The 72089-nt window shown below is 34.2% G+C and overlaps 2 protein-coding genes, 1 long non-coding RNA gene and 1 other non-coding gene across 6 annotated transcripts; 2 read left to right on the top strand and 2 right to left on the bottom strand.

The window, feature by feature from the left end:
• The first annotated feature begins 24514 nt into the window (after positions 1 to 24514).
• On the top strand, positions 24515 to 27559 carry LOC107896670 (uncharacterized). Of its 2 annotated transcripts, XR_001683817.2 has the most exons (6): positions 24713 to 24901; positions 24981 to 25033; positions 25279 to 25383; positions 26157 to 26380; positions 26714 to 26746; positions 27290 to 27559. It is a non-coding gene; the product is annotated as an uncharacterized lncRNA (long non-coding RNA). The 2 variants fall into 2 exon arrangements; XR_001683816.2 differs by having other exon boundaries at positions 24515 to 25033.
• Positions 27560 to 29106: 1547 nt separating this feature from the next.
• LOC107896672 (uncharacterized) lies at positions 29107 to 35525 on the top strand. Its single transcript, XM_016821898.2, has 7 exons — positions 29107 to 29487; positions 29566 to 29677; positions 30375 to 30536; positions 32151 to 32197; positions 33592 to 33706; positions 35082 to 35148; positions 35229 to 35525. Exons 1-7 carry the CDS (start codon positions 29284 to 29286, stop codon positions 35281 to 35283), a joined length of 762 nt encoding a protein of 253 aa, XP_016677387.1. The 5' UTR covers positions 29107 to 29283; the 3' UTR covers positions 35284 to 35525.
• Positions 35526 to 36106: 581 nt separating this feature from the next.
• LOC107896671 (SAL1 phosphatase) lies at positions 36107 to 45094 on the bottom strand. 2 transcript variants are annotated; one of them, XM_041079023.1, is made up of 8 exons: positions 44806 to 45094; positions 44607 to 44688; positions 41255 to 41325; positions 40601 to 40803; positions 37328 to 37538; positions 36981 to 37073; positions 36732 to 36885; positions 36107 to 36430 (listed from the first exon to the last, which is right to left on the bottom strand). In XM_041079023.1, exons 1-8 carry the CDS (start codon positions 44869 to 44871, stop codon positions 36264 to 36266), a joined length of 1047 nt encoding a protein of 348 aa, XP_040934957.1. In that variant the 5' UTR covers positions 44872 to 45094; the 3' UTR covers positions 36107 to 36263. The 2 variants fall into 2 exon arrangements, with proteins under 2 accessions (XP_040934957.1, XP_040934956.1); XM_041079022.1 differs by having other exon boundaries at positions 36981 to 37079; positions 44806 to 45093.
• A 3609-nt stretch (positions 45095 to 48703) lies between these two features.
• LOC121209240 (small nucleolar RNA R71) lies at positions 48704 to 48810 on the bottom strand. The gene has a single exon (XR_005904357.1). It is a non-coding gene; the product is annotated as a small nucleolar RNA R71 (small nucleolar RNA).
• Positions 48811 to 72089: the final 23279 nt, after the last annotated feature.

Below are 72089 nucleotides of genomic sequence, written 5' to 3'. Positions count from 1 at the left end.
AAACAGCAGCAACAATGAACAACAAAGAGCATAAGCTCATGAAAACAACAAGCAAAATTGATAGGCTAAAAATAGCCGAACGAGAAAGTCCACACTTTCATTTCCATTACAAAATATATAAGAATTACAAAAATGGAATGTTTACCTAACAATTTCCACTAAATTTGGCAACTTGCCAATTAATAATTAAAAAGATGAAAGCATTATAACTATCATTATGAAAGCATATTAGTTATCATTATGAAAGCAAAAGATGAAAGCATTATAGCTATCATTATGAAAGCATATTAGCTATTATTATGAAACCAAGTTGCATATCAACTTGTTTCAATTATAGCTATCATTACAAATATTAAAAATAAACAAAATAAATAAAATAAACAAAATGCACCAAGTTGCTCCTTTGTTGCTTTACAGTCCATGTTCAACACTCCTCCTTGGACTGTAGGCAACAAACACCAATTGATTTCCTTAGAAATTCAAACCTGATTGTGCCAAGAGGCTTTGTTAAAATGTCAGCCAATTGATCTTGTGAGCTGCAATGTATTAGACTCACTTCTTTGGATTGGACAACTTCTCGAACAAAGTAAAACTTGAGCTTAAAATGTTTGGTTTTGCCATGAAAAACAGGATTTTTAGAGATGGCAACTGTTGACTGGTTATCCACCAAAATTTCAGTAGGCTCGAGCTGTTCTTCATTCAAATCACATAGCAACTTCCTAAGCCAAATGGCTTGATTTACTGCTGCAGCTGCTGCTATGTATTCGGCTTCAGCAGTAGACTGAGCAACAGTTTGTTGCTTCTTTGAACTCCAACTGAAAACTCCCGAACCAAGTGTAAAGAAGTAGCCTGAAGTACTTCTCATATCATCAGCTGATCCACCCCAGTCACTATCTGAGTAGCCAGTTAATTTCAGCTCACTTCCTTTCTTGAACATTACACCAAACTTCAAAGTACCTTTGACATACCTGAGTATTCTCTTTGCTGCTTTCAAATGAGTTGTATTGCAGCTGTGCATGAATCTAGACAGTAGACTAACTGAATGCATAAGGTCAGGTCTGGTTGCTGTCAAGTAAAGTAAACATCCAATCAGGCTTCTATACTCCTTTTCATCCACCTTTTCTTCATTTCCAAAGCTGCTTAGTTTCTCTCCCACAGCTAATGGTGTGCTCACTGGTTTGCTGTTTTCCATATGAAACTTAGTGAGAATTTTCAAGGCAAATGCATGCTGGCTGATAAAAATGCCTTGATAAGACTGGTCTACTTCCATACCAAGGAAGTAAGTCATGATTCCCAAGTCTGTCATGTCAAACATGTCTTGCATATTCTTCTTGAACTCCTGAATCAAATCGACCCTGCTTCCAGTCACTAATAGATCATCTACATATATTGAGACAATCAGCAAAGTCTCATCTTTGGACTTCTTTATAAACAAAGTTGGCTCACTCAAACTTTTCTCGAAATTGAGCTTAGACAGGTAAGCATCTATCCTGTCATACCAGGCTCGAGGAGCCTGTTTTAGTCCATAGAGTGCCTTCTTCAGCTTGTAAACCTTGTCCTCCTTTCCTTGGACTTTAAATCCATCAGGCTGTTCAACATAAATCTCCTCTTTAAGGAAGCCATTCAGGAAAGCTGACTTGACATCAAGCTGATGGACCTTCCACTGTTTCTGTGCAGCCAAAGCAAACAGGAGCTTTATGGTGTCCAGCCTTGCTACTGGAGCAAATGTCTCCTCAAAATCAATGCCAAATTGTTGATTGTACCCTTTCACCACAAGCCTTGCCTTGTGCTTGTTCAAAGAGCCATCAGCATTGAATTTGGTCCTGAAAACCCATTTGACACCTATGACCTTCTTCTGATCAGGTTTGTCTACCAGATCCCAAGTGTCATTCTTATGGATCATGTCGATTTCAGCCTCCATAGCCTTCTTCCAGCTCTTGCTTCTTGCAGCTTCTTCATAGCTTGAAGGCTCAACAATGGCCACATTGCATCTTTGGTAGATATCAGCTATAGACCTGGTCCCTCTCACAGGAGTATCATCTACATTGGCATTACTGACTTCATTTTCTGCCAATTCCAGATTGTTGTCAATCTGCTCTTCTTCAAACTGACTTGTGTTAGAGCCATCTAAACTCCAAAACCTTCCTTCATCGAATTTGACATCCCTGCTTACCAAAATCTTCTTGGTTGAAGGATCAAATACTCTGTAGCCCTTCTTGCAGCTACTGTAGCCAACAAATATACCAGGAACTGATCTCTTCTCAAGCTTGGTTCTTCTTTCTGCAGGGACAAGTACAAAACACATGCAACCAAACACTTTTAAATGGGAAACTGTTGGTTTAAGATCATACCATGCTTCAAAAGGAGTTTTATCATTTAAAGCATGTGTTGGCAGCCTATTGAGCAGGTACACTGAGGTGTTGACACCTTCAGCCCAAAAAATGTTTGGAAGCTTGCTTTGAAACAACAAACACCTGGTCATGTTCATCACTGTTCTGTTCTTCCTTTCACATACTCCATTTTGCTGAGGAGTATACACTGTGGTCAATTGATGATGAATCCTAGCCTGCTCACATAGCTTCTGAAATCTTTCAGACAAGTATTCAGAACCATTGTCTGTCCTCAAGGCCTTAATCCTGCAGCCTATTTAATTTTCTGCCAATGCCTTGAACTTTCCTAAAACTTCAAACACTTCTGACTTTTGTTTCATGAAATAAACCCAGCAAAATCTGGTCAGATCATCAATAAACAGTATAAAATACTTACTGCCATTCAGTGAAGGAGTCTTCATTGGTCCACAGACATCTGAGTGCACCAATTCAAGTCTTTCTCGAGCCCTCCATGCTTGGTTTACTGGAAAAGGCAACCTGGCCTGTTTACCAAGCTGACATACTTCACAAACAGACTCATTTGCATCAACCTTAATCATGTCCTCTGTCAAACTCATCTTGTGCAGCAAATTGAGTGACCTGAAATTGACATGGCCAAATCTTCTATGCCACAGATCAGCATTGTCAAATGAACTTGTATAGGCTCTTCTCTCAAGTTGGCTCACATCCAACATAAAACACCTATCTGCCATGGGTGCTGAAACAACTTCTCTACCAAGAATATCATTAATAACACAAGAATCATTCTTGAAAACTAGAGAGTAGCCTTTCTTAACCAGCTGACCTACACTAAGTAGATTTTGATCTATTTCAAGTACATAAAGCACATCTGAAATAACCTTGTTACCTGAACTAGTGTTGATCACAACATCACCTCTGCCTTTAGCTTCAATCAGATTCCCATTGCCTATTCTGACCTTTGAAGCAAAACTCCTGTCAAGATCCTTGAACAGGCTCTCATTTGATGCCATGTGATGTGAGCAGCCACTATCCACAAGCCAACTGCATTTGGATTTGCTTGTGGTTGTAGAACATGAGGCAGTGAAGACATGCTCCTCCTGAGCTTGAAGATCTTCAGCAGTCTTGGCTTGTACTGGTAGAGTTTGTGACTTTTCTTGATTTCTACAAATATTTTCATGATGACCATACTGCTTGCAGCTCTTGCATTGGATATCTGGTTTGTTCCAGCAATACTTCTCCAAATGGTTAGTTTTCTTGCAGTGAACGCATGGTGGAAACCTCCTTCTACCGACATCTTTCTTTGATCTTTCCCTCTTTTCAAACCAAGGCTTCTTAGCTTTTTGACTTGAGCTGGAGCCTTCTCTGACCTTTGCTTGAAAAGCACCTTCAGGACTTTCCTCCTGCCTACTTGCTCTTCTCTGCTCAAGTGCATAAAGTGAGTTAACCAACTCAGACAAAGAAATGGTTGTGAGATCTCTCGAGTCCTCCAATGAGGAGATTTTTGACTCAAACCTTTCAGGTAAGGTGGTAATAACCTTCTCAACAACCCTGCTGTCACTGAAATCTTCTCCAAGGAGTCTAATATTATTGACAGTAGCCATAATCCTATCAGAATATTGCTTGATAGTTTCTGACTCCTTCATCTTCAAATTTTCAAACTCCCTTCTAAGATTAATTACTTGTTGCTGCCTTGTCTTGTCTGATCCCATGAACTCCTCTTTCAGCTTGTCCCAAGCTTGTTTGGGTGAGTCACAGGCCATGATGCGAGTAAAAATTACATCAGACACTCCATTCTGTAGGCAGGCCATGGCTTTATGCTTCTTGGCTCGCTCCTCACCATGTTGCTTGATCTGAGCAATGGTTGGATTTGCTCTCAATGGTAGTGGCTCGACATCATTTTCAACTGCACTCCACAAATCAAGTGCTTGGAGGTAAGTTTTCATTTTAACTATCCAAATGTGGTAGTTTTCTCCAGCAAAAATTGGTGGTGGAGGAGGTGCAAAGCTCATGTTGCTGAAACTAGTTTGACAAACACAATTTTTGAGTTTATTTTGAAACAAAAAAAAACTTAAACAACAGAGGTCCTCAAAGACAAGAGCTCTGACACCATTTGTTAGAAAAAAACAACAGCAACAATGAACAACAAAGAGCATAAGCTCATGAAAACAGCAAGCAAAAATTGATAGGCTAAAAAATAGCCGAATGAGAAAGTCTACACTTTCATTTCCATTACAAAATATATAAGAATTACAAAAATGGAATGTTTACCTAACAATTTCCACTAAATTTGGCAACTTGCCAATTAATAATTAAAAAGATGAAAGCATTATAACTATCATTATGAAAGCATATTAGTTATCATTATGAAAGCAAAAGATGAAAGCATTATAGCTATCATTATGAAAGCATATTAGCTATTATTATGAAACCAAGTTGCATATCAACTTGTTTCAATTATAGCTATCATTACAAATATTAAAAATAAACAAAATAAACAAAATAAACAAAATGCACCAAGTTGCTCCTTTGTTGCTTTACAGTCCATGTTCAACAGTTATCTTCGAATTGCACAGTGTTATTGCTGTCATTGCTATTGCTGATTATTGGTGTAACCTGATCGTCGAGATCGGTTTTCTTTTCGTGGGCCACATCGTCCACGTTTTGGTCGGGGATAACTGAGGATGAAGTCATCATCCAAATCCCAACTAAACATAATCCCACGAAAACTACAATGGTGACGGTGGAACCATAACTCGAAGATGATGACCTCCTACCATTAGCATTATTATTGTAATCTACTCTACCATATTTTCCTAATGCCATTATCACTATTCCCTTCTTTTACCAATCAATTCTTCAAAATTTTCACTCCTGGAACAACAAAAACAAAAACTATATATATATATGAACAATCAAATCACTGAAAAAAATAAGACAAAATTCATATATAATGAGACTAAAAATCTACATAACCCAATTACAAATAACAAAATTTGAATCTGAATAAAACTCCACTTTCACCGACAAACTAAAACTTTAGTCGCAACAACATTATTATTTTTTTATTACTATTTTATGCTTATGTTTACACTCATTAATTCATAATTGAATAAAATAAGTTTTTCAACCACATTTTCTATTCTTTATCATCACGTTGATTAATCCATTTTTACCTATTATTGTGAAACGATGCCAATGAAAGAAACAGAAAATAAAAAAGAAGGAAATAGAAAACACCGTCGTCATTCGTCAGTGCATTAGATCGACAAAAGGCGAAGAAAATCGTATCGAAAACAAAAAAGAAGAAGATACCTGGAAACAAAAAAACAAAAAAAAAAGAAGCAAATGAACAGATTTGGGAAAAAAAAAAGAGAGCTTAAACAATCGCTATCGGTTCATAAGTGTTGCAGTAAGGAAAAAAAAAACAAGAAAGGCAGGGAAAGGAAAGATTGATACGTAGAAGATTCCAGCTTTTAGCTGTCACCGGAAATTCAATAAGTTTTTATTGTTTGTTTGTTTAATACAAGCGTCCTAAAAATAATAACGAAAACTGAAAAATGAGAGGGAAAAAGGAATGCACGGACTCGTGTGGAAGACAATACGGAGAGAACCACGGGAAAAGCAAAAGGCCGCGAAATCAGTGGGGGTAGTTCTTCTTTCGTTTCTCCCATTGTTCCACCTAAATTAAATAAATTGGTACCATAATTTTAAAAAATTACAACTTAATTGTCTTAGTAACTTGATATATTAATCTTCTAAAAATATTTACACTAATTGAATACTTTTTTTCCAAATTAAATTAAATTTAAGTTACTTCTTTTTTGCATAATCATATTATCTCTACTAATAAAACAAATCTGAATTACTTCAATCCCTTTCATTTACAAAGTATTAGATATAACATCCCTTACTCAATCTATTAATAAATACAATTAAATAATATCATATTAAAATTTTAACTTAAGGGTTTAAAAAGTCCTCAAATTTAAAAAAAAAAATCAATTAAGCCCATGCTTTTTTTTAACTCAATTGGGTACTTGAACTTTCAAAATACATCAAAAAATGCCCTCAATTTTTTTCAAAAAAAGCAAGTAAGCCTTTTTTTTTCACTCAATTGGGTATTTAAACTACCAAAATGCACCAAAAAGACCAAGGACAAATCTAGGGAACTGGCAGGAAAAATTATGCTAGTTGTAAAGTAGAAAATTATGTGAACTGTATAGTAGAAAATTACGGTGGTTGTGCAACAATAAATCATGTGAACTCTACAATAGAGAATTATGTGAACTGGTGAGTTGCCAAATAAAAATACGCAAGCTATGTAAAGAGTTACAAGCTACGCAGGAAATTACATGAACTATGCTGCCAAAAATACAGTGCTTTTCTGAAAGTTTTGTAACTTTAAAATTGAAATCAATGAATTGACAAGTCACATAAGCATGTTGCGATATTAATTTAACAAAACGTATGAGTAAGTTGCGATCTTGAATCGGCAACTACAAGATTCTGAAAATCTTGAAAATTTTAGATTGTGATCTTAAATCAACAAATCGTACGAGAAAGTTGTGATCTTAAATCGGCAACTACAAAATTCTGAAAATCTTTTAAGTGATTGGTTGTGATTGTAAACCGGCAAACCATAAAATTTTAAAAATCTCATAAGTAAAAGGTTGTGATCATAAATCGGTAAACCGTAAGATTCTAAAAATCTCATAAGTAGGAGGTTGCGATAAAAGATCGACAAACCAGGAGATTTTGAAAATATTATAAGAGGTTAAGATCGTAAATTGGTGAATTGTAAGATTCTGAAAATCTTGTATATGGGAGGTTGCAGTCGTAAATCCGTGAACCGTAGGATGCTAGTGCTTGTCAGCTAACTTGAAACTATAATAAACAATGGGAACAAGCCTCATTCAGTCAATTAATTTAGTGTGCTTACACAGTATTTCTTTAGATGGTAGACGTTCCAAGTGTGAGGATGAATCTAAAGGAAATAAATTCAGGAAACTTAACTAACTGAAACTAAGATATATTAAATACAAAGATAGACTGAACATCACATATTGAAATTGCGAAATACCTGGTTGCTTTGTGTTGAGCTTTGTCTAACTCTTTTTTGCTCATTTCTCCATTCTCTCCATGTAGAGCTCAGCGAGATCTCTTAGCTTTACTAACTAACATGACGTTCCGAAGATAAACCTTCCTCTTAGAATTGGAACCTTCCTACTTTTAATCTATGCCCATGATAACTTGGATAATACCTCTAACATGTTGCTTGCCTCTATCTGCACTCTACGATCCTGACCTTTCCTGTGGACTCGTACTGTAATCTTTGAAAGCTTCACGAACTATAGCCCTGCAAAAAAAAATTGTTTTGTCCCCCACTTTGTACCCGCGAACCTTGTGGGGCATATCCTAACTGCCCACGAGCACTCCGCTACCCTCAAAGTTACCTATCTCCCCAATGAAAGGGGTTGGGAGTTGATCTTTTTATTTCTTCCGCTTCTATAAATTTGTGAACCTTTTTATAAAGGTTAACAAGATTTTGTGGCTTGTTATCTGTGAACGAATATTGAACAAGCTCATTCAACACACCCATGATGAAAGCATCAATGGGCCACCGATCTTCCAGATTTTGTGTATTCAAGGTCGCTGCATGGAAATGTTTTATGTACTCATGTAAAGATTCTTTGTTCTTCTGTTTGACTAACATTAAGCCCACTGGCCTACTCATGATTGTCTTGTGAGCACAGAATCTTCCTAGAAACATCTAACCTAGCTACGTGAAGCTCCTAATAGATCCCTATGGCAAAGACAGATATCAATCTTTGGAACTTCCCCTCAAAGTCGTAGAGAAAGCCTTACACTTCGCAGCATCCAAATCTCCTAGGATATTCATATAGTCATTGTATTGCATTAAATATGCTTCTGGGTCCCTTCTTCCCTCAAAGACTTCTTTTGGCACCTTAAACTCCAGGGGTAAACCTATAGTTACAATTTTTGAAGTTAAAGGATTGTTGGAACAAAAAACCCAATCCATATCATGGACGTACAGCTGTAATGCCTAGATGTCCCAACGCAAAGCGTCCAGCTCTTGTTTCCATGGCCTTGCATGCGCTCCATAGCCCTCCTCTTGTAGGGGCTTGGTGTTATCATGATGACCTAAATGAACTGATTGCATCTTCTAGACCATCTCTTCATTTTACCTTAGTTACTCTTGATAAAAAAAAATTATTATTGCTTATAGTTGGTGTTTTGCTAGGACATTTGCTCATTTAAAATGTGCATATGCTTTATATGCTGACGAGCTATTATTAGAGAGTCTCCTGGTTAGATAGGTTGGAAATCTCTCAATCTGACGAAACATTAAGGTTGAAAGCATGGTGGGTTTTTTGCTGATCTAAGTTGTCCAAGTTTTCAGGCCGGTTCACGAACCAATCCATGAATGGGTCAAGTTCATCGGGACGGTTACTAGCCTTTCCTCTCACATTCTAGTTTGAAAAAGGTGTGTTGGGGGATCTCTTGTTTGAGTGAGCCATATCAGTTTGTGTTCAGTCTAAAAGCTAGAAGTGTGTCCACGTTCACCGCACCAATTGTTGATGGTCTTTTTTTTAGGTCTTCTCTCATGGAGGCTTTTTTTCATATTTGTGAGGCATAATCCCTAATGTGACGTGATAAGGGTAACTAGATGAAATACATAATGACACGTTACCCCCTTAGGCTTGACACGTATCCTTATAGATATCCTTGTTGAGATACTACAGTGTGCAAGGCAGTGTCGCGAAGTGTCGAGCTGTTGTCAAGAGATAGCGAACCAGTAACCTAGCGAGCTAGCGAACGGAAGAGTTGGTGAATTGGAGGGTGGCGAGCTATTGTAGGGTGGAAAGTTGGCTACATGGCAAGCTAGTGAACTAGCAAGCTGAAGAGTGGTGAGTTGAAAGGTCAGAAAACTGATGAGCTAGCGAGTGGCAATATATTGGGTCGAACTCTTGGTGAGGGTAAATTAGATCTCGGGTTGGGTCGTGATATATCCTATAACAATTCCAAAATTTTCACATTTCATAATCATATAATTTATATTTACTTTTCAAATTTACTACTCAACCCTTAGAATTTAAAATTTTACAATTTGGTCCTTACATCAATTTTTATCAAATTAATCACTTAACAAATCGTTTTCAACTTACCCATCCAAATCATATTCAAAATAAATATTTACCACTTTCAACATAATAAATACAGAATTATGTCATTCAAAATAATTAATTTCAAATTAAAATATTCTTAGTAAAAACACTTACGCTTTCTTACTTTAAATTATTCACTTAAAATCATCCGCCAAATTATTCATAAATTCTTTCAGCATCTACCTCATACATAAACATAATATTTTCTTAACTTAGAGTATATAAAATAATTATACAAAATTAATTTTATAATATCTCATCAAATTAAACACTAAAATAAATATAACATAATAATTTGAACTACTTACAAAATGTATGGCCTTTCACTTAAACTCACGTAACCCTTAATACTAAACTTTTATAACAGACCAATCCACTACTCAACATTCATGTTTCTATTGATATCTCATTCATTGAAATTCATAATCAAGTTTCGTTTAAAATTTCTGAAACAAGACATCCCATTACTGATATAAAAAATTTTATCGAAATTTTTAAATAAACCAATTAATATAGTAATTTCTTCAAATCATTCCTTGACATGATGTGTGGTAGTTTTGACCTTTTTTCCATTAAAAATTATTTATCTTTTAATACAAAGCTCATATGATGTTGTTATTTGTTTCTCTTGAAAATAGACTCATTAAGTGTTTTATACATATTCTGGCAAAAAAAAGTGTTTTATACATATAAAACTCATTTCCTAATTATTTTTGTACAATTGTTAATGATTTTTCAAGGTCAGAATAAGGGAACCCAAAATCATTCTGACCTTATTTCACAAAAATTAATATATATCATTTAATACAATCATAATGCTTACACAGTTTCTTCCATGAAAAGCTAGACTTATTGGGCTTCAATTTCATGGGTGGTTCAACATTTAACTCAATTTTTAAAATTTTCAGTGAATTCTAAAATTTGAATTAAGGATGCTGTCCAAAAAGTTGATTTAGCATAATTTCTAACATTTTAAATGAATCATATTCTTCCACATAATTTAACTTTTCAAGCCCTTATTATAATCATCAATGTTTAATATGATTAACATAATTAAATTCTTAGGTGAAAAAAGAGTTCATTAAGTACTTACCTCTCTTTTAGCTAGAACCTCACTTTCTTTATTTCTATTCTCATCTCTTCCTTTCTCACTCTCTTCACAATCTTTCACTTTCCTTTCAACTTTATTTACTTCTAATTTCTTATCTCTCGCCTCTAATATGCTATAGAAGCTCTTCAAGACCTCTACTTCCTCTTTACTCTTTGGTGGCTAAGGAAATTTTCAAAGTTCTAGGATGAATAAATGGAATTTGGTGAGAAGTGACCAAATTGTAAAAAATTGGAAAATTTTCTTTCTATTTTAATGGTGATAGCGTTAGAATGATGAAGCATGAAGATAATGTTTCCATAAAAGTATCTTTATTAAATGAATTAATAAAATATTAAAATACAATATAAAAAATCTATTAGTATAATTTCAATTCAATGATCAAGATCTTTTTCTTACTTTTCAATTTAATCTAATGGTCCATATTTTGTCAACAATCATGAGATATTTATCATAATTATCTAATTGAGTAATGGCCATTTTGGTCTTGAATCTTTGATAAATTCCATCCATATTTCATGATACACTTTTAGTGAAAATTTTATTTAAGTCCTTCCACTTTTTCTTATAATTCAATTAATCCTTTCATATTTTTAATTTCCATGCTTTTGCCCCTACACTTTTCATATTCTTCGATTTAGTCAACACCCCGAATTTATTTCTTGCAACACATGAATCTTTTCAATTTTCTCCAATATCCAACTATCTTCTATACTAACACTGATAATTCCTATTTCAATACTTATCGATAATTCACATCTCATACTTATTTCTTAATGCCTATTTTATTTATTCTACTTTTATATGACTTAAAATCCTTATTTCTTTAATAAACTTATCATTTATCCTTAATACCTTAATTCATATTTCTAAAATTCTAGGGCGTTAGAAATAAATATAATGATGGGGTATTTGTATTATATATAATTAAAAAAAACTTAGGTATTGTGAGATTTGAACCTAAAACACAATAAATTTTAAATCTTTAATTATACCATTTCAACCAAAGCTTCATTTGTTATTTTATATAAACTTTTACTACATATAATAAATACATAATCTTTTCACTTAAATCGTGGGTCTGTTATAACCTTGTCATAATTAAAAGTTTATAATAATATTTATATATGTTATATTAATATGTATAAAGTAAATAAAAATTGTCAATCTAATTTAGACAAAATTGTAATAAATACTTGTACAAGTATGGGCCCTAAAATTCAGCCCTAAAACATGAGTTTTATTAACTTAAATTCATCGAAGTTGCTCTTTTTTGGCTCAAAAGATCAATCAATTTACGACGAGTTTTTGAATTGGATCTAGACATCTTTGGGTTGATATGCCTTTATAAAGTTCAAAGATTTATCTCTTAGCTTTAAAATGCACATTGAATAACTTGATTTCGAGTTCAAGAACTCAAGTTATGATCGTTTTAGTGAAGACTGCGTGAGTAGAATTTCAGGATGGGATTATTATAAGAAATTATGAGTTTGGGTTTTAATTCGAGTTTAAATCATATTGGGTTAGATTTTTAGTGTAACGCCCCAATTTTCGGGAATTCTGTGAATGTTGGCAAAATTTCATGCTTTGATTTTGTCATTTGTGAGTGAAATTATGAAATAGAACCTATGTGAAAATGTTTGAAAATGCTATAGGCTAAATTGAAGTGGCCAAATAAATAGGAGTGCAAAATAGGAGGATTTGCATGACAAACCTCCCATTTTACATGAAGTGGCCAGCCATCATGTTGTTGTAGACAATATGAGCACTTGATATCCATAATTCATGGTACAAATTGATAATGGGTTAGGTAAATGTTCCATGATAATGGATTAGGTAAATATTCCATGATAATGGGTTAGGTAAATGTTCCATGATAATAGTTTAGGTAAATGTTCCATGATGGGCATTTCATGTCTTTTGTATTAAAGAATTAAATGGATGAAATATGAAATTTTATTAAAAGAAAAAGGGGTGAAAAGAACAAAGTTTTGTCCATCTTTGTTCATCATAGCCTAAAGCTAGAGAAGAGAAAGGAGAGGAGAACGCTCTTGAATGTTCGGTCACTTGGGGAAGAAAATTGAAGGTAAGTTCATGGTAGTTTGCTTCTATCTTGATGTTCATGAATTCTTCTTGATTCTACCTTAACTCTTGAAGCATATTTTGGTTTTTAGTTGTGTTGTGAGCATTTAGTCATGAATTAAAATGAAGGAAATGGTTGTTGTTTCATGTTCTTTTGATGAAAAATGGAAGATAGGTGAAGTTGAGCCAAACAAATGAGCATGCATGTGCATTAGATGTTAAAGGGAAAAATCAGCTAGCATGTTGTGCTTTAAAATGATGAAATGAAGATTATACTTAAGTAAAATCATAGATATGTGATTATTGATTGGTGATATACATGTTTAAATAACAAGCATGCAAGTTAGGTGTGAAAGAGTGATTTGGTAATAAATCTGCTTGGGACAGCAGCAGTAACGTGACTTTGGAAAATCACCATAAATTGTGGGAGATGAGTTAGAAGCTGCATAAATTATGTAATTAAAGCTTAATGAGTCTAGTTTCAAATGAAATAAACGAGAACATATTTTGAATTCTGTACAATGAGAAAGTTGATTCGTAATGAAGAGTTGTCAGATTAGTCAAACAGTGAAATATGGGAAACTCTAAGAAAAATCTGGTATTGATTGGCCATACCAAAAATTCTGAAAATTTTATGGATAGAAGATATATGAGTCTATTTTCAGGGAAAATTAACGGCACTTGATTTGGAGTTTCATAGCTCCAGTTATAAATAATTTAGTGACTGTTGCTCAGGAAGACAGCTTGCAGTGAAATTATGATTATGTGGTAAACATTGACAAAAATTTGTTAATGAGTTACTTATTGTTTTCTTATAAGCTTACTATGATCTGTAGGTGTGGTTGGCCGAATATTGTAAGGGGTTAATACGTAGTTCGTATTTGAATAGTTAGATTAATGTGTTAGTAATCCAATTGTAGGCAGTTCGTGTGTGGATCTCGTCAGCATATCGTCGCAAACAGGTGTGTAACTAACACCCTCTTTCTTAGTCTGGATCGACAAAAGTCAAAAAGCCGAAATGCCGAAAATTGGTATTTTGTAGATTTGCGAGTGTGCGAATGCTCGTGAGGTAAATCGATTAATGTTTTTGGTAAGCTGCAAAATTTGGACTGCAAAGTGCATGATTTTTGTGCCCTCGACATTTTTGGGCTTAATGGGACAAAATTGGAATGATGGGTCAACGGGCCCAATTCGGTAAGAACCCTCGGTACGTGATTCTGTTAGTACGTGAAAAGTAGGAATATGCATGAAAAACCCTAAAATAGATAAATTACTGAAATACCTTTAAAAGTGGAAATTTATAGTTTTACCCCTAGGAGATAAATTACCGAAATACCTATAGGGTTAAATTGACCTAAATGCATGTTTGACTGTTGTTATTTACTGCATGCCATGTTGTTATTATCTGATGCATGGGATTGGGATATTGATGGAGGAAGTACTGAAAGTGGCTTGTCCACGTACTGGAGGCTTTGTCTCAATTTACTGTTAACTGAGCAGCAAGGCTGCAACTGTGGAGTGTTGGGCTGGGTGGGTTGAGCTATTCCCCACATGGAGTGTATGGCTGGTACGGGTGGAGTGTAGTGGTTGGTGGGTTGAGTAGTCTCCCCAAATGGGTTTGCATATGTTTACTGATGTTGCATGTATTTTGAAATGGGCCTACGGGCCATACTGTTATCTGAATAAGGGGCTAAGGCCCAGTTTATTGTAATCTGAAAAGGGCTCTGGTCCAGTACCACTATTACCTGAATGGGCTTAGGCCCAATAGGCTTGAGCTGACTTGGGCTTTGAATGAGTTTTCCTTACACACTGAGTTTCCCCAAACTCACCCCTTTTATTTTCATCCACGCAGGAAATCCCCAACCATAGTGGGCTTGGAGCTATGAGGGAATTCGAAGTGGCCACCCGTTCTGAAAGTTTGATTTTCTTCTGGTGAACTGGACATCCTTTTAATTACGTTTGAGGTTTTGGGCTTTTAAATGTAATAAGGCCGCTTATTTATTTTTGATGGTTTTTATATGTTTTATTAAGATAGGTAATATTTATATTTTAAATGTTGAAATTAGATAGCTTTAGGGCGCGTTTTCAAAAACAGTAATTGATTTCAAAATAACACGAAAACAAGCAAAGCTTCCGCAATGAAGATATTTTCTAAAATTAATCATTTTTCCTAAAAAGGACTTAATCAAATCGGTTTCCTAGAAATATACATGATGTTAAGGTATGGCAATGGCGGTTTGCATGTCTAGGATTGGATCCGAAGGGAGTTTGGTACTTAAGCAGTCCGATGGGCTCACCTCCTCTTTCCCGGTTTCCTACCTGGTGCACAGCTTCCATTCACTTTAACCTATAATGAAATCATCTTTTAAAACACTCAGTAAGTTTTCTTTCTGGATCGAAAATGTTTTGAATGCTTCGATGTGGCATGTCGGATCCGGTCATAACGTTTGGGCCGGGTTTGGGGTGCTACATTTAGTGGTATCAGAGCCTAGGTTGCAACAACTCGGCTGTGGAATGGGTTTACAAAAAAAACAAAGATTTTCAAAAACAAAAAAAAATTATAAAGATTGCGAAAAATGCGATTTTCAAAATTTAGATCATTAGAAGGTGGCATTCCGAATCTCCGGCCCAAGCTTGTAAGTATTACTCTGAACTTTTTTGAATATTTTCCTGAATTATCTGTCTATACTGAAATCCTGCTAGGATACTCTAGATAGGATGATACTGAAACTGTAGCTAGACTTCGATTCTGCGAAAACAAACTCTGAACTACTGTCTGATTCATAAAACATCTGTAATAAACACTGGAATATTAATTGATGTATAAAAATTCGTAATCAAGGTAATACGATATGAGTACAAGAGGCTGTGGACGGAGCCGAGGTAGTGCTCGAGCGAGATCTTCGTCTTCGAGACATATGCCGGCGGTGGATGCACCGGTACCACTGACAATAGAGGTAGAGTCTCATGACCGCGGTGCCGGGAATGATGCCTTGTCACAGGCAATGCTTCGTGTTCTGGAAAGGGTTGCTGGGGCAAGTGCAGGCAATGGAGTTCAGGGATCTATTTCTGAACGACTTCGGGCCAACGGAGTGGAGATCTTTAGGGGCGTGTCTGGTATAGCCCCGAATATGGCAGAATATTAGTTGGAGGCCACAGAACGGATTATGGACAACTTGGACTGCTCTGCGGAGATTGTGAGTGGAGTATCTGTACTAAGTCCTTTGGGTCACTCGGTTAGGGTAGACAAATTGTATAGGAATGTACCCTTAGAAACTCAAGGTAGGATTTTCCCTAGAGATCTGATGGAGTTATCGTTCAGAGAGTTTGATCTCATTTTGGGAATGGACTGGCTTGTTAAGCATAAGACGACCCTGGATTGTGCTGCTAAACGAATGGTGTTAAGGACCACAAAGGATGATGAGGTTATGGTGATAGGTGAGTGAAGAGATTATTTGTCCAATGTGGTGTCGGCTTTAAGAGCCGAAAAGTGGATTCGGAAAGGTTGTGAAGCCTATTTTGCATTTTTAAGTCAGTCAGAAGACGAGGGACTGACAGTGGATAAGGTTAGGACCGTAAAGGAGTTCCAAGATGTTTTTCTGGAGGAGCTTCCAAGATTGCCTCCGAACCGAGAAGTTGAGTTTAGAATAGATTTATTGCCTAGAACGGCACCCGTGTCCATCGCACCGTATAGGATGGCACCGAAGGAGTTAGTGGAGTTAAAGGCTCAAATTCAAGAGTTGTTGGATAAGGGCTTCATTAGGCCAAGCGTGTCTCCATAGGGAGCACCAGTACTATTCGTGAAAAAGAAGGATGGTACGATGCGGATGTGCATTGATTATCGCCAGTTGAACAAACTGACGATTAAAAATAAGTATCTACTGCCAAGGATTGACGATCTGTTCAACCAGCTTAGAGGAGCTTTTGTATTTTCCAAGATCGACCTCCGATCTGGATATCATCAGTTAAGGGTCAAGGAGACAGATATCTATAAGACGGCATTCAGGACTCGGTATGGTCATTACGAGTTTTTGGTTATGCCATTTGGACTGACGAACGCTCCTGCAGCATTTATGGATCTGATGAATCGAGTGTTCCAACCATTCTTGATCGATTCATAGTCGTCTTCATTGATGATATCCTGGTAAATTCTGAAACTGAAGCGAAACACGATGAGCATCTCCGTATAGTGCTGCAAGTGTTAAGGGAGAAGGAACTCTTTGCGAAGTTCAGCAAGTGTGAATTTTGGTTGAGGGAGTTAACCTTCTTAGGAATGTGGTCTCTGCTGAGGGGATTAAGGTGGACCCTCGAAAAATTGAAGCGATATTGGAATGGAAGCCGCCTAGGTCAGTATCAGAAATACGGAGTTTCCTAGGACTGGCAGGATACTACAGAAGGTTTGTGGAAGGTTTTTCTGTGATGGCAGCACCTTTGACAAAACTCATAAGGAAAGGAGTATCGTTTGTATAGACTAAGAAGCAGCAGGAAGCTTTTGAGAAGTTGAAGAAAGTTCTGACTGAAGCACCTGTGTTAATTTAGCTAGAGTCTGGGAAGGATTTTACTGTGTACAGTGACGCATCACATGTAGGCTTGGGCTGTGTGTTAATGCAGGAGGGTAAGGTGGTTGCATATGCATCACGACAACTTAAACCTCACGAAGGGAACTATCTTACTCATGATTTGGAGTTGGCGGCAGTGATATTTGCACTTAAGATTTAGAGACATTACTTGTACGGGGAGAGGTGTATTATATACACAGACCACAAGGGTTTTAAGTATTTGTTGACTTAGAAGGAGTTGAACCTTAGGCAAAGGAGATGGATTGAGTTGCTTAAGGATTATGACTGTTCGATCGAGTATCACCCAAGCAAGGCTAATGTGGTAGCCGATGCTCTAAGTCGTAGAACTGTATCTGATCTGAGAGTAATGTTTGCTCGTCTGAGTCTGTATGATGATAGAAGTTTGTTGGCTGAGTTGCAAGTGAGGCCAACCTGGGTGGACCAGATTAAGGAAAAGCAGTTGGAAGATGAGTCTTTGGTTGCTCGTTTTCAACAAGTTAAAGAAGGGGAGGCTTCTGAGTTTGGGTTAAATGGCGAAGGAGTTTTGTGTTTCTGAGGAAGAATTTGTGTTCCGAAGGACTCTGATTTGAGGCAGACAATATTGAAAGAAGCTCATGGAGGACTTTGTGCCATGCACCCTAGAGGGAACAAGTTGTATCACGACTTACAAGAATTGTACTGGTGGCCTGGACTTAAACGAGAAGTAACAGAGTTTGTAGGGAAATGTCTGACATGCTAGCAAGTGAAAGCTGAGCATCAATTACCCTCTGGACTGTTACAGTCAGTGGGAGAGGGTAACCATGGACTTTGTGAATGGGTTGCCCTTGACACCATCAAAGAAAGACTCGGTGTGGGTGATTGTGGATAGGTTGACCAAATCGGCCCATTTCATACCTGTTTGTATTGACTTTTCACTTTAAAAGTTAGCCAAGTTGTATGTGGCGGAGATTGTGCGACTTCATGGAGTCTCAGTTTCAATTATTTCTGATAGGGATCCCAGATTTACATCTCGGTTTTGGCAAAGGTTGCATGAGGCGTTGGGGACGCGATTGAATTTTAGTACGGTTTTCCATCCCCAGACTGATGGTCAATCGGAAAGGGTTATTCAGATTCTAGAGGACATGTTGAGGGGATGCATGATTGACTTTTGAGGTAGTTGGGAGGATTACTTGCCGTTGGCAGAATTTGCATACAATAACAGTTACCATGCGAGTATTCGAATGGCACCGTATGAAGCACTATATGGACGAAGGTGTCGTACACCTAGTTGTTGGACTGAACTAGGAAAGCGACAAATTCTTGGACCAGAGTTGGTAGTTGATACTGAGGATAAGGTTAGAATAATTAGGGACCGGTTAAAAGAAGCATCTGATAGGCAAAAGTCGTATGCAGATTTGAAGTGTAAAGAGATTGAGTACTCAGTAGGTGATATGGTCTTCTTAAAGGTTTCTCCTTGGAAGAAGATATTAAGGTTCGGTAAGAATGGCAAGTTGAGTCCGCAGTTCATTGGGCCTTATCGGGTTTTGAAGCGAGTAGGCCCAGTGGCTTATCAATTGGAATTGCCTCCAGAGTTAGACAGGATTCACGATGTTTTTCACGTCTCCATGTTAAGGCGTTATCGTTCTGACCCTACTCATGTCGTGCCAGTTGCAGAAATTGAAGTTCAGACTGATTTGACCTTTGAGGAGGAGCCTGTGCAAATATTGGCTCGAGATGTTAAGGTTCTCAGAAGGAAATCTGTCCCGTTAGTGAAAGTACTTTGGCGTAATCATGGAAGGGAAGAAGCTACTTGGGAATCAGAAGAGACTATGCGTCAACAATACCCTCAACTAGTTGGATCAGGTAAATTTCGAGGACGAAATTTCTTTAAGGAGGGTAGAGTTGTAACGCCCTAATTTTCGGGAATTCTGTGAATGTTGGCAAAATTTCATGCTTTGATTTTGTCATTTGTGAGTGAAATTATGAAATAGAACCTATGTAAAAATGTTTGAAAATGCTATAGGCTAAATTGAAATGGCCAAATAAATAGGAGTGCAAAATAGGAGGATTTGCATGACAAACCTCCCATTTTACATGAAGTGGCCAGCCATCATGTTGTTGTAGACAATATGAGCACTTGATATCCATAATTCATGGTACAAATTGATAATGGGTTGGTAAATGTTCCATGATAATGGATTAGGTAAATATTCCATGATAATGGGTTAGGTAAATGTTCCATGATAATGGTTTAGGTAAATGTTCCATGATGGGCATTTCATGTCTTTTGTATTAAAGAATTAAATGGATGAAATATGAAATTTTATTAAAAGAAAAAGGGGTGAAAAGAACAAAGTTTTGTCCATCTTTGTTCATCATAGCCTAAAGTTAGAGAAGAGAAAGGAGAGGAGAACGCTCTTGAATGTTCGGTCACTTGGGGAAGAAAATTGAAGGTAAGTTCATGGTAGTTTGCTTCTATCTTGATGTTCATGAATTCTTCTTGATTCTACCTTAACTCTTGAAGCATATTTTGGTTTTTAGTTGTGTTGTGAGCATTTAGTCATGAATTAAAATGAAGGAAATGGTTGTTGTTTCATGTTCTTTTGATGAAAAATGGAAGATAGGTGAAGTTGAGCCAAACAAATGAGCATGCATGTGCCTTAGATGTTAAAGGGAAAAATCAGCTAGCATGTTGTGCTTTAAAATGATGAAATAGAGATTATACTTAAGTAAAATCATAGATATGTGATGATTGATTGGTGATATACATGTTTAAATAACAAGCATGCAAGTTAGGTGTGAAAGAGTGATTTGGTAATAAATCTGCTTGGGATAGCAGCAGTAACGTGACTTTGGAAAATCACCATAAATTGTGGGAGATGAGTTAGAAGCTGCATAAATTAAGTAATTAAAGCTTAATGAGTATAGTTTCAAATGGAATAAACGAGAAAATATTTTGAATTCTGTACAATGAGAAATTTGATTCGTAATGAAGAGTTGTCAGATTAGTCAAACAGTGAAACATGGGAAACTTTAAGAAAAATCTGGTATTGATTGGCCATACCAAAAATTCTGAAAATTTTATGGATAGAAGATATATGAGTCTATTTTCAGGGAAAATTAACAGCACTTGATTTGGAGTTTCGTAGCTCCAGTTATAAATAATTTAGTGACTGTTGCTCAGGAAGACAGCTTGCAGTGAAATTATGATTATGTGGTAAACATTGACAAAAATTTGTTAATGAGTTACTTATTGTTTTCTTATAAGCTTACTATGATCTGTAGGTGTGGTTGGTCGAATATTATAAGGGGTTAATACGTAGTTCGTATTTGAATAGTTAGATTAATGTGTTAGTAATCCAATTGTAGGCAGTTCGTGTGTGGATCTCGTCAGCATATCGTCGCAAACAGGTGTGTAACTAACACCCTCTTTCTTAGTCTGGATTGACAAAAGTCGAAATGCCGAAATGCCGAAAATCGGTATTTTGTAGATTTGCGAGTGTGCGAATGCTCGTGAGGTAAATCGATTAATGTTTTTGGTAAGCTGCAAAATTTGGACTGCAAAGTGCATGATTTCTGTGCCCTCGACATTTTTGGGCTTAATGGGCCAAAATTGGAATGATGGGCCAACGGGCCCAATTCGGTAAGAACCCTCGGTACGTGATTCTGTTAGTACGTGAAAAGTAGGAATATGCATGAAAAACCCTAAAATAGATAAATTACTGAAATACCTTTAAAAGTGAAAATTTACAGTTTTACCTCTAGGAGATAAATTACCGAAATACCCATAGGGTTAAATTGACCTAAATGCATGTTTGACTGTTGTTATTTACTGCATGCCATGTTGTTATTATCTGATGCATGGGATTGGGATATTGACGGAGGAAGTACTGAAAGTGGCTTGTCCACGTACTGGAGGCTTTGTCTCAATTTACTGTTAACTGAGCAGCAAGGCTGCAACTGTGGAGTGTTGAGCTGGGTGGGTTGAGCTATTCCCCACATGGAGTGTATGGCTGGTACGGGTGGAGTGTAGTGGTTGGTGGGTTGAGTAGTCTCCCTAAATGGGCTTGCATCTGTTTACTGATGTTGCATGTATTTTGAAATGGGCCTACGGGCCATACTGTTATCTGAATAAGGGGCTAAGGCCCAGTTTATTGTAATCTGAAAAGGGCTCTGGTCCAGTACCACTGTTACCTGAATGGGCTTAGGCCCAATAGGCTTGAGCTGACTTGGGCTTTGAATGAGTTTTCCTTACACACTGCGTTTCCTCAAACTCACCCTTTTTATTTTCATCCACGCAGGAAATCCCCAACCATAGTGGGCTTGGAGCTGTGAGGGAATTCGGAGTGGCCACCCGTTCTGAAAGTTTGATTTTCTTCTGGTGAACTGGACATCCTTTTAATTACGTTTGAGGTTTTGGGCTTTTAAATGTAATAAGGCCGCTTATTTATTTTTGATGGGTTTTTATATGTTTTATTAAGATAGGTAATATTTATGTTTTAAATGTTGAAATTAGATAGCTTTAGGGCGCGTTTTCAAAAATAGTAATTGATTTCAAAATAACACGAAAACAAGCAAAGCTTCCGCAATGAAGATATTTTCCAAAATTAATCACTTTTCCTAAAAAGGACTTAATCAAATCGGTTTCCTAGAAATATACATGACGTTAAGGTATGGCAATGGCGGTTTGCATGTCTAGGATTGGATCCGAAGGGAGTTTGGTACTTAAGCAGTCCGACGGACTCACCTCCTCTTTCCCGGTTTCCTACCTGGTGCACAGCTTTCATTCACTTTAACCTATAATGAAATCATCTTTTAAAACACTCAGTAAGTTTTCTTTCTGGATCGAAAATGTTTTGAATGCTTCGATGTGGCATGTCGGATCCGGCCATAACATCTGGGCCGGGTTTGGGGTGCTACATTTGGCTTAATTTTTATTATATATGAGCCCAATATTGTAATTATTATGTAACGACCCGAATTCCAGTGGTGTAAAAAAATGCGGTTTTGGAACTCCATTCTTGGTATCGTAATATCATTGGAACTGACTCAATTCTCTTCATTTCAACACTGCCAGGAGTATCACGACTTCCATGCTTCGATATCGCAATATACCCCTCTTGAGTGATATTTTCTTCACGTTTGGGCCATTATATACTCCCTACAACATTCAATCAACTCATTAAGTTCCTTATGATGCATTTAGCCAACTCGAGTCTCAAAAATAACATAAAACAAAGAAAATCACTTATTAATGCAAAAAGCTAAACTCAAGAAAACTATACTAAAGACGTCTAAATTGTTCGAGAATAAGCTTTTTAAGTGTAACGGGAAGCCTAATTTGACATATCAAATTACGCTATGAAAAGATAACTTGTATTAATAGATAATTTAAATATGTTTTTAGTCTAACCGAAAACAAGAAAATCGATTGAAAGACTAATATGTTGTTTATCAAGTCCAATTGGAAGATACTTTGTCTTGAGCATTGGAGGAGATGACTCTTAGAAGATAGAGACATATAAGTGATTGACCAGGCTGAGTAGAATATGTCCTAGATTCGTTTATGGATTTATTCACTTGTGACGTTCATAGTGTAACATACGTATCAAAAGCTAGTGTGTTGGTTATACAACTTCTACGGTATGTGGCATTATTCCACAATAGTGGAATTCATAACCCAACTAAATGGTAAATGATATATTCTCATTTGCATTACAAGATAGATTAAGGTAAATGAGGCCATGAGTCATTTGTGTTATTATAAATGACTTGATTACTATTTGATAGTAATTTATTATGTAATGATTATCATGAGATAAAATAGGATCATATTGGGAGAACAGATTTATCCCAAAAAGATTAAGGATATCCTATGAGGGTAACACACTTATGACAAGGTCATTGGACAAGCATTTATTAAGTAGCTTTTGTAATGGTATGTAATTGGAGAGAACTCAGCCACGATACTAAAGTGAAATGACTTGGTGACTAAATAAGTTTAAAATTAAGAGGCGAAAAGCTTGAACTTAATTATAAATTATTTGAGCCTTAATTATTTATATCCAATCTGTGTTTGGTTCGTGTTGCTCAAGCCCACATTTGACATAATTTGTGAAACGAGGATAACGGAGAAAGTTATTTAATTGAAAGCAAGTACTAACTCGATTCCATCTCATACAAAGCACATGTACTATTCAATTAAAGTTTATTGTTATAAATATTACAAACCTACTCGATATTAAAATTTTTTAATCTTTTGCTGTAACTATAAAAACCATTTCCTGAATCAGATTTTTTCAACAGCATAAGTACCAGTAGCTTGGTCTTTGGGATCTGGTTCCTTCCTTAAAAATGTGATCGTTGAGCAAGTGAATATCAGACCAAAAATGAAAATGGTTCGGTACCTCTTGAGTTGGGAGTCCGGTATCCGATCCCCATGGCAAAAAGCTCACTACTAAGGTCTAATACCCTTTATGAGTATTTGTTCCTTTTGGCCTAGGTACTGCACCCAGATTGAAAGTAGTTAGAGTTTTTATTTGAAATGAATTTTGAAGTATTTGACTTATTAATAAATATTAAAAATAACTTGAAAATAATTTCTTAAAACATATCTTACCAAATTTGATTAAAGGATTATTTGTTACATTAAAACATTGAAAAATTAAAACTAACATATTTAAAAATTCAAAAATATATAAAAAATTGTATAATATATAAATTACATAAAATAAATATAAAAATATAATATAAAATATAAAGAATTTGAAATTTTGAAAATTTTAAAATATAAATAAATTATAAAATTATTAAATTCAAAAATTAAAATTTTTTATAATATATAAATGATATAAAAAAAGAAAAATATAAAATTATATAAAATATAAATAATTCAAAAAAGGAAAAAATAAAAAATTTATATTAAAAATTTTAAAATCATTTAGAATTTTAAAAAATTTCAAAAAATAACACTTAAAAATATGTTTTTGTTTGTAACAAATATATATTATAGAAAATTTATAAAAAAAATAGTTTTTTTTCAAAAAACTTAAAAGTAATATATATTTGAAATTGAAAATTTTTTTAAGAAAATATTAAAAAATCAAATTAAAAATTGATCAGTCAATATCAACTGACATCGGTGAAGGTTAGATCAAGCAACAATCAATTATTGATTAATGACCATGTTAACAATCAATGACCACACCATTGCCATATAAAATAAAATAAAGGGCAAACACATGCTACGTTTTCATTAGTTGGGGTACCACTTGTTTTTTTAACATTGTTCACTTTTTGGACTAAAATCTACAATGGAAAACTAGTTTAGACGTCGAAATGAGGGAAAAAAAAGAAGATTGAAGGTCACTTTGACACATATTTTCATATATTTAAAATTGAGTCCTCTTAGGATCTGTTTATTTACCAGGAAAACAATTTTCTGAAAATATTTTACTAGTTTTACGCTGTTTGTTTGACTGAAAATATATGTATGTAAAATGTTTTCAAAAACACGGGTAAAATATTAATGCTTTTACGGAAAATGGCTTACCGATTTTTTTTTCCATAAGACATTTTCCAACTCTCACCAATCTCTCTTAACAGTTCTTCTCATCTTCCTTCTTCTTCATCCAGGTAAGTTTCCTCCTTCTACTTCTTCTGTTTTTCATCTTTTATTTCAATTGCTGTGTCCGTCGCATATTTCTCTTCTCAGGGCTGCTGTTTCATTTCGCTCAAATCTTCCTCTTCGCAGGGTCTTGGCTTAAGGTATGACATCTTCTTTATGTTCATTTTAACCGATAATTTTGGCAATTTCCTAGAATTTTATTAGATGATTTCCGGAAAATAATATCCATCATTAAATTGGGAGAAGCAGAAAATGAATCAGCCCAAAAATCTATGGCTGCTTTCACCTCTTTCTCTCTTCTTGGGTACTCTTTTATCTGTTTATATTTTGTTAATGTTAAGGACAGAGTGATAAAGTATTGATTCTGGGTATTTGATTTGGACAGTAATTATGCAACAACTGGAAGGATTATTCCAATTGTGAAAGCCTCACCACGACTTTCTTCTTCTCCCACCTCCATCAATTTTCTAACAGCAAATCACTTACGCAGGTATTTTCTTTTCTTTTTATTTGGTTGGGAAGTTCTCTTATTTCGGCATTCAATTGATGATTACTATTATTCTTTTCGTTGTCAGTTGGCTGATCAATAATGGGGGTAGAGAGAAGGTTTAATTGGGTTCTAATTCATTGTAATAAACTACATATGTGCTGTAGCGATAATTTTTTTCCTTTCAAATTGATATATAATGTTTGCTTAGATTTTCAGTTTTGTTTTATTTTGGATGGCAATTTTCTGAATTCGCTTTGTTTCAACTGATTTGTTCTATTTATTCATAGCTGCTTCCTAGGAATTTGGTTTTTTATTTTTTACTTTTAAATAGGCCAATATTGATGAGCCATGATTACAATTTGTGCACTCTGCAGGTTTGTAATCTTGATAGGTTGATTACAAGTGGCAATTAATGCATTCTTTTTTGTTTGCCTTTGTGGATAATAATTTAAGATGCGAAAATCTTCTGCCGAAATTTGATTAGTACATTCCCCTTAAGTAGTCTCTATTTTACAACCCTTAAGGTTCATCATCTGATTTATATTAGTTTGAGAAGTTGCAGGTTCTGAGCCCCCCTCCTTCTGTTTCCATTGAACTTTCTTACTTTTTGTTGTCACTTCCAGCTGATATGCTTTCATAATCTGTATAGAGAATTTGCACTTGAAGTTCAGACTCATAATATGTATAGAGAATATTGCAATTGAAACTTAGACTGTTCATGGTTAAACTTTATAATAAAATTGAGTATAACTTGTTGTTGGCCTCATGTACAGGCACTGACTCGTGCTAGGGTCCCCATAGTAAAGCTTATGGATCCAGTGACTGGAATTTCCTGTGACATATGCGTAAACAATGTTTTTTCTGTAGTAAATACAACGCTTCTACGAGATTATGCAAAGATCGATGTAAGATTATAGCAGTTGGCTTTTACTGTGAAACACTGGGCCAAGACCAGATGAGTGAATGCAACTTACCAAAGGACTCTATCTAGCTACGCGTGAGTTGTTTGCAACTATAATGCTATTCCCATAGCTAGCAACATCATTCCTGAGCAGCATATTTCAATGGTGTTTGTGGTTAGTCTATTTGGTTTGCTTTGAAATGAATAAAAACATAGATAAAAGTATAAGCTTATAAGCTGTGATGATGCCAATTTAGGTAGGATTCATGTATCTAGAGATAGGTAGGACACATTTCAGGTATTGCTTAATTTAACTTGCAGCTATAAAGTCACCTGTTCTTGTTAGTTATTTATTTATTTTTATTAATTATTATTTTTAACTAGTATTTTCTTTGTTGGTATGTTTTGATGTGCATTCATTTCTTACAGCAACGTAGACCTGCTATCCTTCCATGCTTGCAGGTGTGTATGCTTTTTGCTTCCCATATCAATTTTTGTTTTTAATTAGTATTTGGATTTTGCCCTATCTTTGCTACAACATTGTTGGTGTGGGCATTCTTTAACTATTAGCATATATTCATGATTATGCAAATTCAGTAATATCTGTACGCACAGGAAGCTTGATCAGGTGAGATGCAAACTATTATCTTTCAGGAATGCTAATAAAGTTTGAGGTGAAAATATAAAATGTTTTCATGGTTTCTGAACTTATAAGTGCAAGTTAAAATTCATGTATCTGGTTTCGTTTTAAATGCTTTCTTTGGGTATTAGTTGCATCTTGTGGTGAGTGAATTAAAATATTAACAGATCCCATTTACTGTTGTAAGTTCTGAGCAGGGAGAAACATGAGTGCACTCTTTTAGAATGGCTTGTAATTTGCAAATGGTCAATAGATGCTATATTTGGTTTTGCATAAACCGAGGACTAAATAGTTGTAGGTGGGGATAAAATAAATGAATTCTACAAAACAAAAACGTTTTTAATTTGATGACTCCATTTGTGCAGTAAGGGAGAAAAAGACTGGACAAGAAGAATTGGCAATGATCGTCATTTAATCTGCATAGAGGATCCGTTTGTGGTATCTCATGACCTTGGTCGAGTGGTGGACAAGTTCAGCATTAAAGTTCTAAGAGAAGAGTTTGAACGAGCTTATGTAATGTAGTATGATCCAAATCTTTGGATAACACTCTTTGAACCTTACGTCATTGGGTAACAAAACATTGTCCAAGTGTGTTAGAAAATTAATGGTTAAAGCTATTTGGTTGGTTTTTATAATCGGCGTGCTTTGTGTCCCCCATAATCTTCAATTTTGTCTTTTTGAGTTCACATCCATTTTAAAGAAGTTTAAGCTTATTATATGTAATCAAGAAAAGAAATTTCTAAACATTTTATGGATGGATGTTAAACAAGTTGTAATTAATTGATTGATAATCTATACAAACCCTGTATGATCCAAACATATTTATATCAAATGAATGTGTTATATCGTATTTGTGTCTTCAAGTGAAACAATAAAAACAGTCTTATTATATACATCTAATAAATCATTGCAATATATGTAAAAATAATTTAAAATATAAATTTATTAATATATATATATAGAATAAATTCAATTAAACAATGAAAAGATAATAAATTCTTAAATATATATTTGTTTAATTTAAAACAGTTTTTATGAAATATTTTCAGGAAATCTGTCAAATAACAGAAAATATTTTACACAAATTCATCCAAACACTAGAAAAGTAAATCATTTTCAAAAAAGCAAATCATTTTCCAGAAATTATTTTCCGAAAAATATTTTATTGGCAAACAAACGAAGCCTTACTTTTATTTTTAAGGATTTTGTTCATTCTACTTTTTTTTAGATTTAAAAATGTAAGTTTAATTGTTAATATTATTAAAATTCTTCTATTAAATTCAAGTCAATTACAATATTTTTTTTTGTTACATAATTACCAAGTATGTATTTTTCTATTTCAATATGTCACACTAGTAGATTTAACAAAAAAAATTAACGATTTTAATAATTAGATTAAAACTTTTAAATCTGAAAAATAGAAGAACTAAATTCTTAGAATAAAAGTAAAGAAACTAACTTTTAAATGTGGGGCATATCTAATACTATTGTTTGAGTATTTTACTGAATTGGTGTCACTTTGAACTAAGTCACCAATTTAGTTATAAAATTAAAAAAATATCCCTTTTAAAAATTATAATAATATTATTATGATAACACTTTTATCTTTCATAATTTTGTATCATATTTAAATAAAAAATTAAAAAATTATGAATTCAAAGATGAAACAAATGTTTAATAATATTAAAATACAAGTTTATTACCACTCCATCTATATTCATTATTTGATAAATTTTAAAAGAAAGGGTAAACCACACCGTTAATCTCTAAAAAAGGGGTCACTCCCATTTTGGTCACCCCAAATTTTTTTAAATTTAGCTACCAAAATAGAAATTGATCAAATTGTCACTCTACTGTTAAATGGTATCGAAAGACTAACAGTGCATTTGTATGAAAAAGAATCTGAAGTGACCAAAATAAGAACTACCCCTATTTAGTGTGATTGACGAGAATAATTTACTCTAAAATATTGACGAGAATAATTTACCCTAATTTTAGAGTGACTAAAGTGAAAATACATAATTAGTCTTCCAGTGCCCTTTAAAAGTGACCAATTTGATTAATCTGTATTTTGGGTGACCAAATTAATAAAAGAAATTTGAGTGACCAAAATAAGAATGAGAGTAATTGGGTAATTTACCCTAAAAGAAAATTAAATCGTTTTCTTGCATTTGACCGGATGTCAAGATTGTAAACTGCAAACTTAATGTAAACTTTGAGCTGGTTTGGGTGACCGTCCTTAATGAGCATTGAGTCCGTTTTACTACAATTTTCTTTGATAAACAAATAAAATTAAACCTTTTTGAGAATTCCCTAAACCGAACCCTTCTTCCCTCTCTAGTCATTCATCGTTGCCAACATGCCAGCGGTGTTGGAAGAATTTGAGCCAATATTCGGCGAACCCAAGGTCGAATGGACGGGTACTTATTCGGGTTTGGGCCAATCAAGCGCCTTCGTTTTCTACGTTCATTCTCCTGATTCATCTCACCTAAGGATTTGCGTCTCTGATTTCCGCCACACCACTTGGGAGTCCGTACGCTCCGTTTCGCAGCTTGAGGACATGGTCTTCTTCGTCTTCTTGATTTGCTTTGCTGGATTTTTTATTGATTTTTTTTTGTGCAAATAATGGTTTAATGTGCAGAGGGACAGTGTTGGGATAGGCGGTTCTTGGTCTGAATTCATTCACTATCTGGTAGCCTCCATTAAGTCTGAAGATGTAAAGCTTCTCTTGGAAGCACTTCCTGACTCAAATGGTAATCAATAATATTCTTTTTTTATTTGTTCGGTTTTACCCTCTATGAGGCTGCAATCTAGATCTTTAGCTTTTGTTTTAGCAGAAAAATTTGAGTTGCTAGTTGCCCAAATTAGCTAATTTTATTGTGGAATTTTCCAATTTATTTAGATTTTAGATAAATAGAATTTATGGCATGAAATTTCACAGTAAAAAGGAAATATACAATGCCAAGCATATTGATACATCTTTTCCTTAGTTATATTTTGTGCTTCCAATTGTTATTTTCAATTTCATGAGAAGTACCTAAGGTAATGGTCGGTGATCTCATATCCACTGTGATGTTAAATTTTGCCCAACGATCAACCAAAATAATTATGGTTCCAAAATTCAACAAAATTGTACAGGTTGAAATCAAAGATCTAGCAATACAATAATGGTAAATTTGATGATTATCTCTTTAAATTCCCTTTGGATGGTGTTGGGAAAGTATTCCCACCAGACTTGCCCTTGTAAACTGGTTCTAAATAATTTTCATAAACTGAAACTCCAGATGAGCCAAGTTGGCTCCTTTGACTTGCTTGGAAGGAAGGATGAAGAAATTTAGACTTGGGGAATGAATTATATGAATGCATTTCAATCTTAAACCTTTTGGATTTAAGAAAAAAAAATAGCAAACGAATTCAATTCTATTGATATTTGTTCTTTCTATGGTTCAGATACTAAATCTGCAAAGTTAGTTGCTCAGAAATCAAAAGGAATGCCTCGCATTTCCTTTTCCCTCACAAAAATTACTGGTGCTGCTGCTTCAGATGCTGTGGCTAATCTTTCACAGGAACTTTTTAAAGCATTTAAAGGCTTGCAATATCTATTTATGGAAGGTCCTATTCTCTTTGCTCATCCCTAGAATCACTTGTCATTTTCTCTTCTTTTTTGAAAGCAACTTTATAGCAGTTTCTTGATTTTTCTATCTTGATTCATAGTTATCCTATACTAATTCTTTGTAATTTTGAGGCACATCCAGTTCTACAATGTTCCTAGTTTGTCAATACCATTGGAAGGAAGGGAAAATTTAAAAAAAAAAAAATTCTTGCAGTGATCTTGATAACTGACTCTTATGTTTAGTTGGGGGAAAAAAGGAACATATAATGTTTAATAATTTGTATACTTCTATTGTTAGTTAATCCAAAAGTTTTGTCTAGGCGGTGAAATCATTTTTGGAACAGACAGTTCTCTATTTTCTTATGTTGGACTTTGGCTCCTGTCATTTCTCAAAATATTATTGCTGAGGAGTTTCAGATTTGGTGCCACAAATTGATATCCAAATCTAATCTGTATGCTTCTTGAAATGTCTGGTTTTTAAGGGGTTATTAGTTTGGGAATTAATTGTCAGGCTGATTTTGTAGATTTGTAGGGAGAGATTTGCCCCACTATAGAATTTAAGAAGATGCTTTGTGGTTGAAAATTTTATCTTTTTCCCTCAAAATCCTTATCATGAAAACCAGGTAGGATATGCTGCTTAAATAAGTTCCCAAGAGGACCATTAAGGCACTTTTAACTCCATACGAGAAAACCTTATCTATACAGTATCTTCTCAATGGAGGGTTTTTATTTTTGGTATTGAAATTGCTTCTCTCTAGGTGCAGATTCCATACTTGCAACCGCATATTTCTTTACAGTGCATCTGTTTTAGATGAAATACTTACATCCATGTCTTGGTTGTAAAAGCCAACTAAGTGTTTATTGTCAAGTTGAACAAAAGTGAAGTTTCTGGGATTTAAATCTCTTCAAAAGAGAAACTAACTAGCCATGAAGGCAACTGACTTATTTGTTCTGTTTTATGCTCTTAATATCCACGCAAAATTCATTTTTCCTGGATATTACAGGATTCCCCTGATTTTCGTGTATAAAGTTTAAGTGTAAATAAGAAAATTATTTATTAATTACGCATATTTATTACTTACTAAATTACCCACTCATTGATTATGTGGACATCATGCCTTTGACCTTTGCTTGGAAGTAGAAACTCAATCTCGTTAGAGGCCTCAGGGTTTTATTTTGGGTTGTGGTATTTGTTTGAGACATTTATCTTGTTTGACTAAGTTTTCTATTAATTTCAGGAATTGTCTTGCACATAAAGTTCAAAAGCGTCTAACAATTGTTACATAATATATTGAAAGTTAGGAGTCTCCATTATGTATACCTCATTAAAGTGAGATTTCTTTTTTTTGATCTCATGTTCAACAAAAAATGTCTCTTCCCTAAGGGCTTCCATATTCCATAGGAGTTCTTAATATTTGCAAATATCTATTTTATAATTTATTTTTCTTTAACCCTTTGACTCTCTCACGTCTATAGCAAGTTTTATGTTTATTATTTAAATTTTCTTATGTAAATAATATTACTAGAAAATGTATTAGAAATATTATTGTTTTCGATTAGTTACAAATTTTTGTACCTTCATTAATTATTGTTTCCTGCTTGATTTCTCTTAGAACAAGAGCGCTGTTTGCAGTTGACAAAAGTGATATCAGTTGAAAAGGTATTCTTGATATAATCTATTTTGGTTTTGCTATCCCTAAGCAATGATAGTTTTAAGGCTCAATAATCACCAACTTGGGGGGGGGGGGGTTGAATTGGTATTTTAAAAACTTTAAAAAAATATGATAAACAAAGGAGAGACAATAATTTATAGAGGTTCGGCTCCAATTGCCTACCTCCACTACCTTAGCTTACCACAACTAAGGATTTCCTAAATTCACTATATTGCAAAGATAATGTTTAACCTTTGCAAAACACCATCTTTCCACTAGGCAAGATAGAGCCACTTCCCTTAATATTTTCTATCCAAAAATTTTAAGCAAACTCTTACAAAGATGAGAAATAAGAATAGGGATTAAAGACTCCTCTCAAAGGAAGATATTACAATGATAAAGCTCACTCAATAACAATATAACACTTGAAAAAGAATAAAAAAAATGGTTGCTCAAGTGTGTGTATGACGAATAAGGAGAATATCAATAAAAAGATTGGAATTTTGTGCAATTGACTTTACAAGCTTGTTTCTTATCTTCAATATTGAGCTATTGACTTGTATTTATGTCTTCTAACAACCATTGGGACGTTTGGAGATGGTGGGAGCAAATTAGAGTCGTTGCTGCAATTAATTCGTGCATTAATTGCAGACTGCAGACCACTTAAATCGGTACAAGTGGACTTGTGCGGCAGAAGTTTTAAAAATTATGATCATTGGAGCCATGAGTATAGGTAGAAGTCCACTTGTATCGGTAGAAGCCTGAGGGTTTTTAGGGTTCAGACTTGTACCAATAGTTGTGTCGGTAGAAGGTGCAGGGTAGACCAAAAATTGCTCATTGACTTGGTTGTATTGGTAGAAATCCCCCTAAGTATTGGTTAAAGTCTGATGCTTGGCTTGAAAGGCTCCGACTTACTTCTACCAGTAGAACTCAACCCAAGTATCAATACAACTGGAGTTGTATCGGTAGAAGTCTGGGAGAAATCTTGGGGTGGTCTCTGACTTGGTTCTACTGATACTTTTATGTACTTTCTACTGATACTTCTATGCACTTCTATTGGTAGAAGTGTCCCAAAGTTGTAGAATTTGACTTGAAACAATATTTTTCTAAGGCATTTTATAACTTAAATCATTTGATGAGTTTACAAACACTTGAAAATAAATTTACAAGAGCTTATATTAATTGATTGCAAAGTTGGCCGAGGAGAATTTATAATTTGACTTTGTTATATCAAAACATTTGAAAAAGTAGGGCTAACGTATAGATATACGAATGCTTATCCCTCTGGTAGCGGTTGTGTCTTTTAGTTGGTATATATCTGTGTTTTTATTAATACTTTTAAAATTCATGTGTAGTAGCTATAAAGAATGATATTATTGTAAATAGCCTTTCTATTTACCAGGAAAAGAATGAAATCTTTCACAGCCAATTGGAGCTAAATTCAAAGAGGCAAAAGTTACAAAAAGCGATAAATTCATTAGATAAAGTAGATTTGACAAATGGCCAAAATCCTCCAGGTAAATTTTGTATTTACTTTTGCGAGATGCTTTTGTGATTTTTCAGGGTTTGTATGTTAACTTATATCTTCAATTTAGCAGTGAATTCATTACCATATGATTTAGATTTTCTTCTTTTTTAATTTTTTATACAATGCCTATTTCTACTCAACTCTTTCTCAACTCGTAAATTGGAAGAAAAGTGCGAAGGTTAGTTTCCATTTCTGTTGCGGTTGAAAAATGCTTTTCAAAAGTGCTTTTCAAAATGTTGTGAAAAAAAATAGTTAATTTTTAGTGTTCTCCATTTCTATCGAAAATTGCGGTTAAAGGTTAAAATGCCTTTTCCAAACATAATAGCAGAAAGTAATAAATTATTTAAGTTATATGATATTTAAATAATTTAATATAATGATACATGAAATATAAATTTTAAATATCTTTTAAGTAATTAATATAAATTATTTGTAAAATCAATGATATATAAAATTAAAAAAATTAACTATAAATAAGATTTAAATAATTTAATATAATGATGTATAAAATAATCTAATTTTTTATATACCTTTTAAATAGTTAATATAAGTAAAGATTATTTTGATAATTTTCATTTCCAAAAGCAAAAGTCAAAAACTAAAAACACCTAAATCCCAGGTTTTGCGTTTGAGTGGAAAAGCACTTTTGACCACACTTTGGACTACTTTAGCAATGCTTTTAAGAAGCACTTCTGGGACAAAAAGCGTTTTTGACAAAAGCTCAAATTTTCTACTTCTGTGTTTGGCCAATTTTTGGTTTTTGAAAAGCACTTTTTCTCTCAAAAGCGTCTTGTTTAAGAATGCTTTTATCTCAAAAGCACTTTTTCTCCCAAAAGTGCTTCTTAGGCTAGCCTTTTGGACTCCAAAAACCAAGTGTTCTTTGTTGCTTCTACAATGGAAAAGCACTTTTAAGCTAAAAGTGCTTTCCCACTGCAATGGAGAACACACCCTTAAGTGCGATAGAACTCACGTCCTACTGGCTATTGCAATAGTAATGGTGTCAACTAAGCTAAGGCTCAATCCATTGATTTAGTTTGTTTTTGAAAATGTTGAGATTATATTCCAACTGAATCTGGACAGTACTTTCTTTATTGAAAGAAAGAGAAACTGGAATTGTAGTTTCTTGATTGTTCAAAGGGAGGAGGGGAGGGTGAGCATCTCTCACTTTCTTTCAGTTAGTGATCTTTTCTACTTTGCAAATCTGTTTTTGTCCTTTCTCAGTATCTGCACTAATAGTTTGGCTTTCTTAATTTTCTATTTCTGTTTTTCTATACCCCTAATTTGAGCTGTCATGGAATTGGTTTTTTAAGTAAGCGTTTTTGCCCCCTTCCTTCTTTTTTCTCTCTTTTCAAACTGGACACCAGGCAAACAGGCAGCTCAGAGTCCTGGCCCAACAAAAGTGACTAAACGTCCTGTACCTACACATCGCAGGTATTTATCATCATTCTTATTAAGATTCTTAATTCTGCTGAATCAGTTGATAGCAATGACTTAAAATTTGGTGTTGACAGGGCAAAAGCGAGGGGCATCATTTTGCAGGATAGTGAAAACGAAAAGGATAGCTAGAAGATAAGGCACTCTTGTCAAGTTTGGCATATCATACAGCAAATCTTACAATTTCACTAACGTTGGCATTTTCATTTACTATACGAAGGTAAATTTTTCACATTTATACAAAAGAATGAAGCTTTTAGTATTTTAGGATGTTTAGCGCATTGCTAGGCTCCTCCTGCTGTATCTCAGTTATGTTACCTTTAAATATTGTGCTCTTGAAAAACTTCTAGATACTTGGCCTCATTTCACGCTCAGGATTGTGCATATTAGTATATTTCTAACCTTCTATTGATTGTACTGGAAGACATGCATGTTTGACCCATAAAGATTTCTCACATAGGAAGTTTGTAAGTAGCAAAAGCAGTCAAGAACCCTTTTTTCTTTCAGGTGTGATTTTGGGCTACAAAGCAGGGTCAGTCCTCTTATTTTTGAAAACCTCACCTTTCCATGTTAGCAGTCTGTTTATTTCACAGAATAATTTTTGGAAAACCTTGCTTTGAGAGAGCCTTAATTGTAAAGAGATGAAAGGTCTTCTTTTTGAGTAACATAGCATGAGATTCTCTTTAGCTCAGCTTTATTAACGGGGCTTTGAGATGACGAAAATTGAAGCACTTCCATTTCCCGATTGGGATCACCTCCATTTCCCGATTGGGATCTTAAATAGGAAAGATTTTGGGACCAACTATGGCGATAATTTCCCATGGTTTTGATTTGCATTTACATTTTTTAGGACAGATTCTTGGACATCTCCGATCATGCCTAATTTTGATCTTAGCTGCAATCAAATGCAGCTTAAAATGCAATGCCAAAAAATAATGCAAATGACAAGCTTCCAAATTCAAATCTTTTGGATGTTACCTTTTAAAACTAAATTTGGAGTTTTAAATGTACTTGTACTTTACTTACATGCATTGGGGAGAAAATAGGAGATAAGGATAATGCACAAGGATTATGTGGGAAACAATAAGAGACTTAGAGTTAAGAGAGCAATTCTAAGGCTGAGGCTTAGATTTCTGGGCCAGGGAGGCTCTAACTGCATCGAAGAGTAATGGCATCAACTTCTGATTGGAAACAATTATGCCAGTATCTAGATCAAGATACTTTCCCTTGGAAAAATCCAATTGCTTTCCTGCAGCATCTGTCACCACTCCCCCAGCTTCTGCAGACCCCAACAGATTTCATCATAATTTGTCAAATAAGATATTTGCAATTTCTGCAACATCTGATTTCACTTAACTATTTCTGCAAATGGTATCATCATTCACTTCGTCTGTAAATGATACCAACATTCACTTTGAATTGGCTACTTATAATGATTAAAATATTCGAATTTGAATATGCAATATTCACATCAAATCCCTAGCATTAAGGGTAGGGCCCAATCCAATAGGGGTAAGATTAAACCAATGTAAGTAGTCACTAACCTAAAAACCTTCAGGTTTAAGAGAGATTGGTGTTACCGGTTACAACAATAGAGCCAGCAGCATGATCCCAAATTTTCTCTCGATACCCATTGCGAGGAAAACGCAGATATATGGCTCCATCTCCTCTGGAAAGAGCGCCGTACTTTACCTGGCTATCCATTCTAATTGGTGCTGCTTTGACCCCAAGTTTCTGTTTGAATCTCAGTACTTTCATTATATTCACTACATTAAAAAGAGAGAGAGAGAGAGAGAGAGAGAGAGAGAGAGAGAGAGAGAGGAGAGTACTTGGGCAATTAAACTGGATAGATCATGCATGGAATGTGCTGCTTCATATGACTCGAAGAATGATGCTTCTTCTGGATTTTCAACAGCACTTACCTGCACCTGAATCCCATAAATATATATAAGTTGCAACTATTTTACTCAGCAACCAAATTATAATCAGGGATCTAAATAGCTACTCCAACTCTATGTAGACTTTGTTGTCACTATTTTGTAGTTTCGGCTCTCTCTGCCATCATTTTGTTTTGTCAGTAGAAGTTGATTATGAGAGTATTCTTTAAATGTGATTAGATAAAAGATCTATTTAAAAGTCACAATTTAATCCCGAATTATAATAAATAATTTACGACCTTGACCGTGGAAGAACCGTCAAGCGGTTGCATATAAGTTCCTCGACCAACTTCAGCAAAGAAGAGACAACCAACTTCATTATTTGGAGAATGTGGATGAGCAAAACTGATGGAAGTTAATGGAAGATTTGGACAAGCCAGCACTCCCAAAACAACATTTCCTCTGTCTAGCAAAGCCAACGCCACTGCATATTGATCTCCCTTTACAAATCTACTCTCAAATTTCAAAAGCGATACTAATTCATCAAAGTGCCAGAGATCAGCTATTTCAGAAAAGGATAACGTATAATTTACCTAAATAATAAAAGTTCACAATCAAATACTCAAACTTCAATGCTATGGACTAACACTGTTAGTTAAAATGGTTAGTGGCATAAATTAGCCAATAAAATAATGACACAGACATTTTATTTTTTATTTTTGCTAAAATAATCTTAACTTTAAAATTGGGAATTTTTGTTTAAATTTTAGTTTTTTTTAACTAAAACTGCAAATTTTCCTAAGTTACATATTTTTTGTTAATTTTTTCCTTAAAAGTTTTCATTTTGAAATTAAGAAAAATGATAATTTGGAAACCAAAAGAATTTTTAAATAATAATAAAAAAAATACCTTCAAAGAAAAAAAAAGGAAAGGGGTCGAGGAGAAAGGACGGAAAGGGAGGAGGCGAGGGATAGTGTGGTTGGCCAACCCAAGGCAGCTTCTTGATCGGTTAAATTCGTTGTTGGCTGACCCTTCGCCAACAAAACCAACCTTTTTATTTGGACTTGACTAGGGGTGAGTAAAACTCGATTCGACTCGAAAAAATCGAAAAAAAATTCGAATTTTGAGTTAAACGAATCGAGTTATTCGAGTTATTCGAGTCAACTCGAATTTTTTTTCGAATTTCGAGTTCGAATCGAGTTGAGTTTTCGAATTCGAATAACTCGAATAATTCGAATATTAAACTATAGTATTTTACATTTTTACTCCAAACTCTTAAACCTTTTTACTTTTCCCTCAAAATTTTTACTCCTTTCTACTTTCCCCCCAAAACTTTTACTCCCCTTCTATCTCAACCCCCCCAATCTACCCAAAATCCATTTCCCACCAAAATTTTACTCTCCTATTTACTTTTTCTCAAAATTTTTTATTTTCCCCCATAATTTTTACTCCCTCCCACTTTCCTCCTCAAACTTTTACTTCCTTCCAATCCCACCTCCCATCTTCCCCAAATCCATCCCCCAATTTTTTTTAATATTTTTCCTCTAAAATTTTACTCCCTTCTATTTACTTTCCCTCAAACTTTTATCCCCCAAAACTTTTTATTTTCCCCCTAAATTTTTACTTCTCACCTTTTACTCTCAAATTAAAAAATCAAAATTATCCAAAAAAAATCACTAAACATAAATAGTAATAATTTTATTTATATCTACTATTTATATTATTAAATTAAATTTCACGTCTTATATTATTTATATTATTAAATTGTTTAGTCATATTGAATATTTATATTAAAATTAAATTATTAATTATGCCATTAAATATTCATGTTAAAATTTTATATTAGTATTCACATTTTATCTTTAGAATAACTTTTATTAAAAAATCATATTTTTACATTTAATATATTTTTTAATTCTAAAATACATAATAACAAGAATCTAAAGATAATTGAAAAAACTAAGCAAGCAAATAAGCTAACCCGTATATAAAAAATTAATAAATAAATTATGAGGTGATGAAAGTTAATAAAAATTTTGATTAATGTGGATAAATTTTATTATGATGGGTGACAGTGATTACAAGGACCCAAAATTATTTTTTAAAATTTAACTCGAACAAATAAATTCGATTCGATTCGATCGAACGCTCACCCCTAGACTTGACTGTGGCGTAATAGGAATTCAAAAGAAAAGAACGCATGTAATATGAATATATTTAATTTCTCTTAAAAATTGAACATATTTATTTATTTTTCTAAATTTTCACATGTTTTTTCAGGATATTTATAACAGTAATTTTTTTAGGTAAGTCGGAGCAACACGATAAACATAAATGATTATTATATTAACATAATAATAAATTTAACGCTCAATGTTCATATACATATTTTTTCAATTTGGTTATTAGTCTTTTTCTTTTTAGCTAAATTTCATTATTAACATTTGAAAAAAAATTTAGATTGCTTTTTTTAATGGAAATATGGACTAAAACATTAATTTGTTAATGATGTTAATATGCATGACACTCCACATGTATTTCATGCCGATATGATACTATTTTTACTTATATGTCACGTCAACAAATGATTTAAAATTAGAGAAATATTTTAAGAAATAAAAATTAAAATATCATAAAAAATAAAAATAAAACAAGTACATATAGATTGCTATGTGAATTGTCAAGTTTAAAATTTTAATATTTTAGTCAATATTTTTGTTTAAAAAGCAATAAATTAATTGCTTTTAAAAGGTTGATAGTCAAATTCGACTCTTTTTAAAAGGTTGAGAATTAATTTTAGCTCAAAAAAGAATGAGGGCCAAATTAACAAATGATATAAATGTTAAAAGCTAAATTTATTATTATGCCTTTTTATATTAAACATTAGCTTCTTTATGGGTTAAAGTATAATGGGAGGTCTCTGTACCATAGGGATGACATTAAATTAGTCCTATTATTAAATTGATCAATTTAATCCCTATACTATTAAAAAGAATCAAATAAGTTCAAATTTTAACATAGTTAACATTTATTTTAAAAATTCTTAAATTTTTTTTCAATTAGAGTTCGATTTCAAACAAAATATTTTATTTGCAAAACCATAAAAACTTTAAAAATATTAGCTTTGTTAAACAATAAATAATATTTTTCTAAACAATAAATGTTAACATTGTTCCAAGTTGGCCTTATTTGATTCTTTTTAATAGTACATAAACTAAATTGATCTATTTAATAGTAGAGAGACTAACTTGATCAAGTCCTTCTAATAGAGGGAATTCTTAGGTCACTCACCCCTATGTATGACTTGAAAAAAATCACTCATGTAAGATAGTATTAAGTAATGATGTTTGAACCAGACTAAATTGATCGGTCTAATCGGTTAGATCAGAAATCGATACGGACGGATTGAATTGGCTAAAAAATCGATTGGGTCAACAGTTGAACTGAATCTTTTGCTTTTTTAATTTTTTTAAAAATTTTTAATGACCATTTAATCGAACTAGTCGAATTGATGAGCTAATGAACTAACCAATCCAATACTAAAAAGATTGACATTAAGTTTTGGAGCTCACCCTTTAGTGCCATCTATAGGATCCAAAACCCAGTGTCGACCTTGGGAGCCACCTTCAGATTTGCCACTGTCAATGGCTTTAAGAATATCTTCTGAGGATAAACTAACACCGTATGATCCGTCACTAGTCAGAGATTCATTCACAAGTTTGGTAATTCTTTCTACTATTTCCCCACCACCATCCTTGCGAAGATCATTCGAATCCTAAACAAAATCCAAAACATCATTTAGAAGAAAGTAAAAAAAAAAGAAAAAAAAAGGATGGTTTAGGAATCTTCCTACGACTAAAGATAGGAATGGGAAAGTAGCAGAAATGTTACCAATTCACCATCACTCTATAGTTGGCATGCTTCCCTCTACTACTTACCTATTCCATTATAAAGGTGTAGTATTTTTGAAAACCAGTCACCTCCTCCATGAATGTATAAATCCATCCCACCTTAATACTTTCCCTTTTCAAAATACGTAAAAAGAACATTCTCCAAAGTTATGAAAATATATATTCTGTTGTTTCCAAACATTCATGAAGGTTCGAAAATTATCAGACTTTTGTGTATACCAGTCCATAAACACCTTTTAAGTAGAGACAGATAGGATAACCTCCAATTATCATTCCTACTTGCAACCATTTTTCAGAAAAAGAAGAGATTTTTACCTCCTCGGCAACTAATGAGAATTCACCGGGAAATTCCTGCTGCAGCACAAAACTAACCAGTGCTTGTGAGCCTGATGAAAGTTTTAAAATTTAATAACATATCTCAGTAAGATTTGCCAATCATGAAGGTTGGAAGATAATATAATGTAACTAGTAATTACACTCTAGATGTGCTCAATTAATATAATTAAGGGTTTGCCTTTGATTGAATTGAAAAGATTTTAAGTTAATCGAGTTGATGAGTCTTATTTTACGATTCTAACTTGATTTCAAATTTTTTCAAATTGAGTAGAGTGAAATGAATTTTGAGTCGAGTTGAATCGAATCAAGTGAAATTATTCCAGTTAAATTAAAATTTTAAATATGTCAAATTAAAATTTTGGTTGCAATATAATTAATTTCACCTTAGAGAATATAAATTTGAAACACTATATATTTGAAAGCTCTTTCAAAGCAAAATAAAATAAAAATAAGATAGTTTAGTATTATAAACTTGAATAAGTAATTAAGTGGTTAGGTCCTCAAAATTATTTTTTTAATTTTTAATTTTTTATATATTCTTTGAATTTTTATATTTTAAAATAATTTTTTTAAAACTTTTTATGAAATTTTGTAATTTTTTATCAATATTTTGAATTCTTTTGTGATTTTTGTTGAAAAGATTAATTTATTTATTTTCAAAATTGACAAAGACTAAAGAGATATTTATACCAATTTATTATTTGAGTTAATCGAATTATTTGAGTTATTCAAATTGTAAAATTTAACTTTATAAGTTAACTCGACTTGAACTCCAAAAACTAAATTAATTATTTGAATTAACTTTAACAAACTGAATAAAAGTTGGGAAAAAATATTTTTTCCAAGTTGAACAATACATATAGCAGAGCCACAATATTCTTTCAACAATGAAAAGTTCTACTTTTTTCAGCTTGGAAACTCTAAATATACTAGTAAAACAAATTAGGAAAGGCAGTGGACAATTAGACTGCAAATATTATGCTTAAAACGATAAAAATAATTGACAAGGTTTTCAACCAATCATACTTATATTAGTGCAACTAAATCCACTGAATTTAAATTATAAAACCTATCACTTAAAAAAAGTTGTCAAGTTTTATTTTACAAAATTTTATCCACAGCTTATCTAAATAATTAGTTGATAACTAAAGTAGTGAAAATTAGAATTATGTAATAAATATATTTATAAAAAATTAATATGAAAGATAATTGAAGTTTTGGTTGAAATAATAAAATTAATTTTAATATGTGTGGATAGTTGTAGTATAAAATTTGAGATTTGGTTCATATATTTTAAAAGTTACTTTTTCAATATAAAAATTTTAATATAATTATTATCTCAAGATTAATCAATTTAACATGTTTATTTTTTGTTAACCATTTGTCATGTAATCAAAATTTCAATTTGAACAATTTTGACAAAAATATCTTTACGATTGAATTGAGATTTTTAAATAAAAAAATAAGACTTAGTTTTTAACATTTTAAGTATAATGACTAAATCTTAAATTTTGTCTAAGTATAATTAGTTAAATATTTGAAATTCATTGTATTATATGATTGAGTTTTTATTGATTTTATATAGAAAAAATAAAAACACTATTATAATAATATAACTTCCGTTGTGTATAAAAGGCTTAATTCATTATTTGATTCTTGAAAGATACTAGTTTTCTTGCTTTGATATTTGATCTTTTTTTGACCCAATTTGATATTTAAAATATGCTCCCGGTATGTTTTTTATCCATTAAAAAAAATTGGTGACCAATCAAATAACGTCACATGGTGTTCTTTTATTAAAAATATGATTTAACTCAAAATTTCGACCATGAAGTATACCATTTTTTCACTTTAGAAGCTAAACTTATTATTACTATTATTATTATTATTATTATTATCAAATATGTATATTCTTTTATCAAATATTTGGGACCCAAATAGGTTATGTGTAATTCACGATGAGGTTATGTTGAGAGAGTAAATTAAGAATAAGTTAGATGGAAACAATAATTTTTATAATTTCTTTCTATTTTTTATAATATGTATACATTTTTTTTTCTGAATTTTTAATATATTTATTTCTATTTTTATAATTTTTAAAATTTATATATATTTGATAAAAAAATACATTTCTTTAACAAAAGAAAATATATATTCAATAAATTTTTTATTGAAAATGAATATACTTTAAGGTGAAATTGTGAATTAAACCTTTTTTTAAGTTTTTTTTAATAAAGTTATTTAAAAATCTTATTGTCACGTGACACTAATCAAAATGTGTCACATGGCATATCCAACTACTCAGAATATACCACGTGGTAATTAGGTTTATTTAAAATAAAAATATTGATCTATCATTGATTAGACATTGACTAACTATTGGTCGAAGTTGACTTATATTGATCAACCGTTAACCATTGTTGATCGATATTGACCAACTGTTGAGTGATTACGTAACATGCCACTCAACCTTCTTTTTATTTTTTAATATTATATATAATATATTGTTTAAAAGACAAATTATATAATGTCTAAATAATTCAAAAAATTTAAAAATATTTTTTATAAAATTCTAAAATATATAAAAATAAATTTTTAAAAAATAAAAATATTATATGAAAGTATTTTTTGGTAGAAAAGAGACAACACTAGGCTATTATAATAACCAATTCATAAATTAAAAGAATCTAGACTCGATCTTCAACCAACAAAACTCTAATCGAAACTGACGGAACTGCGAAAAAAATATATCTAAATTTCGAAAATCTCAAAACATTATTTATATATATATTTGAATTTTGTCAATTTCCGGTTAATGGTGGGTAAATATTTTTATTTTAAATAAACTTAATTGTCATGTGATACATTTTCATTGGTTGAATATGTCACGTGACACATTTTGATTGGCATAATTTGTCAACTGGTTTTTTAACACCACTAAAAAAAAGTTGAATAGAATAATAAAATGATAATTTAAATATTAATCTAGGATAAAATAAAAAAATTTAGGTATCACGAAAAAACCAAATTTAACATAAAGCTTTAAAAAAAAACCGAGGTATGGTTTAGGCAGCATATTGAAAAAAAAAACTTTAAATACTAAAATAGAAAAAAAAATAGATGTAAGAAAATGAGTATATTTGAAAGCAAAATTGTGAATTAAGCCACAGAATTGGTTCATATTTCAACTTGTGGGCATTAATCATATGCTTAAAAAGGAATTGAAACACGTTCTGAATCCAGAATGTATATTTGAATAAGAAACAACAAGATTAAGGCAAAAGAAAAGAGCAAGTCAACGAGAGGCGCAAAGAAAGTAAAGGAAACGTACCATAATCAGCTACTGTTACGGGACTTTTATTCCTACCATGTTTTGATCGAACATCTGATTGAAGCAACGCCTTTTGAACTTTCTGAAACCCACATAAACCCTAATTCAGTTTCCGTAGAAAAAAATTGAAAATCCAGAACAGAAAATGCAGAGAAAATGGGGGTTTTTGTTTTTGGTTTTTGGTGAGAAGGGAAATTACCCGACAGAGACGAGCAGCGAGAGAGGCAGCTTTGATGGCGGCAGCCAGCTCTTTATCATAAGCCATTGCAAAAGCCACAGAAGGAGGAAGGGGCAAATACTTGAGATGAAGAAGAGAGAGGGTTGCGACTAATAAATCTCAACCAATTAAAAGATAAATTTTAAAGTACGAAACTTCGCGCTACCAGCCGATTGAGTGATGAAATTTCCAGCAACTTTCAGTTTCACTTTCTCGTTTTGAGTAATGATTAATATATATCCGACCAAAGACATTACTTGTGAAATACTGAAAATTCATTGGCAGCTAATATATGGTGCTTCCTCAATCATCACCTAATTCTTTGTTTAATTAAGTTTAATCATTAGTCAATAATTTATGAGTTTTATTTTGTAAATTTCAGCTTTTAAGAACATACCATGCCTTTGCAAAAATTGTTAAAAATGTTATATGTAGATGTGATTAATGTGTTATAACAGCAAAATTTTGGTACAAAATTCAATAAATCAAGCTTTATAATATCAAATCATTAAGAATAAGAAAATTAGATGCGCAAATGTACTTAAATCCATTGATATCTCGAAATCTCTTGATTTTGATAATCTAAATTAACACACAAGTTTTTTAAAGAATGACAACTCTCTCTTTTTTAAAGATGGAATATAAAAAAGTTACGTGTGTAATTTGGGGACTATAACACTAATGTATAACTTTTGCATATTAACCTAAATTTCTAATCAACTCATCATCAATTAGAAATTAGTTTTTTAGAGTATCTACACATATTTGGTACATAATTTATTTAATAATTGAAGCCCAATAAACCTTAACCAAATTAGATCACTTTTAAATTGAGCTAACATTTTATGATAGTAAATAAAAACATGTAATTATTCTTATTATATATGTGATGTCCATATTTTTTCAACAATCTCCCACTTGGACCACATATATATACTAATTACTCTATAACCACACGTCATTATATAACCTTATGAGCTAAAACTTTAGTATCATATCCAAAAGGTATTCCAGACAATCTCATCTATTAATTATGTTAACAAATAATCAAGACAACTTTCGTTACATATATCATAATTGAATACATCCTTGATCGCATAGATTAATAAAAAATGATATAGATCAAATATAAATGTGTAGCATGGAAATTTTATGTATTGTGACCTAAACATTTCTATTTCTAACTAGTCCACCTTAATCTTAGTGAGATCAAGTCTTACCAAAATCAGAGTGTAAATAAACCAGATAAACCTTATTTCTATAGAAAATAACCTTAATATGTGTAAATTGAAATAACTAAAAATGTGTATAACAAAAAAATTTTAAAATTCCCACTAAAACTAAATATCCTAAAAGGACATTACACCCATATGAGCAATGTGCTCATAAAAGCCTTGGGTGGTAGTCCCTCAGTAAATGAATCTACAATAATGTAGTTTGTCCCAATATTATTTATAGACACATGACTCACTCTGAACTCTTACTTTAAAAACCATGAATTTAAAGTCTATGTGCTTTGACTTTGATGTGCTCTTGTTGTTATTGGAACAAATGACCGCAATTTATTGTCACAATTTGTAACTTAGTGACAAAATATTCCACTAAAATTGAAGTCTGTATACCTGGCGGTCTCTAACTTATTAGACTTCCGATATGTGAGCAAGTAATGTTTTGTTTTTTGAAGATAATGTATGAACCTTTTTGTTGCCATGTAATGTTTTGTTTTATGAAGATAATGTATGAATCATTTCGTCGCTTTCCAATGATCCATACTTGATTTGCTCAAATATTTTGATAAACCGTAATTTATACATATTTTTATCCTATGCTTACTGCATTTACGGATGATTTCTCCTTAAATTTGGTGAATTCGATGCTCCTAATCCTTTAATTTCATGTTTTATACTTAGGTGAACATAGGAGAGTAAAAAAAGTGAGAAACGGGCCGAAAACAGAGAAAATGGACCAATATAGGAAAACAATACGGCCTAGACTTCCTCACACGGGTGTGTCACACGGCCGTGTCAAATTGGCAGGATCGAAGCACGACTTACATGGGTAGATCACACGCCCGTGCCTATTTAACAGCCTTGACCATGGGTTGGAATAATCGCACACGGACGTGTCCCTGCTGAGCCCAAGTTTAGTCCTATTAGGAAAGGCCAATTTTTAGGGCTCTTAGGCATTCAAAAGCATATTTAAACACTGGAGGAGGCACTTAGGAGGGGGACGCAGAGTAGGAATCAAGGAATTACTCAAGGAAAGCCGATTAATCCATCTCAAGAGTCGGATTCATCATCAAGACTAGAGATCTCCCTTCAAGTTCCTTCAGAAGTTTTGGATTTTCTTATGTTTTGTTATCTTTATGCTTTTGAGATGTTTTCTTTCATAAATATGAACTAAACCCCCTAAATACCTAAGGGGAATGAAACCTAAAACAAGCTTTGTTATTATTATCTGAATTGTATGATAAATATTTGACTTGTTCTTAATTATGTGTTCTTAATTCTTGTTTTAATATTCCAGGATATTGATTCAAGTTAACGCTCTTATTTAGAGGAGGAATAGACCCTGTTTAAGAGTAAAATTGTCATAATTAAGCGGAGTTGATTGCGCGCCTAGAGATAGGGTGACAAGATTTTTTCGGATTAGGGTGAAACGTATTAAGGGAATCCATAGATCGAGTTAATGCAATTCTAGGGTGTTAATTAGAAAGAGATTTCAATTATTCAACCTAGGGTTAGACGTTATTAGTCTCGAGAGAGATAATAATATAACTTAGGGATTTCTACGGATCAAGTCAAATGAATAAATCGTCTGATTCAGAGTCAAATAACAAGTGAAGTCTAGGTGGATTTTTCCTTAGGTATTGTCTCAATCAATCGAATTTTCCCAAAAGTATTTTCCCGAGTTTTCTTTCTATGAATTCTTAGTTAGTAATTAGTTTAGATAACCGAACCTCTTAATTTTTAGGCTAGATAATAAAAAGGAAGTAAATACTAGTACTCATAGTTCCTTTGGGTTTGACAATCCGGTCTTGTTGAGCTATACTACTGTTCGATAGATACACTTGCCTTAATCGTGATAATAAGTTAGTCTCAATAATGATTCATTTATAAATCTTTAAAACCTGTTACGAATATCACACAATCAAGTTTTTGACATCGTTGCCGGAGAACTAGGATATTAGGAACACTCGATTTTTATTACTTTAGCCATTTTACTTTTATTGCAATTTAAGTTTTTCTTTTCTTTTCTAATTCTTCATTTATTTTCTTCTGACAGGTTTTTCTAGTTTATGACTAGAAGAAAACTGTCAGGACCACTCCTTTTTGACGGTGAGATCGACCGCACAGTTCGCAGAAACCAGAGAGAAATAAGGCGAAGCCTAAGATACACAAAGGACGAGCAAGAGGATGATACTTCAACCACAACCGAGGAGATGGTTGAAAACCAAGAAAATCCGCTACCTCTTGCGATTGCTGCTGATCCAGTAAATCAGAATCCTGCTCCACGCACTATGTATGATTATACTAAAACTAATTTAACAGGAACTGAGTCAAATATAGTTAGACCTACTATTGCTGCAAATAATTATGAATTAAAACCTAACACAATTCAAATGATATAACAGTTTGTTCAGTTTGATGGTTTGCAGGACGAGGATCCCAACGCTCCCTTGGAAAATTTCCTAGAATTTTACGATACCTTTAAAATTAATGGCATTTTTGATGACGCCATTTGCCTTCGATTGTTTCCCTTTTCGTTAAGGAATAAGGCTAAACAATGGTTGAACTCGTTACCACGAGGGTCAATCACTACTTGGGAACAAATGACCGAAAATTTTTTATTAAAATATTTTCCGCCAGCTAAAACAACCAAATTACGTAATGATATATCTTCTTTTGTGCAGATGGATTTAGAAACACTCTACGATGCATGGGAGAGACACAAAGACCTTTTCAGAAGGTGCCCTCACCATGGGTTACCGCTTTGGCTATAGGTTCAAACGTTTCATAATGGCCTGAATCCTTTGACTCAGAAAATGATTGATGCAGCCGGTGGAGGAACTATCAATAATAAGACACCTGAGGCGGCTTACAAATTTATTGAGGAGATGTTATTGAATAACTATCAATGGCAAGTTATGAGAACAAAGCCGACGAAAGCAACTGATGTTTTCAACCTCGACGCAGTTACTATGCTATCTAACCAATTAGAACTCTTAAATAAAAAGATTGACGGTTTGTATGGTTCTACTCAAGTACATCCAGTGATGAGGTGTGATTCGAACGGAAGAGGAGCATGCACAGAATATCAACCTTTCAACCCTAGCATCAATGAGGAACAAGTTCAATATATGGGTAATAATAACTCTTGACCCCAAAATAACCCATACAGTAACATTTATAATGCAGGTTGGAGAAACCATCCCAATTTCTCGTGGGGCGGTCAAGGAAATCAAAGGCCACAACATCCTCCGGGTTTTCGATAACCACTTTACCAACAAGAAAAAAAGCCGAACCTTGAGAAGATGCTAACCAAATTCATCTCTGTGTCAGAAACTCGTTTTCAGAATACTGAGACAGCACTAAAAAAATCAACAAGCATCAATCCAAGGGCTCGAAACTCAGATTAGACAGCTTGCTAAGTTAATTTCTAAACGACCACAAGGTAGCCTGCCAAGCAACACTGAATCTAACCCAAGGGAGCAACTCAACACAATTGCCATTCAAGATGAGGAAGGGTTTGTTGCAAAACCAAGGCCAGAAACGATGGTAAGTAAATGTAAGAATGAGGTAGGCCAAAATGACCCAAAGCCGGTGAGTACAGAATATAAACCTCGTGTGCCATACCCCAATGCGATAAGAAAAGACCGATTAGATGAACAATTTGGTAAATTTCTTAAACTTTTAAAGAAACTACATATAAACTTACCGTTTATTGAAGTCCTTTCGTAGATGCCAAATGCAATCAAATTCTTAAAGGAGCTTTTAACAAATAAACGAAAGTTGGATGAGGTGCCGCATGTGGAATTGAATGCAGTTTGCTCAGCCATATTACAGAATAAGTTACCCAACAAATTGAAAGATCCAGGGAGTTTTACGATTCCTTGTTTAATTGGTAGTTTAGATGTTCATCATGCATTGGTTGACTTAGGGGCAAGCATTAATGTTATGCCTTATAAAATGTTTAAACAGCTAGGTCTTGGGAAACCCAAACAAACTAGGATGAACATTCAATTGGCTGATAAAACCATTAGATTTCCTAAGGGTATCATTGAAGATGTTCTTGTTAAGATCGATAAATTTATATATCCAGTAGACTTTGTTGTTCTAGACATGGAAGAGGATAGTAACGTACATTTAATTTTAGGACGACCCTTTTTAGGGACTGCTAGAACCATTATTGATGTTGGTACAGGTGAACTCACACTTCGTGTGGGAGACGAAACAATCACCCTTCAAGCTCGTAATTCGAGTAACACATAAAAAATTAAGGTGGTTGTATAAATCATTCTACTAGTACTGATCACGTGGTGAAACCTTCTGTGCAGGAAACTGTTACAAAGAACGTATATGAGTCGTGTTCAAACAACAACAAGGGACCTATCTATGAAGAACAAAGGCTACAAATCGAGGAGCTAGATGAATGGCAGACACAGAAATCGAGAACACCTGATAGGCCAAAACCGAGCTAAGACGAGCTCAATACCTCACCAAATCAACTTAAGGTTGGAGACAAAGTACTACTAGACTTCTGAAACTAATGAAGAAATTCCTCTTACGGTACTAAGTATTTTTCCATATGGTACAGTCGAGGTAAACATCCCAAATTCGGCATATTTAAGGTAAACAATACTCGTCTTAAACCTTATGTTGATAAAATTTATAGCAGGGATGAGGAGTGTAAACTCCTCGTTCCACCTAGACTATGCAAAAGTGAGGTAAGTACTATAAATAAGCGCTTCTCGAGCGGCAACCCGAGCATTAACAGTGTTAATTTCTTTAAAATTTTATTTTTTAACACCTAACATACTAATCGAATCATGGAACGCAGACTTTCTAAAGACCATACGGCCAGGCACACGGGCGTGCATTAGGCCGTGTGAAAACAGGGCAACATTTTTTCCTAACACGGGATACGATAAGTTGCCACGACCGTGCGACATGGCCGTGGGCGAAACTGCCAAAATAACACGGGCATGCAACACGCCCGTGTTTTGAAACCATGGGCAAACCTATCAATTTAACACGGACGTGTGCCTGTATACACTGGTGTGAGAGAAGCGAACGAGATTGACACGGTCGTGCAACATGGCCGAGTACACCGATGCGCCCAATTTCGAAAACCACGAAACGCAAGGGCTGAAACGAAGGCACATGGGCGTGCCCCACGGTCGTGTGCCCTAATTTTTCTATAAACACCTATTATCTATCTTAGCTTTATCTTTATATTTTGAAATTACTTTTTATTTCCTGTTAATACTATTTTATCTTGAGTTTTTACAATTTTTATTTTCGACTATTTCATTACGAGTAATTATGCTTCATTATATTTCCTAAAGAGTTCCTGATTTTATCACAGTCATAAAGAGCTCCAAAGCTCATTATCAAACAAGAACTAAAAACTCCAATGGCGCAGGACTTATGGACTAATGAACCTCTACCACCACCGGAGTATCCTCCTCCACTCTCACGCCGATTATTCTTCAAAACTCCAGTTCAAGGAATTCATTCATCATTCAGGAAGTTTCACTTCTCTCCTTATCTTATGATTATAAATCTATCTTTTTCAATATATCTATCTTTGTACATTGAGGGCAATGTACATCTTAAGCTTGGAGGGGTCTTTTATATCATCATTAGAAATCCCTGAATTGTGTATTATTCTCACATGAATCACTCATATCACTATTAGAATGAATTTTAATTAATTTATGATTTTTATTGTCTTGAATTAAAATATAGGCATTTATGCATTGAGTGTTTAAACTTTAAGACATTAAGGAATCAAACATGATAAGTTGATTTTTGAAGAATTAAAAACTTTTAGGTTGTTTTTCCCAAGTTTAGGTATTATCTTGAGTTGAAATTCACAGGTTTAAACATAAAAAGCATAATTTTTGTGAGATTTTGAGCCTTTAGAGCATCTATTATTTCTTTCATGCTCACTTTTATTGTTGCTTTGAGTGCGTCAGTATTGAATTGTTATTCTAGAACTTGCTTGATTATGCATGTCAAGACCACACCATTTGATTTGATATGTCAAGATGATAAAGGCACTTAGGTTTAACTCACTCACTCCACAAAAGCCTACCTTCATAATTAACCCTTAGTGAACCCCTTTGAGCCTAACAAACCATTAATTGATTTACCCTCAATATTAACCCATAACCCATTATTGTTGAAATCCCCTAATTTGATCCCTATTTTTGTCGAGATTTGATTTGAACTAATTGCTTAGCTATGTTTTGTTCTTCTATGTATTTGACTTGTTCTTAAAAAAAAAAAACAACAACAATAACAACAACAATACTTACATACATATTAGTAGTAATTCGCCATTTTTTGAGCTTGAGTGTTAATTCCATATTTTTAGAAGAAGCTCACTTGTATTCAACTAATGACTAGTCATTTTTCTAGCTAGGTAATTTTTCAATTCAATCTCGATGCTAACCTTTTCTTTCAGCTTGTGACTACACCTCCTAACCAAAGCCACGTTACAACCCTCTAAAGACATTTTTAATTGAGGTATCATCTCAATATATAGTGGTGGAGATTTGATTTTCAAGTAAGCCTAGGATAATAACTTCTCATGTTGACTAATGAGTGCTTTAATTGATGTCCTTAAACACCTTGAGTGATTTGAGTGAATCTTTAGTGAGGATGTTAAACTCTGTGATATTTTGATCAAGGTAATCAGTTAGATGAGGGGAGACACCTATATTTTCATATTTGGACAACTTCCCAACAATGTACGCAATATTTGAACACGTACAAATCTGAAAATACTTTAGACTTTCCACTACTAAAATGTAAGGAATCATCTACACTTCCATAATCTCAAAATCATTCTTGGGGCATTGATTGAAACTATACTTAATCCCAATAAAATTGAAATATATACAATTAGTAACCAAAGCCATCTCGAAAGCGAATAAGATAATCACTTGGTAAATATTGTAATACCACTAACAAGAGGCATGCTTAAGCCCATAGATGGGCTTCTTTAATTTGTAAACCATTGACTTTGCATCACTGAACACAAAGTTTTTTAGTTGCACCATATAAATTATTTCATCAATGTTACCTAAGAAATGTAATCTTGACATCCATCTAATGTAGCTCAAGGTCAATATATGCCAATAAAGTCATTATAACCCCTTCTCCATTGGACTTTCTTAATGGCATTAGTTCTTGAGGTTGTAAAGTTTGTTACTTGATCGAGAGATTTAACGATATTGTCTTGATCCAAAGTTGTTATTTGAACAATATCATGTATAATAGATTGTTCCTGATCTTTATCAATAATAATTGAAAAAATGTGTTGATGAATATCAACATATTCTTCTTCAAAGACAACTTCATTAATTCTTTCTCTCATCTACAAACTCATCATCTTCAAAGAATGGGTATTATCCATATTAAAAATAACCTTAGTAGTGAGATTATAAAATTTGTAACCCTTCAATATTTCAAAATATTCAAAAAATCAAAGGGACTATTGGACACAAGGTCTCAATTCTCTTTTTAGAGATATAACCTAATCTCTTGTGCCACAACGTAGTCAAATTATTGATGGTTAATTTGCGTTTGTTACATATTACGATAGTATGTAAGGATTCATTAAATAAAGCAATAGTATCAAGTAAATATATATTATCATAACCTAATAAAGAACTGGAACCAACCAATTTTGAATTATGAAAAAGATTAAATTTTCCATTTCCAAATGAACAAGAAAAATCGAATTTGTCCAATGTTGAAATGGAAATCAAGTTCCACCTAAAAAACTGTACAACAAAAGTCTCATTTAAATCCAAATAAAATTAAGTCCTTAATAATAATAATAATAATAATAATCATCTAACAGTATCTATTGCTTAATAATAATAATAATAATAATAATAATAATAATAATAATAATAATAATAATAATAATAATAATAATAATAATAATCTAACAGTTTCTATTGCTTCAACTTCTATCGAATCACTATCATTTATATATGTAACACCCTATACCTAGCCCGGTTGCCTAGCCCAAGTAATAGGATGCTACACCATCGTCTCATCATCCACATAGCATAATATGTCTCATTGTCATGCAATTACGATCATAATCAAATAACTATATGAGGTTTAAGTCTAATTTATCTTAGACAATGTTAAAATTAACTAAACAAACATTAAACAATCATGTCACGTGTTAGAAGCATGCTCAAAGACCACTTAACATAAATCTCCAAAAGATCACATATGTACCGATACTCATTCGATGGTATTGATACCATTTAGAAAATTGGTACCAATTTAGCATTCTATTTTCCTGCAAAAAATTAAAACCAACAAACTATCGATACCAATAAAAAGTATTAATATTATTACCCCGAGCACCGATACTCAAGAAATGGTATCGATACCAAATTGAGTTACTAACTTCCTGCACATTTGAAATATCATGGGGTATTGATACTAAATAACTGATTATCGATACATTTGCACAAAACAGCAAAAATAACACTAAAACAAGGCTTTTGACACAACCATTCATATACCAACTCATCTTGCATTTAAAAGTCAAAGTTTAGCATAAAAAATATTCGAATTTTGCAGTTCCTTGCATCATCAATAATTTAAGCTAAACAAACCGATGAACTAATATCAACGTCTAAAAAAATTTCTATAAGTAACAAATCCAAGTAATCATCCAAAACATCATGGCAATATTCATGCGACAACTCTACCACATTGCCTTATTCCCATAGTTCAAAATAATAGTTATAAATCACCTACTCAAACGCTAAATCTACTTGGTTCACTCCCTTGGAAATTTTTGCACCTCTCAAACTATAATGTTAACTGTCTGCAAAGTTTTAAAAAGAGTGGGTGAGCTTAAACAAGGTTAGTGAATGGTCGGAATAACCACCAAATAGACGTGCATTCACACGTTAAACAAAAAAGACCAAAACACAAGTACATACACAATTTACTATGAGAATATACTAACATATTCATGTAATATTAATCAGCTCATTTAGCTTATTATTCACATGTTCATACACACATCACATATCGTAATATCATAATTTATAAAATCACAATTAACGATAATTTGGAACTTGAGGCTATGAAACATAAAAGTGGACTCTATCACCACACATTGGATACACAGATCTCCATCACACGAATGACTCAAAGAGTCTAACATATCCCATAAATGTAGGATAAAGCTAAGTGCTCTTCACCACACCAACATATCCCAATAAATTGAGCTTAGATCGATATTCCCTTATCCCTCCAATCTATCCCAGGGCCTCAATGCCTAAATCACAAAACACAAGGGTGAATACTCAAAATCCTGTGGCATGCCAACTATATCCAACGGTTTCAAGAGATCACAAGGCCAAAATATCCACAAATACAGATATTTAATTACTGTTTTAATGCACACGATCTCTGTCCATATTCATCAATTCACATCACAATCTTATACACAATGCACACTTATCGAGTTCACATTTAATTGCACTTTAAGCACTACAACTGTGCTCATTAAGCCATCACATATCCGTTCACATATGAATGTATTAAAAATTAGATTATCACATACCACACACCAATATTCACTTACTTTACCTATCTCATCAGCATCACATTCCACAATTCAACACATATGTACCTACCGTTTTTTGCAAACTTTCACTGCACATTTATATTGCTAACACAACATCATAATTGTCATTCTTCATGTTTAACATATCCACATTTAACACATTCACAATTGCCATTACAAACACATATCACATGTCACATTGTCACAACTTAATACTTAATCTACATCACACAATCACATAGTTTGCGAATTAAATGAGGGGTATAAGAAAGCTTACACTCGAAACTTAGGATAGGGGTTTAGGCTATTCCTAAGCTCCTGATAAACACTATGAATCGTGTCTACAAGTAGTGATTCCAAACATACATTGTTCGCGCTTTCGCCTAGCTGTCGAAAGCTTAAACTAGCTTTTCCTTTGCTTTTGCCTTACTCGAATAAGGTCATAACAACTCCGAAGCTTCACACATATTAACCAAACAATATGCACAATCAGTTAGTAGCCATAACACACCTCAAACAAAAAAAAAACCACAAGTTTAAGGACTAGTTTAGCAACACTTTTGAAAAATGCTTTTAAAAAGTCTTGTGCAAAAGTGCTTTTAAGAAGTACTTTTAAAAAGTTTGGTTTAAGATTTGAGTGTTTAACATTGTTGTCAAAAGTACTTTTGAGAAATAAATGCCCATTTTAGACATGGTATTATCAAGTAACAAATATGCATTTAAATAATGTTCAAATTATTTAATATTATTATATTTTAGTAAAAATGTAAAAAAAATTATTATAACTTGTTGTTAATATTTTAATATATGAAATATAAATTTTAAATTTTTTAAGCAATAAATATGAATTATTGATAAATTTTAATTAGAATATATAAACTATATTCTAAATATTTAAATATAACCATTGAATATTTGTAATTAGATATTAACACATGTATTCTTTTAAAAAAGTAATTTTTTATTTTTAATTAATGATTTTAACACATTTGTAATAAAGCACCAAGAAAGAAAAAAGAAGAGAAAGTACTATGTTGTTGGAGGGGTGAAAAAGTAATTAAGCACCAAAAGTGTTTTTGGTAGAGGAAAATCTAAAAATTTTAGCTTCTCCTTTTCAAAAGTATTTTTGACAAGCGAAAAATTTCATCCAAAAGCAGTTTGTTCAACATAGCTTTTCTTTTAAAAGTGATTTTCAAGCTGAAAGTGGTTTTTTTTAAGCACTACTAAACAAGCCCTAAGGCTAGTTCCTCTCGAAACTAAAATTTTCGACTAACAAACTTGAAACTCAAATATCTTAATCTTTACTCGTTTCCATTGCCTATAATCAATTCCAATCATCTATTTATACATCTAAAATAATTCTCAATCCTCAAACTACACAAAATTACATAGATTCATGGTTCCGAAATTTTGACATACAATGATAATTTTCCCGAAAACTCAATTAAACCTTAGAATTATTTAACGAAACTTTAGAGAAAGTTTAGAAACCTTCTAATCTATCAAAACAAGTTGAAAAATACTTTGACACATCGACTTTATACAAAATCTCGAATTTCACCATTAACGACCCAAATTTTGGCATTTATTCAAAACTTTTGATTCAATAGATAAAAACTCAATTTATAAGGCGAGATATCATTAAAAACTAATAAGAAAATGAAACATTACCTTATTTTAAGGAGAAACGAACATTTAATTGAAAATCCAGAAAACTCACAAGTTGGCCAATGGTGAAATCAATGGTGTTTTTGAAGCTTTTTATGGAATTTTAAGGACGTTCAATGCTTGGGAGATGATAGAAATCAAATGAATTGATGTTTGAAAAATAAAATAAGTGAAGGGTACTTGGGAAAATCAAGGGACGATAATAAAAAGGGTGAGGGAAGAAACTATCGTGAATTTAATGTAGATGGAGGGGAAAATAGGGATTTTTAAAACTTTGGTGTAATTGCTTTAAAACCACTCCTAATTTAAACCCTTTTTAAAAAATTGTCCTCTTTTCAAAATTGAAGATCTTTCCTACCTTATTTTGAAAAATTGATTTGATTTTGAGAAAAGCTATAGTAAAAGATAATTTCGGTCTAACATACTTCAAAATTTTTGAACTCATTCCAAGCCAAAACCTCTAAATTACCTTTGAAACTTTTAGACCCAATTTCGAGATGTGACAATATAGATATATCTTTCACCATCATTAGGCTTTCATTAGTTCCGACAACCTTGCATAGACATACTAATGTGAGTTGTTGCACCAAAATCTATCCACCAAGTGTACCTAGATACTGAAGTCAAATTAACCTTAGAACAAACAAAATTAAGAAGTGCACCTGTCACACTACAAGAGAAACAACAACCCCCAGTTGATTCCTTTTGTTGTTTCTTTTGTAGTGTCGTATCTGCAACTTCTCTATTTTTCTTTGTATACCATTTTGAAGTTAGATTTGTCAAGAACTTATTACTTTTAGCATTTTCGTTCTTGAAAAACCTCTTTTCAATGCCGACCATAAATTTCTTAGCCGCAGTAATCTTACTTGATATAATGCCCCTGAATGTTCTAGTGAATGCAGTGATGTCGGCAAGTATAATAGTAGTTATATTAATTCAAAATAAGCTCACATAAGATTTCAAATTTAAACCAAAATAATCTGAATAAATGTAAATACCATCTCAAGATATTGTGAGTGATATCTTGGTGTAGTAATCAAACAATGAAATAAAAACATGGCGAACAATAAATTTTCCTTTGGGCTGATTTATTACTTACATGTAAAATTGAATAATTGTCACATGTTTAGCACCACAATTACACATGTAATTTTGTTAAATATTAACTTTCCTTTGGACTGATTAACATAACTTAAAGTTAAATGTACACAACCTTTTATATTTTAAAATAAAATAAATTTTACAACAAATGTCACTTTGGCAACTTATTGTTTTAGTTAAGTTATTTTAAAAAAATATATAAACATACCGGTATTCAAAATTAAAATTTCTATAACAGTGAAAGGTCAAAACTAAAATTTCTAATTGCACTATAATTCTGAAATAACTCAAAATAAGATTATCTACATGATGCAATTAGAAACCGAAAATATTAATCTTTGACTTTTTTTTAATACTTAAACAAAAAACTATCAAAAATCTTACAATTAAAATTTAAAATCAAATTTTATAAAACTAAACTTAAAACAAAAATTTTTAAACATGTATCACGGTTGGCATGAGTTTACATCAAAGTAGCCCAACAAATTGAATATATATATATAGATATAGATATATATTTATATAAGAAAGATAACAACTTTAACAAATGTCCATATCAAATCAATTCACGTATACTAATAACATAAATCTATAAACCATACCATTAAAAAAAACTTAACGATCACATACTTCACTTAATTTAACCAAATACCAAATTCAAAATCATATAAACCTGTCGACACCATTTTTCGGATAAAAACGGGGCCGACTTGGGTTTTGAAAAAAATGAAACAGGAGTCGCCACCAATCTTTTTTTATAAGGTGTGATTGGATCACCTCGAAAAGCGGTTGTTTTTAATAAACGGTTTGATTTTATTAAAACAACAAGTTTGGTCCGCGAAATTCAGAAAACGGGTTCGGGAGTCGGTTACGCACGAGGAAGGATTAGCACCCTCGATACGCCCAAAATTGGTACCTTAGTTGATTACTTAATGTCTTAATGTCGAAAATTGAAAAAAACTTAGAAGAATTTAAAAAATACGATCCTTGTATTAAAACGTTGAAAATTTTTAGGAAAATGGGCATATTTCACATTATTCGAGAAAGAGGATCATATCCAGTAAGTTAGAATACAATGTCTCAAATTCCCAATACGTGAATGAATGCCAGAATTTTACTTATTTAAAAGATATTTTATTATCTCGGGTTTAGGAAAGGGATCGTGCCCAGTAAGTTAGGACACGATCTTTTCTTAATTCCCGAGATCGTTTCAAAACTTGAGTTTGAAAAGATTAGTGTATTTAGATTTATTGTGGAAATCGAAACCCAGTAAGTTAGGGTACGATCCTCTCGAATCTAAACACAAAATATCATTTTTTTAAACAAATTTTATTATCGAGTGAAATAAAAACATGAAGTCGTAGTAAAAATGTGAAAGCAAATTACATTGTTATATATGACAAAATCATAATGAATACAAAAGTGTAAAAATGATACGAGTAATAGCAACAGTATAAAATAAATAAAAGTCAAGCCTACAATCATATAAAATAACAATGTATATAAACAAATAAATTAAACATTCGTTCAAAATAATAATGAAAATGAAATAAATAAATAGTGAATACAATTAAAATGTAAGGGGATATATATATATATGTATAGACAAAAAAATAAAATATGTGTGTATTCATAAATTACAAAATATATATAAAGTATATTTTAAAATATAAAGAAGGAAAAATATGCGTATATATAAAAATATGTACGTATATATATAGGTGTATAAAATTATGGAATATGAAATTAATGAAATGCATATATAAAGTAGGCGCATGAAAATATGTATGTACAAATTAAAGTTTAAAAAATAATGAAAATATACATACGTATACAAATAAATACGTTAATTTATATATATATGTTTAAAATATATTGAAAATATGTATGTATGTGTCTATGCAAATTAAGATATACAAAAATATATAAATACATACATATAAATATATATACTTATAAAAATAAAAATATGTATATGTATATAGATATATATAAAAAAAAGAAATATGAGTATACGTATATATAGATTAAACAAATTATATGTAAAATATGTACATGTATATGTACAAGCACTTATATGATAATAATAAGACATATATATATTTAAAAATACATAAGTAAATATGAATAGAGATATAAAAGTAACAACAATAATACCAATACTAATAATAGTAAAAATGATAATAATAATAATAATAATAATAATAATAATAATAATAATAATAATAATAATAATAGCAAAAGTACTAAAAAGAGGACTAAATCGAAGTAAAATAAAAAGTACTGGGCAGATTCGAAATAAAAAAGGACCTAAAAGACTAAATTGTAACACGCACGGAAAGAAGAGGGACCAAAATGGAAAATAGACCAAAATCTTAAAGCGCGACGCTTCAGGGGACTAAAATGAAACAGAAATAAAAATTTGTGGTCAAATTAAAAACAAAGAAATAGCGAAATAGGACCAAATTGAAACACGCCACAGGTCAGAGGGACTGCGCGCGTAAATAGCCCAAAAATTAAAAACACGCGGATCCTTCGGGTCGGAGCGGGTCGAGTCGCGGGTCGACGCGCGGACCCCCCTTTTGCCGAAACGGCGCCGTTTCAGGGGGGTATAAATACCCCCCTTTTGCGAAAAAAAACATCATTTTGTACTGCTGAGGGAAAAAAAAGAGGAGAGAGAGGGAGGGGAGACCTCTGGGGGTACTCCAGAGTCCGGCGAGCTTCGGTCGCCGTCCGTCGTGCCGTCCGTCGTGCCGGCGTTGCTCCGGCCACCGTACACGGTGGCCGGAAGTCCAAAAGGCAGGTAAATTTCCCCTTTTTTCGCCGAATCGCCTCCCCTCGGTGAGTTTCCCTCTCCCTCTTTTATTATTATTATTTATTATATGTATATAAATAGATGAACAAAAAAGAAAAAGTAAAATAATAATGGTAAAATATGAAAACGAAAAGGGGTGGTAATCACCTTAAAGCTTAGTTTGTATTGTATTTCTCTTTCTGCTAATCTCTGTTTTGTTACAAAGAGTACCCCCGAAAAAAAAAACCCCCCTAGAGAGTTATATGCTTGGCTTTTTATAGCCGATATTAATTCCTATTTTTTGTTTTTTTTTCCTTTCTTTTCTTTGGCTGTTGCGTGTTTGCTTCTCTCCTTGCAGGTGGAGCAGGTAGCGCGACGTCAGAAGGGCAGGTGATCGGCGGAGTTGGTGGCGGTGGCAGAGGGTAGGTGATGGGTGCGGCGGCTAGGGTTAGGGGTTAGGTTTTTCTGAAAGTGTTTGGGTTATTGGGCTAGTAGTTGGGCTTTGGGTCTGTTTTGGGTCTTGGGTTTGGGCTGGTTTAGATTGGGCTTGTACAGCTGCCCCTCTTTGCTCGTTGTCGTGTAACGATAACAGAGCAAAGACTAAGAAAGCCCAATTTTGCCCGGTCTCGTCGAGTCTCGACTTCTTGGTGCTTTTCTTCTTCAGGTAGCTTCATTTCAATCCACTTTGTCTTGTTGCGTCGATCCTCTCCTCTGCAATTTCAAGAAGAGATATGACTTGTGGCTTCAATCCATTCTGTTGTAACTTCAGGGGGTAAGGTCCATCATTTAACCCGCTCCACTGCAACTTCAGGGAGATCGAACTCATATCTTCAACTTGCCCCACTACAACTTCAGGGGAATAAGTTTCGTGACTCCAACCTGCTTTACTGCAACTTCAGAGAGACAAGGTTTGTGACTTCGCTTCCATCTATTCCACTACAACTTTAGGGGAATAAGATTAGACATGATAAGGATCACTATCTTCTGTCCGCTCCGCCACAACTTTAGGGAGACACGCCTTATTATTTTCAGTCTGTTCCACTGCATCTTTAGGGAAATAAGACTTAATGCGATCTACTCTGCTGTAACCTCAGAGAGATAAGATCCTTTAATCCGCTCCACTGTAACTTCGGGGAGATAAGATAGTGTCTTCGATCTGCTCCGCTGTAATCTTAGGGAGATAAGATCTCTTATTTTAATCCGCTCTACTGTAACTTCAGGGAGATAGGATAGTGTCTTCGATCTGCTCCGCTGTAATCTCAGGGAGATAAGATCTGAAATTCTTTGGTCTGTTCCACTGTAATCTCAGGGAGATAAGACCTGATGTGATCTTCTCTACTGTAACTTCAGAGAGATAAGATCCTTTAATCCGCTCCATTGTAATCTCAAGGAGATAGGATTACTATCTTTGATCTGCTCCGCTGTAATCTCAGGGAGATAAGATCTCTGGCTTCAATCTGCTCCGCTGTAACCTCAGGGAGATAAGATCTGAAATTCTTTGGTCTGTTCCACTGTAATCTCAGGGAGATAAGACCTGTATAATAAACCTAATTATGCCTAATGATTAGGATGACATGATCAAAATGAAACAAATGCTCCTAACTAGACATATGTGAATGGTGTTTGCATGAGTGCAGAATTTTATTTTTTCGAGAATGATCTCGCTTAGGTTATCACTACTCAAGGTTTTGTGACTGACGTGCTACAACGCCTTCTCGCTTGACTGATTTTTCTGAAGGAACATTTAGCCAGACTGTCCCCATTGTAAACCTCAAAGTTATATCCACTGGGACGCCAAAATTTGTACCATCATTCTCTCACAGTAATCTAAGGGTAGAAATGTGTGGCTTTTCCTCTGTCCTCTTTTATCACAATTCGGGGATATAGAATCTGAACCGTTCTGGTTTCCTACACCATTCTCAAGGTGTCGTACCAAAGTCTTATGAGCAAGTGAAGGCTCTCTTCTCCGAGGTAACCTCTTCCTATTGCCTGATGATCATTGCTTGCTTGTTCATTTAAGCTTTGTAATTAACATGACAGCTTGTCATTTTGTTCAATAAATGTTTAGACGACAAAATCTGAAAGGATAGTCTTTAACTTAGACTCTTCCTTCTTAGATTTCCAACCTTTAAAATTGGCGTGTTCTAAACATTAGTCATGTTTCAGGTCCCTATATTATTTAGAAATTTTCCAGAGTAATGTGCAAAACTTCTTTCCTGAAAGTTTTATTAGTTCGTTAATCATTATTCCTATGCAACATGTTTGCAAAAAGATCATAACAATGGATAAGAATAAAGCTAGTTCTGATTATAACTCAAATAAAACATCAAAGATGGCGAAAGAAAGGTAACAAAGAAGTGGATTGAGAATGTACGTTTTCACAAAAGGAAAGGAAGAAAGAAAGAAAATAAAAATGTATTTTCAAGAATACACCTAAGAATTAGGTGCCCCAGTTATCGCCGCTTGAGTTTCTCTGTACAAACTTTCCGAAGACCCTTCTAAGTTTGACACGTGTTCAGGAAATCTGCAATACTCTGTCAATGTTCCAAGGTGTTGCATATCCTTTCTTATTGGTAAAGCAAGATCATCATATGCCCATGATCAAAATTTGATCCGCTCAAGTCCTGATGCTCCAATCCTGCCCAATACTTGAGTCGCCCTTTTCGGGTTTTCGACTCAAGCCCTCTTTGGTCTCAAAGTGCCCTTTACGGGTTTTCACCTTAGCCTCTCCAAAGTTTTTTTTTTAGGAAGCAAAGCGCCCTTTACGGGTTTTCACTTTGGTTCCCCTTTCTTTCATGTGAAGTATTTCTTGACGGAGTCTGCGTTTACAGGATTTGGTAAACTTTTGCCATCCATCTCGCATAGGATCAAAGCTCCACCAGAAAAGGCCTTCTTTACGACATAAGGGCCTTCCCAATTTGGCATCCATTTTCCTCTATAATCTTTTTGCATAGGAAGAATCTTTTTTAGTACCAAGTCCCCTTCTCGAAATTCTCGGGGGCGAACCTTTTTATTATAGGCTCGCATCATTCGTTTCTGGTACATTTGCCCATGGTGAATAGCTCTTAGCCTCTTTTCTTCTATTAGGTTCAACTGATCGTACCGAGATTGGATCCAATCGACTTCATCCAATTGTAGCTCAGATAACACCCGTAGAGAAGGGATTTCAACTTCAATGGGTAATACTGCCTCCATTCCATAAACCAGAGAAAAAGGCGTTGCCCCAGTAGAAGTTCTAGCAGATGTTCGATAGGCAAGGAGAGCAAATGATAACTTCTCATGCCAATCCTTGTAAGTTTCAGTCATTTTCCCCACAATCCTTTTAATGTTTTTATTGGCCGCCTCCACTGCACCATTCATTTTGGGACGATACGGCGATGAGTTATGATGCTTAATTTTAAATTGGCTACAAACTTCAGCTATTGTGCTATTATTCAAGTTCGTCGCATTGTCGGATATGATCCTCTCAGGCATTCCATATCGACAAATGATCTCCTTCTTCAAGAATTTGCTGACTACTGCTTTCGTAACATTTGCATATGAAGCAGCCTCCACCCACTTGGTAAAGTAATCAATTACTACGAAGATGAAGCGATGCCCATTAGAAGCCTTTGGTGATATTGGCCCAATAACATCCATACCCCACATGGAAAACGGCCAAGGAGAGGTCATGACGTGAAGAGGTGATGGAGGCGCGTGTATTTTGTCTCCGTAAATTTGGCATTTGTGGCACTTCCTGGCATGATCAATACAATCTCCTTCCATGGTGGGCCAATAGTACCCAAATCTCATGATCTGTCTGGCCATCGTGAAACCACTGGCGTGCGTCCCACAAATACCCTCATGGACTTCTTCCAAAATTTTCTTGGCTTCCACAGCATCCACACATCTTAATAATACTTGATCCTTCCTTCTTTTATATAACACTTCTCCATCTACGACATATTCAATGGCTATCTTTCTCAGAGTTCTTTTGTCATTCTCTGTCGCTTGATCAGGGTATTCCCGATTCTTCACATATTGTAAGATACTCCGATACCAAGGACAATCATCTTTTCCCTCCTCCTCAATATTGCAGCAATTAGCCGGGGTCTCAGAGATACTCATCTGAACAGGCCTCATTGCCTCAAGTCTATTCACCTGAATCATCGAAGCTAGAGTAGCTAATGCATCAGCCATTTGGTTTTCCTCCCGTGGGAGGTAATAGAAGGTGATATCGTCAAACTCCTCAGCTAATTCAAGAACTAGTTTTCTATAACCGATTAGCTTTGGATCTCTAGTCTCCCATTCCCCTTTGAGTTGGTATATCACCAACGCTGAATCCCCGTATACTCTCAGTACTTTGATGTTCCGTTCAATGGCTGCACGAATGCCCATAATACATGCTTCATATTCTGCCATGTTATTTGTACAATCGAAGTCCAACTTGCTAGCAACAGGATAATGATCTCCACTTGGGGACACCAAGACTGCCCCAACTCCATTACCCGTAGCATTTGAAGCTCCATCAAAATTTAACTTCCATACGTGATCCATTTGAGGATTTTCTTCAGTATTCGCCACATACATCAAGTCCTCGTTTGGAAAATCGAAATTCAAAGATTCATAGTCCTCCAAGGCTCTACTAGCCAGGAAATCGGCTATTGCACTTCCCTTTATGGCCTTCTGACTGACATATACTATATCAAATTCTGAGAGCAAGATCTGCTATCTAGCCATTCTCCCGTTCAAAGCAGTCGATTCTATCATATATTTTAAAGGATCTAACTTTGAAATCAACCAAGTCGTGTGATACAACATATACTGCCTCAGTCTTCGGGTTGCCCAGATTAGAGCACAACACAACTTCTCAATTGATGAGTACCTCATTTCGCAATCGGTAAATTTCTTACTGAGATAGTATATTGCCTTTTCTTTCTTTCCCGTCTCATCATGTTGGCCCAATACGCATCCCATGGAATTCTCCAACACTGTTAGATACAATATCAATGGCCTATCTGGACTTGGAGGTGATAAGACTGGAGTATTAGCCAAGTACTGCTTTATCCTATCGAAAGCCCTCTGACACTCTTCATCCCATTCACCCGGATTATGTTTCTTTAAGAGTCGGAATACTGGATCACATTTCTCTGTCAGTTGTGAGATGAACCGAGCAATGTAATTCAGCCTCCCTAGGAAACCTCGAACCTCCTTCTGAGTGCGCGGGGGAGGTAAATCTCGTATTGCCTTTACTTTGTCTGGGTCAACCTCGATCCCCTTTTTGCTAACTATGAAGCCTAATAACTTCCCTGATCTGGCTCCAAACGTGCATTTGGCCGGGTTAAGCTTGAGCTGAAATTTCTTTAATCTCAAAAATAACCTTTTCAAGACCTGAACATGCTCTTCTTCCGTTCTAGACTTCGCGATCATATCGTCAACATAGACTTCGATCTCCTTGTGCATCATGTCGTGAAACAAAGTCACCATAGCTCTTTGATACGTTGCTCCCGCATTCTTCAATCCGAAGGGCATTACCTTGTAACAGAATGTTCCCCATAAGGTAATGAATGTGGTTTTTCTCATGTCTCCAGGATGCATCTTTATTTGATTGTATCCAGAGAAACCGTCCATGAAAGAAAACAATGAATAGCCCGCCGTGTTATCTACCAAAGTATCAATGTGAGGCAGTGGAAAGTTGTCCTTTGGACTAGCCTTGTTCAAATCTCTATAATCCACACACATTCGTACCTTTCCATCTTTTTTGGGAACAGGGACGATGTTGACTACCCAATCCGAATACTTGACCTCTTGTAAGAAACCAGCGTCGAATTGTCTTTTGACCTCTTCTCTTATTTTCAACACAATGTCAGGTCTCATTCTCCTAAGCTTCTGTTGAACGGGTTTACAATCCTCTTTTATGGGCAGACGATGCACCACAATGTTAGTACTTAGCCCAGGCATATCTTGGTACGACCACGCGAAAACATCCTTGAACTCTCGGAGCAAATTAATGAGGTCTTGCCTTGTCTTTGCGGTGATTTCAGTTCCAATTTTCACCTCCTTTCCATCCTCTAGGCTCACTATTTCTAATGATTCCCTATGAGGTAGGATATGCTTATCCTCTTGCTCCATCATTCTTAACAAGTCCGGAGATGCATCATAATCTTCGTTATTTTCAAAGTCGTGGGATCCCTCTGAACACACTTCTTGCTCAAAAATAGGCTCCGTGTTTGAGGCAGCGTTACTCATGTCATTGATATCTGAAGACCTATGAGGGCATATCAAAGAATATACCAAGAATATAAATTTATGAATATGTTTGTGCAAAAGAATTACAAATGAAAGAATTATTTGTAAGACAATCAACCAAATGAAAAATATAAAAATAAAGAAAAAAAAGACTGATCAAGATGAACGTTGACATGTATTTCATTAAAATAATGATATTTAGGCACCATGCCTATTTCACAAAAATTTCATATTGTTTCTAGGCCAACAAACAACAGGAATGTTTTGAGCATTACTCTGAATAAGCCCTAAAGACTACAGGGATTTCTTCAGCAGTCCAATTGTTTAGCTCGCTTCCAGGCTCATAAGGGCAGATCTCCAACAAAGCCCTCCTTTCCGTTGCTTCTATGGCGTTGGTATAAACATTTTCCAACATTCCTCCCCTGCCGCTACCGGACACTCCACATTCAGAATGGATAAATCCTCCCGACACAAAAGATGCAGATATGTGGGGAAAGGTTAAAGGCTCACACTTAGCTTCATGTCCATTCAAACGCGCCCTTCTTCTTTCTTGTCTCTTCTCTACTTCTTTCTTCTTCTGCTTCATGTCTGGCTTGTACCCTAAACCAAATCTATCAAACTTTTCCTTCGGCATTGGTGCCTCAATCCTTCCCTGAAGATATTTTCCCAATCCTTTCCCGGGTAAGGCTCCTCTTCCTACCATCAATCGCAATCCCATCTCAGTGGTCCTGGATATTTTCGGTACTGGGATTCTATTTCCCTCCGCAATAAACATCGCGTTCACAAATTCTAACGACCGAAATGAACATTCTAGTGCCTCATCGTTGATGTCCACATAAGGTGCATCGCTAGTCATCATTGCGATAATATCCTCCTCTGCATCTATTGTTACCAACCGATCCTCCGATACCAACTTCACCTTCTGATGTAATGATGAAGGTACTGCCCCTGCTGAGTGTATCCACGGTCTCCCCAATAGACAGTTGTAGGAGGGTTTAATATCCATCACCAAGAAATCCACCTCATAATTGACTGGGCCAATCCTTAATGGTATCTCAATTCTCCCCATAACCTCCTTTTTTGTTCCATCAAATGCTCTTACTATGCTCTGGCATGCTTTCATGTGCGAACTGTCTATTGGTAATCGACTAAGAGTGGACAAAGGCAATACATTTAGTGCAGATCCATTATCAACCAAGGCCCCCGGGAGTGTGTACCCTTTGCATCGGACAGTAACATGTAGGGCTTTAGTAGAACCTCTTCCTCCAGATGGTATTTCATCATCACTGAAGAAGATAAAATTGTCAGCACCAATATTGTTGATCAGCCGATCCAGCTTGTTTACCGAAATATCGTCAGCCACATATGTTTCGTTTAGCACCTTTAATAGTGCATTCCGATGTACTTCTGAGTTTAAGAGTAAAGCTAATACAGAAATGCGGGCTGGCTGTTTGTGTAGTTGCTCCACAACACTGTATTCACTGTGTTTCAAAAACTTCAGAAACTCCTTTGCCTCCTCCTCTTTTATTGGTTCATTTACCAACGGTTCAACTTCTACTGCTTTCCCTTTCCTCGGTTCTTTCTTCCAATTCTCTTCCCTGGACGACTCTGCTTGAGCGTCATATCTTTTTCCATTGCGCGTGTAAGAACCTATTTCCTGATTTCTTTCTGCTTCTTTTCCCAAAACGGTCACATTACACCCGTAATTCCACGGCACCATTTTGTTATCCCTATAAGAAAAATTTGATGGTTTCTGGATTACAATTTTCGGTGTTACCTGAGCCCTAACCTCATTCCCCTTAGGGCGTGAGATAATGACCACAGGATGATTTGGAGCCTTTGTTCCCAACTCTGTCGCGCATATGCTCCTCATTTCTTTCGCATCTTCGTAAAACCTCATCTCCTTGTTATCCATCATGCTTTGAACCAAAGCCTTAAATCCTTCACATTCTTGGATTTCGTGCCCTGTTTTATGGTGAAATTCACAATAATTTCCCATCTCATGCCCTTCCTCAGAATCTGAAATAACCAAACCTCTTTTCGCCATTTCTTTCCAGACCCGTTTCAATGGAGTTTTTACTTCAGCAATGTCAGTCTTGACTTCTTCTCCCGTACCTTCGCTAACCATATTCACCCCCTTATCTGCGTGATTTGGTAACGGATTCTTTGCGTTAGGTGAGTCGTCAAGTTTGACGACACCCAAATTGATAAGTCCTTCTACTACCTTCTTGAAGGCAGTACAATTTTCTATCGAGTACCCAGAAATTCCCGCATGATAATCACATTGCGCATTCACATCATACCATTTTGGATACGGGGGTTGTAGAGGACTCAAGTAACGAGGAGCAACAACATGTGCATCGAATAAAGTCTGATACAACTCCTTGTATGACATGGGGATTGGCGTGAATTGGGGCTTTTCAATAGTTTGCCTAGCTCCTGACTCTTGTCTTGATGATCCCTGTTGATTAGCAACCACTTTCTTTGGTTGATTCACGGTAATTGACCTACCATAAGCATTCACATTATTCACTTCATTTTCTCTTTTCCTCGGGGGTGCCCTCCTATTATTTTCTCCTCCATCTATTTTTCCACTTTTAATGGCATGCTCAATCATTTCACCATTCATGATTATATCCGAGAAATTTTTTGAAGCGCTTCCCAACATGTGAGTGATGAACGGGGCTTTCAAAGTATTAATAAAAAGCGTCGTCATCTCTTTTTCCAAAAGCGGTGGTTAAACCTGAACCGCCACCTTTCGCCACCTCTGCGCATATTGTCTGAAGCTTTCGTTCGATTTCTTCTCTAAATTTTGCAGAGTTATCCTGTCAGGCATCATTTCTGAGACATGATTATATTGTATCAGGAAAGCCTGTGCTAAATCCCTCCAAGTAGCAATTTTAGCTCGGCTCAGCTGATTGTACCACTTCGACGCCGCTCCCGTAAGACTTTCCTGAAAGCAATGTATTAATAATTGATCATTATTAATATGCCCCGTCATTCTTCTACAAAACATAGTAATATGGGATCCTGGGCAACTAGTCCCGTTGTATTTCTCAAATTCCGGCATCTTAAATTTGTAAGGGAGCACCAAGTCCGGAACCAAGCTCAGATCTTTTGCATCTATTCCATAGCTTTCGATGCTTTCTATTGCCCTAAACTTCTCTTCTATCCATTTCCATTTCTCCTCAAATTGTTTTGGAAATTCCTCCTTCGCTTGTCCTTTTCAACCATCTCGTCAAGATCTGGGACAGCAATATTATTCGGGCTATCACCGGGATTAAAGCCCGCTCCGGGTTGAAAATTCATTGGGATTGAAGCATCGCCCTGGAACTGCTGGGGCCTAACCGACACAGAGGGTCTCCGCGGATGCAGCTCAGTCTGTACTTGCGCATGCGGAGGCGTGAAACCTGGAGAATAAAGTGGTTCACCATTGTTTTCTTCTTCACTAACAATCACAGGACCTTTACCCTTATCTACTCCCTTCAATAATTGCGTCATCTTAGCCACCAGATCATTTGGGACTCCTCCATCTTTTGCACCATGTCACGCTGAATCTTTTCTATTTGCTCTTTCATTTGCGCCTGCAACTGGTCTTGCATTTCTTTTGAAGTCGTTCTAGCTTCTCCAACCTTTGGTCCATAATTTTGTCTTAGCTCGGGTACCGTAACTTGTTGGTTTCCAGGTTAACTTAAATGATTTTATTCGATTAGGTTTTTTAATGGTCATTAATGCATATGATGTGATGCAATGCATGAAAAGAATGCAAAGAAAAAGAGGCACTGATTCTAATTCAACTTCATTAGAAAACTTTACTAGATAAAGAGTTTCTTTACATAAAATAGACTACATATATGGCTTTACCCTTACACTTAAAGCCTTAACCTTTCTAAGAAGCCAAGCTAATTCTCGACCCCTGTCGGACTCTGACTCATACTTCAAACTTAATAGATCAGCCTGAACCACTAGAGTTTGCAGATGATCAGCTACTTCGCGCACTTGAGTCACCGCCTCTCCCATAATATAATCTCTTTCTCCAATCTGCTCTTGAGATCGATGGAATGTCTTTGCCACTGCTCATTACTTTCTTCCAGAAGCTCTATCCTGATTTCACTATCTTGCAATGCATTCTCTAGCCCTCCTATTGTCTCTTCAATCTTCAATTTTGTCTAAGCTGCCCTTAATTCAACCGTAGCATTACGATTACAGTACTGGTGAAGCGATCTTTCTAGTTCAGTTATCCGGATCTTCAACTCCGTCTTCTCGTCTTGGCAATCTAGTAGACTCTTTCCCAAGGCGACTTCTCGAGCCCGAGTATCCTGGAATTTCTTTCCCATTGATTAGCTTTCGTCTTTTCCTCCTGAATTTCTTGTCGCCATTGTTCTGGCGTTTTACCCAAGCCAGCAGCTCTTACCGACCTACGCAACTTCTTGTAATCTGTCTCAGGCTGTCCAAATCTTCTTCTGCTTTGTTCTTTCCTTTTCTCAATTGTTGGCCTCCAATCTTTGAATGTCCACATCCAGTCCTAACTACATTTTTCTTCCTCTATTGTTCTATCTTCTTCCCAATTCTAAACTCCTTTTTTCGAATTCTTGTTTGATGATTCTATCTCAGAAGGCAAAACTGTAAGTGTTCC

This window comes from Gossypium hirsutum, chromosome A10 (genome assembly GCF_007990345.1).
Source record: "Gossypium hirsutum isolate 1008001.06 chromosome A10, Gossypium_hirsutum_v2.1, whole genome shotgun sequence".
Classification (NCBI taxonomy): domain Eukaryota; kingdom Viridiplantae; phylum Streptophyta; class Magnoliopsida; order Malvales; family Malvaceae; genus Gossypium; species Gossypium hirsutum.
Note: the sequence above shows the minus strand (reverse complement) of the source record. Positions and strands in the feature narration are given on the sequence as shown.

What these genes read in the sequence shown, in the direction of transcription:
- LOC107896672 (XM_016821898.2), top strand. Translation starts at nt 29,284, where the DNA reads ATGCCAGCGGTGTTGGAAGAATTTGAGCCAATATTCGGCGAACCCAAG. An exon ending in GCAATATCTATTTATGGAAG is followed by an intron (nt 30,537 to 32,150) that starts GTCCTATTCTCT and finishes GATTTCTCTTAG; the next exon opens with AACAAGAGCGCTGTTTGCAG. An exon ending in AAATGGCCAAAATCCTCCAG is followed by an intron (nt 33,707 to 35,081) that starts GTAAATTTTGTA and finishes ACTGGACACCAG; the next exon opens with GCAAACAGGCAGCTCAGAGT.
- LOC107896671 (XM_041079022.1), bottom strand. Translation starts at nt 44,871, where the DNA reads ATGGCTTATGATAAAGAGCTGGCTGCCGCCATCAAAGCTGCCTCTCTC. An exon ending in TCGCTGCTCGTCTCTGTCGG is followed by an intron (nt 44,689 to 44,805) that starts GTAATTTCCCTT and finishes TGTGGGTTTCAG; the next exon opens with AAAGTTCAAAAGGCGTTGCT. An exon ending in TCTCATTAGTTGCCGAGGAG is followed by an intron (nt 40,804 to 41,254) that starts GTAAAAATCTCT and finishes GATTTTGTTTAG; the next exon opens with GATTCGAATGATCTTCGCAA.